The sequence below is a fragment of the Salvia hispanica genome, chromosome 4, assembly GCF_029641045.1.
Source record: "Salvia hispanica isolate PSC_SH4W2 chromosome 4, Shi_PSC_v1, whole genome shotgun sequence".
NCBI classification, from domain to species: domain Eukaryota; kingdom Viridiplantae; phylum Streptophyta; class Magnoliopsida; order Lamiales; family Lamiaceae; genus Salvia; species Salvia hispanica.
The window spans coordinates 51,474,349-51,532,734 of record NC_142695.1 but is presented as its reverse complement, the minus strand read 5'-3'; the positions used below and the strand labels follow the sequence as shown (position 1 = coordinate 51,532,734).

The window sequence follows — 58,386 nt, the reverse complement described above, 5'->3', positions numbered from 1 at the left end:
TTAAAACAACTAGTACTAGTGCTCTACATTTAAAATGCCTTCATTTAAACTTGAGGTCATGCCAAATTTTTATACTTTCAATTTGCCAAAAGAGTTTGTGTTGGAATAAGGAAATCAATTAATTGGAGAACAAGAAGGCAAGAGAAGAAGTTATGACAAGAATAAAGAAGGAAATCAATTATGGATTATGGAAAACCAAATAAAAAGGATATTAGTATAATTAGAATATATTTTCCATGTATAGCTAGAATTAGAGCCTATAAAAGGTTGTGTAACCATTGAGAGAATTCAACCCAAGTCATTCACAACGTAGTCTTTAAAGTTCTCCCCGTCTTTTACTTTATGCAATAGTCTTTTATTTTCCGCATTTTACTTTTCAACATGGTATCAGAGCAGGTTCGATCACATGGATCGATCGCTGTCTCTAAAAAAAAAACAAGAACAGCAAGTAAATTTGCCACAACAATTTATCCAATACTTAGGCATAGAAAAAATAGTTAGCCATCGACGATAGCAATGATGATGCTTTAGTTTAGCAATATGATATCCAATACTCTGGCGTCTCTATCCAGACTCCAGAGGGCTTCCACGCAAAAGAAATTCAGAGAGTGAGAGGAGGCTACCGGCATCAAACAGCGGCGGAGTGGGCTGTTCGACCTCGACGCGGAAGCGGACAGTGGCCAATAAGAAGAAGTTCACAGTTTGTCCGACCGAGGGGGAGAGGAAGAATGCGACCGAACAACTCCTCTCCAAATTTATGATGGTCGTGAAGGCCAAAGATGACCGATGATGAGAGGGCAAGAAAGTTGCAAAAGCACAACCCACATGTTGGTGGAGCCAGGAAAGTTGGTAGCAAGACAACCCGGAAAGGTAAAGCAATCGAAGAATTATCTGGCAGAGGGGGAGAGACAATACCCTACCGGAAGAGATGGAGTCGCCAAGAAGGTGAGAAGTAATATGTGAACACCGGTGAAGGAAAAAGAATGACACAACGAAGGTGGTCAAGAAGGTCCTCGAGAAAGAGTGATGATCATCCACTGAGGAGAGAGAGAACCGTCACACTGTTGGAGGAAGTTTGGTGCCAGAAGTGGTCACCGAGAAGAGATCCATAAGGAGAAAGGAGACTGATGGTTTCACGTCTTCATTTACAGAGAAGTAATTTTGGGCCTAATGGTTATTAGGCTCAAGAAAGAAAAGAAATGAAAATAATGGGCTCATAGTTTGAGTCGGAATGGACCGAGAATGGTCCATAGATGGCTCCTAGATACGAGCAAAAACTGTCGGAATTAACTCCTCGACATGAGTCCTAGATACGAGCTAAAACTATCTAAGATGGCTCCTAGATACGAGCTAAAACTGTCTGATGGCTCCTAGATACGAGCTAAAACTATCTAAGATGGCTCTGACATACTTGGATTTTACATGGTTTTAGAGGGTGGTTATGTATGAATTTGATCATATTTTGTCTATTATTAGACGTGTTTATATCTACTTCTCTATTGTGTTGGTATGTTGGCCATTTTGTTAAGAATGTGTAGAAAAAGGTACAAAATATGTGGATGTGCAGCAGCCTTGGTTTGAGACAATATTTACTGGATATTTTGAAGTCCAATCAGCCCCTAATGCATATCAATCTCTTCGTCTTCAAAAGAGTTTCGCGTGGGTATCTCGCACGCCTCAATCGGAGTTCGGTAGAAAAAGTTATGGCCGTTGTACGAACACTGCGCTGTCTAGAAATTCCCACCCGGCCGGGTGAATTATTACCCTATAATTCCACCCGGCCGGGTGGCGTAATTATGCCTGCGAGATTCCAGAGAGTACCAAAGAAGTCCCACCCGGCCGGGTGAATTTCCAGTGGATTAATTCCACCCGGCCGGGTCCGTCATTTTGGCGTTTTTTAGAGCTGGATCGCAATTTTTTGAAGAGAAAATAAGAAGGAAGAATTAGGTCAATTCTCTTCATTCTTGACAAGCGACAAAACACACGCTCTCTTTTTGTGAAGAATTCTTGGAAGAAGATTGAAGATTCAAGCTTCAATTCCTCCGCCAATTGCGATTCGCATCATGATTTCCACTGTTTTTCCTTGTTTCTATTTGTTTTCTACCATGAACATGAGTAGCTAAACATCTTTTACGTAGAATTCTTGGTGAAGATGTATTGATTTATAGTTTTAATCCAATTGACTTCGCTTTTATCTTGCTCTTGCAATTGTTTGAATTATTCTTGTGCTTTTTCCTAACAATTGCTTGATCACCAATTGGGAGTATAGGGTTTCTTAGAATAATCGGGAGATGAAATATTTAACCTTGAAAGAAGAATTATTCACACCTTAATTCAATAAAACTCGGGAGAGTTGAGGTTTTGAGTGGGATCTTTAATCTAATCGAACTATTAGGAGTTAGGTCTAAGAATTAGAAGGGGACTTCAATTATTACACCTAATCTACGGATTTCTCACCTAGGGAGGGGGTTTAATCTATATTTTTGATTGATTCAACAATTCTGGAGACTTTAAATGGTAAATCGGTTTCAATTGGGTTAGGCTATGAGTTGTGCATCGGATGCTTGAATTCTGCATATTTCTTCATCTTTGTCTGCAACTTGTTTCTTTGTTCTCTTGTTTAAGTATTTTATTTTAATCTCTGTTTTTATATGCTTTTAGTAGTTGTTAGTTTAAAACCAAAATTCTCGATCGTCTGGATAGTAGTTGAAATTTGTTCATGGTTAGGTTAACACTAAATTGTCTCTGTGGGATACGATATACTCTTGCTTGCTTTTTGCTACGATAACCCCATACACTTGCGGGTATTATTTGGGTAAAATAAAGTTAAGTCAGGCTCCTTGATATGAGTTAAAACTGTCAAAAATGTCTCCTTGATACGAGCTAAAACTATCTAAGATAGCTCCTAAATATGAGTAAAAACTGTTTAAACAAGCTCCCGAACATGAGTTAAAACTCCTTAGACAAGCTCCTTGACACGAGTTAAAACTGCCAACAAAAAATTGAAGAGCTCCTTGACACGAGTTAAAACTGCCAACAAAAAATTGAAGAGCTCCTTGACACGAGTTAAAACCGTCAACAGAAAATTGAAGAACTCCTTGAAAACGAGTCTAAACTTACAATGATGAATGAAGAGCTCCTTGATAAGAGCCTAAACTTTCAATGAAGAAGAATTGAAGAAGCTCTATGATACGAGCATAAACTGTCAATGGAAATTGAAGAACTCTTAAATATGAGTATAAAATATTTATCAAACTAAAGATCGTGCAAGTTAAGTGTCGAAAAACTCGATACTCAACTTGAGGGGGAGTGTTGGAATAAGAAAATCAATTAATTGGAGAACAAGAAGGCAAGAGAAGAAGTTATGGCAAGAATAAAGAAGGAAATCAATTATTGATAAGGCTAATTTCATGCATCGGTTATATAGTGAAAAACATTACATTTTGCTGGGTCTAACACGGTTTCTGAGCCAGGTGTGACAGAATCGCTAGATCCAGGAGATGCTGGAGGAAACAGTCTAGCGAAGAAATGAAGTAGAAGTGAGCAGAACCTAAGGAAAAAGAAGGCTAGGAGAAGGGAGTCAATAGCTGAGGGCAACAAAGTCTATCTATACCTCGTTGGGCCCCACTTCAACGCCTATAAATAGAGGAGCATGCAACACACAAGATATCACTCTTTTCCATTCACTCTTAGCTCACACACAACACACACTTGGGAAATGGGAGTTCTGGGGTAGTTTTAAGTATAAGGACCTAAGAATGTGTTTTGCCTTTTATCAATTTTTATTTCGCAAATAGTCATTTTCCTACTTCCCTTCCCCATATTTGATCACCATCATTGTTTGCGCAATCAGTATTAATGTGCATATAATATAGGTTTAGGGACATATACTCTCTCTGTTCTATTGTAACATGATACATTTCTTTTTGGCACAAATTTTTGGGTAGTGATTTAGTAGAGAGAAAAAATAAGAAAGAGAAAAAAGTAAGAAAGATATAAAGTGTTGTGTTTTTTCATGAAAAAAATATCTCACTTATATTGCGACGGTCCAAAATAAAATATGTGCCACTGATAATAGACAGAGGAAGTATATACATGTATAGGAACATAATCAGAAATCCTTGATTTTTTTATATGTCCAATTTTTAATAATACCCGCAACAAAAGAACTCTTTACTTTTGGTACCCAACATAAAATAAAATAGCTTTGGACGCGACTGTTCCTAACAATCTGGCTACCACTGTATGTGCTCTCAGATTTTCTTTCATAAATTCAACATTAATTTTTATAAGTCCAATTTGACATTCCACGAGGTCAATGCTTCCCGTTCATCCCATATGCGTGGCACTCCATTACTCACATAAATGGCAATTTCCTCGACTTTTACTTTAGTAAATAAATGTTGCGTATATATTAAGTTATGACTCAACCCCTCAAATCCACAAATCGTCTCATTGTATTAATCCTTTTAAACAAAACGTTTTTAATCTTTTTGGACATTATATTTTACTAGTTGGCAACTATTCGTCCGATTCTAACTTTTGGGTTTTAACCTCCTCTTTTTAATCTTTTTACATAATTATATAATTTGTTTTTCGACTAGTTTTTAATTGGTGAAAGTAGAAAAAAAAATACTAATATATAGTATTATTTTTCAATATCTATACAATTTATCCCTTTACGCCACATACTAGATTTACCTGCCTTTTCTCTCGCACATGCTCATAACGATGGCAATGGCACCATCCCAATATTATAAACTGACATTTAGATGGGTAGGCAGGCGATTCTATCCCATAAAATTGGCTTTACGAAAAAAAAGATATAAAAACTAGTAAATCATTTGCAAAAAATCTAAAAAATTATTTATGCATTAAATAATTATATGCAGCAGTCCATATTTGTTTCCATGTGGACTGAAAGTGTTGGGCTCTCTAAGGGCTTGTTTGCTTTGTCTGATAGGCACAGTTAGTGTGCCTTTTCTGAGATTATCCTCTGTTTGGTTCAACATTTACCGTAAATGCATGGCCCAAGTTTAATGCTCAGGCCCGCCCTAAAAATGCTGATAGTGGCAGTTAGCAAATCTGCCAAAAAAGCTCTGATACATATCTTTTCTCATTTTTATAAATTATGCTTTACACACATTACCAAAATAACCCTCTCTTTGAATTTATTTTATTCAGAATTTGAGAACAAATTACCATACGATTCTCCTCCACCTGCGTGTTCTACGAGCTTCCGATGACTACTGTTGTTTGAAGAAGGTCCACCGGAACTGCACACTGACTTACACGCGACGACAAGGTTAGTATTGAGGCATTAATTTTTTTTAACGCTGAATTTGGTGCATTAATTCAGTTCATCAGCTAATTTTTTGACACAATTTGGTCCAATTCATAGGCAATCTGGGTTTCACGAATTCTAATTTCAAAATTGATTTCATGATGTATTTGGGTTCAACTAGCTATCTTGTTTGAAAGGGTGGGAACATTGTTTTGGTTTGCTAAATAGACGTAAATTGACAGGTTTATGTTTTGGTTTGATAAACTTTTGTGGTTCAGGATATTGAACTAATATACATTGTTGAAATAGTTTCAATATCATATGATGACAAGATTGTAATATTCAAGGCATATTTAATAATGACTCAATGTTGAGGAATTAAAATTTGAAAGATATCGAAATGGATTCAAATAAAAAGAGGAATTCCTATCAATATTGGAGCACTTGAAAGATTTCCTTTTTCATTATGCTCAATGGATTTACATGTTATGTAGGAATACAAAACTTGGTTATGTCAACATTTGCAACTATAATTGCCTTAGATCACCTATTTTCTCTGCAATGGGACTGTGATGCTTGATAACTCATCTGCTAATTGTGTGTTTGGAGTAGTTAAATGACCTCAACTTTTCGAAATCCACATTAAATAGCTTGTTGATTTTTGTGTTCTTTTAGCCCATCCCAAATGTTTTGTGCATTTACTCAACCTTATGAATTGTCTACAGATGAATTGTTCTGCCAAAAAGGACAAGTTTTTACATTGTATAAGTAATATTCTAATGGATCTTTAGAGAGACAAAAGGGATCACCAATGCATCAAATGGTAGCACCAAGCTTAAGAACCCTCTTCATGAGTAGAATAGTTCTCATTCGAATAATCTGGGATAAACACTCGTAAGTCATCGAACCGGAACAGTAGCTGCTGCTGTGAGAAGTCACATGATGCTGAAATCATCAAGATATTATTGTATATGGTATGGAAGAGGCAGGTATAATTCCAAAGGCTGGATGCAAATTGTAGGTACAAGAGTTCATGTAAACTAGTATTCTGAAATGCCACACCTTGTTACATAGTCATATGCAAGACATGCTTCTTCATGTTGTAAAAATTGCATTGAAAAGTTTCACTTATTTTGTTGGTAGTTTGAGTTTATCTTGTAACTCTTTCAACAGCTAAATCAACAAGTAGGAGTTTCAAGGTGCTGCTACTAAATGCTGAATTATGTTTTCTTTTTTTTGTTGAAATGTTTTTCATAAGAAAGAAGTGGGGAAAGAAAAAATTGGAGACTTTAAAAAAATATTGGAAACACATGATTATCCTCAAGTGCAGCTCATGAGTCATTTTTTTTTCGTCTGAATATGTATAGGTGTATGGTTAACATGAGTAATATGAATGGTAGAATTAAAATCAATTGATCATAACTCTAATGACATGTTCATTAGAGGGGCAAGTATTAGGGCAAATTAGGGAGACAAAAATTTCTTGAGGGTACAAGTGAAAATATACATTATTGAAGGTATAATAATCCCAAACCAAACACCTGAAATTTAACTGCATGAATTTAACTTCCAATCCAAACAGCCGTCCCAAAAATGGTGGACCATGAAACAGAAAATGCAAACCATTGCCATCCCTTTTCTTGAGAAACGGAGAATGTCAAACCAAACACGCCCTAATAGTCGTGGACAAAATATCTGTCCCGGCCCATATTTATAAAACCTGTTATCCGTTGTCATTTAGTTATAAGCGGAACTACAACTTGACACTTAGTTGTAATTTTTTTCCTTTTTTACAAAATGTCAAAATAATACTAGTAATCTAGTATGTATAAAAAAAAATAGAACTGATAATGAATCACCAACTTATATCAGCCTCCCAAGTCAAATAAAAAAAAATACTAGACATTAAGATGATTTAAAAAATAACTCGATTTACACACTCTCCCCAACACTCATCATAATGCTAAGGAAATCTAAAATCAGTAGCTAGTATCGAATCAAAATCGGCTTCAAAACAAAATCATTTTCCACATGAAAGTCTCATTTTCAATGGGTTGAAGCAACTACCACACCTTTACAAAATTCAGATCTAAAATCATATACAGGTACCTGGTTTATCTGACTACAAATCTCCAAAGTTTTATAGGAAAATGATTTCGAAAGAAAGAGGGAAAGTCGCGCGAAAAACTGCCTCAACACATGTTTTGAAATGAAGTTAAAAAATATGCTTTTACCGAGGGTTTTTCACAACCAATTTTCATAAATTAAATTCGGTTCGAGACCATAATACTATGCCATACACACTTAAAGGTAGTGAAGATGATTCGGCAAAACAAGAAACGAGCATTTGAAAAGTCACAAGTTAAAATTAGTTTGTGGGAAGATACATGGATGGATGATATGAAATTCAAAGAGCTGGGCAGTGGTGATTTTTGAAGCAAATCTAGGACTAATTTGTCTGGAACAAAGGATCATGGCAACTCCTTTTTCATAAGCGAGTTAAAAATACTTGTGGAAGGGCTCAAACAAACTTCTCCACAGTGGCATCTAATTTATAGCCACTTCTGGTGCAAGACACTCTCCCCTTAATTGGCAAACCGAAACTACAATGGAGGATGATTCATACAAATGCAAATCATCCCGAGAATTCGAAGGTCTGCACATCACCTCTGTTATCCCCTGTTTGGAAAGAAACGACTATATGTTCCGTTTAGAGAAAAAGCAAGGCGTAATATTTTCGACTATATGTTCCGTTTAGAGAAAAAGCAAGGCGTAATATTTTAATTTTGCTATTCTTAAATTTTAATGAATTTCATCTTTAATTAAAATGTGACTTGTATATAACTATATTACAAACAAAAGGAATAAAAATGAATTATTAAAATGTAAATTTTATGTAATTATATTTAAAAATAATAAATCGATGGTGAAATTCATGTATGTATAGTCTATAGTGTTAGCGAAGGCACGAGTTGTATGTTGTTTCTTAAATAATGAATGGGGTTAAAAACGTTATGAATCCAATTTTAGTAATGGTGCATTATAGATGCTCGTATCAAACAAAAGAAGAATTCATTATTCTATTCCTTCTGATTTTCACATTGATTTGACTTACTATACTATGCATTTGCGACTTTCGAATAAAACTCCTCCAAAAAAATCATTAACATATGCACATTTATATTTATATACACATAATATCCAAAGACTAATTATTTCTCTCTTTTATTTCAAAAAAAAGTCAGAAATAAAATGAAAAAACCATTAATTTCTTTATCTTAATTAATGAAGCATACATTACACAAATCTCATATTTGATCACAATATAGGGAGTTATAGTGGAATCCTGGAATCGCATTACTTTAATAACGTCACACAATCACAACTTATTGCGTATGCATTTTTACAATAGCATAATAGTTTATTTTTAAGCCAAATTGTTTTTATCTTTGTAATTCGTATATTTTATTTGAAGAATAATAGAAAATATGACGAATCAAATGCCAAACACCAGGTGCTCGGTAACTCAGTTCGCCAACTCACTATCAAACAAAAGAAGAATTCATTATTCTATTCCTTCTGATTTTTACATTGATTTGACTTACTATACTATACATTTGCGACTTTCTAATAAAACTCCTCCAAAAAAATCATTAACATATGCACATTTATATTTATATACACATAATTTCCAAAGACTAATTATTTCTCTCTTTTATTCCAAAAAAAAGTCGGAAATAAAATGAGAAAACCATTAATTTCTCTATCTTAATTAATGAAGCATACATTACACAAATCTCATATTTGATCACAATATAGGGAGTTATAGTGGAATCCTGGAATCGCATTACTTTAATAACGTCACATAATCACAACTTATTGCGTGTGCATTTTTACAATAGCATAATAGTTTATTTTTAAGCCAAATTGTTTTTATCTTTGTAATTCGTATATTTTATTTGAAGAATAATAGAAAATATGACGAATCAAATGCCAAACACCAGGTGCTCGGTAACTCAGTTCGCCAACTCACTACCGTGCCCCGATGAACTAACACATAATTATCACTATGAGTCAGCGGCGGATCCAGGTGGGGTCGCGCGGGGTCGGCCGACCCCACCGTTGGTCCATGAATGCCACCGGAAAATACCACTACTCGGTTGATCATTTTCGATCCATATTGATCCCAATCCATTATTCATTGATAATCCCAAATTAGGATAGAATCGACTAAAATAAACTCAAAAAAATAGATAGTACTGATATGTTGAGATGTGTGAGTCGATTCCATATGTTGTAAATCGATGGCAGTGTGAATATGTCATATATTTTGATTTTTGAGGTAATATGAAAATAAATGGATAAAGAAAATTGGTAGAGCACAAAATCCGAAATAAGGGAGTAGAGAGATGTCTTTTAGATACCTATGGAGCAGGTAAGTGGTAGAGCAACCAACACTAGAGATAAAGTAGTGGAGTATTCGTTTGTGCCATGTTCACCTCTAACACACAAACCACATCTCACTAGCCTTTTTCAAAGACCTAACATCTCTGCAACTCATGTCTCGTGAGTGTTTGGAACCTCTTTGATTTTTTTGCTAGATGAATTTTAAATTGAATCTTCATTTCCAACCAAATCATTTAAATTCTGCATACCAACAATTTTTTGGATATCATGTTGCAATTATTAAATTGGGCCAACAGTCGAGGAAAGCGTATACTAGCAATTCTAAAGAACGCATCAAGTAGCCATCAACATTGGCAAACCAAGAATGAGCAAATAGCTTTCTAGTAAAATAAGGTCACAAGCTCTATCACTATTAGATGCCAAAAGAAATCAAGTTAATAGCTATATATGTACCTAAAATAACCACACATATCCTGCCAATATATTCTATAAGCTCGAGAAGATTTTTCATTTCCAAGTTCCAACATAATTTGGGAGATGATGAGATGCATATAAACTATGACCTTTTTCTCTTCAACAACCAAAAACCAGTTTATTCAATCAAATAGAGTGATGGAATAAAAATCTTGCATCATCTTTGCAAAGAAATGTGTGATCATTGTATTATTTTTTGCAAAGAAATCTGGCATCCTACTTCTTATACTCACTTAGGAGGTTCCTGCCGATTCTATTGTTAACTACTCGAATTTTTACGTCTAGTGAAATCGAAAGATTTAATCAACTCTAAAGGTCTAGTGAAAACGAAAGATTTAATCATTTCTAAACTGTTTATAAAAGGACATAATTCTCGTTTTAATAAATCTGTTTTTCTCATCCCTAAGATGCAAAAAAAAAAAAAAAAAAAAAAAATAAAATCCCATCTCATTCCACACAATCACCTCAATTTTTCTGTCTTCTCGCATGGGTGTTTCTCAGATTGTAACGACTAGGGTGGTGGTTACTCCAAGGATAATAGTGGAAGATTTGTAAAAATTTGGTCTCGGGATTATGGCATTTCAATTCATTTTCTGATTAATTCTAATTGATTTTTGCTATGATTGTGGCATAAGTTGTGTTAATTTGTGTTTAGCATTTCGATTGGAAAAAATGTTATATTGGATCGATTCAGGGTACTTTTAGATGCTATGTTTGTCAAAGGGTTTTAGTATGAAATTGTATCTTTCGACGTCATCATACGAACACCCTGCAAGCTGCAACAATGGATTGACTAAATCATACGATCAATAATAAAAACATGTTCAAAAACCTTGCTGTGGGGGAATAGGCCCGAGGCCCATCCGTGATTGATCCAAATGATGAATTAACCAATTGAGATGAAAAATAATTTAATTGTTCAAATAATACTATTGTTGAATGTATGTAACAAAAAATTTAAATAAAAAGTAAAAAATTCTTTTATACAAATTTAATGCAAGGTAGAGAGAATGATTAACAAAATTAACAGGCCAAATTAACAATATCGACAAAAAGAATTGCATACGAAATACAAACCAAAACATGGGGGCCCAAACAATTACTCCCTCCGTCTGCAAAAAATAGGCTTGTTTGTAGTCGACACGAGTTTTAATGAGAACTTGGTAAAATAAGAGATCAAATGTATAAAAAAATGGGTAAATTAAGACAGCCGAGGGAAAAAGAGGTAAAGTATATGTAGGCCTGAAAATTTAATCCGCAGGTTTAGGGTATTCCCGACCCAGTCCCAATACCCGACGGGTTTTGGGTACCCGAAACCCGAAATTATGGGTTCGGGTACGGGTATGGGTAGTTAATGTTAGGATTTTTTGGGTTTAGGGTACCCGAAACCCGTATTAGAGTACTCGACTAATACCCGATTAATTATGTATTTGTAGTAGTGTTAGCTACCGTCAGAGAGATGAGTCTGCACAAAGTCACGGATGAATGACAAAATGAGTAGCACTTAAGATGAATTGAATGCCATGAATATTAGTTTTTGGGTTATAAAGTTCATAGTTTACTATTTGGATTATGTTTGGTTGCTTTGACATTATTTAGATTATGTTTGGTTGCTTTGACATGTTATTGTTCTATTATCTCAATTTTTATACTTCTTTACATTCGTGTTCGGTTCATGTTGCATTATTTATGTTCTTACTTGTTATCTTTTGAAAATATATAGTAAATTAGTTATGCTTTCTTCATTTTATTTACATGTTCATTTAATGTCTTAAAAAATTATTTTAATCTCTTTTATGTTTCAATTTATACCAAAAAAAAAATATTTTAAAATTAAGTAGTGTCTATTTGTCTAATGTCTATTTTATATAATATAGAATTATAGTCAATAAATAGTATAAGTATTGTGTTATTTTTAATAGTTTCTATTCTCATCACAATTTAATTTGATGTACTCCCTCCGTCCCAAGATAAGTGACCACAAACTTTTCGGCACGGGATTTAAGGAAATGAGGTTTTGTTAGTAAAGTGGAAAGTGAATAAAGTAAGAGAGTTAGTATAGTAGAGAGAAAAAGTAATAGATAGAGTACCAGAAAAGAAAATGAATCACTTATCTTGGGACGTCCCAAAAAGGAATACGAGTCGCTTATCTTGGGACGGAGGGAGTATCATTTTATTTTTTGCATTTTCCTAATTATAGTTGCATTTGGTTCAACAACTCAATAACTACAGTCCAGTCTTGCTAAAAACAATAACATTAAGAGTCGTCAATAATTATAGTGAAGTACTTAGTACTTAATTATGATAAAAATAAACACAACAACTTAAGACTTCAGTACGCCCCCAGATAGGCCTCCACCGTGAGGTTTCTTGCCGGCGGCGGCTTGTTAACGAGGAAAATGTCCTCGATCTCCATCTTGTAGAAAAAGAAAAAGCCCACACAAAAAACGAATGAGAACCCAAATATTTCCATTTATCTGAAACAGGCCCAATACAAAAACTGATATTTTAAAAGGCCCAATTTTAATAAAAAAAGGAAGGAGCCCAAACGATATTCATTAAACAAACTTACTTAATAATAACAAACTACAATTAATCAACACTATGATTTAATAACATAATTTAAGAGGCAATACACAAGCAGTAGTAATTAATTATGAAATTACATGAAAATAAACACAACAACTTGAGACTTCAGTACGCCAGCGGATAGGCCTCCACCGTGAGGTTAGCACCACAAGCAAGAGGACAAGGAAGGGTGTCATGACGGAGAGAGAGGAGAGTGTGAGTGTGATGAGAGTGAGTGAAAGATGATAATACGTTCGAGATTTATAGTAGAATCAATGATGGCTTCTAACTTAATATGGTAGATAATGCTGATATTTTTTTATTCAAATTTTTGTGATCAGTACTTACATATTTACTTATTTAGACGGTCATTAAAGTTCCGCATGACTAAACACCTTAGATATTGAAGAATTAGATGGTGTTTAGAGGTGCATGGTTTGAAATCCGCACGAACCCTACCTTAAAAATTGAAAAGAGTTGGATAATGACTAAAAGGTGCACGGTCTAAAATCTGCACGAACCCTTCCTTAGAAATTGAAGAGTTGGATAATGACTAAAAGGTGCACGGTATGAAATCCGAACCAACGGCTGATAATCAAAAATCGTAAACACGATCCCGATTTTAATACTAACAAAAATTAGCATAATTGCAATCCATTTTATTACTTACAAAGTACAATTCAAAATTTCAATTCAATTTTTATATTACCGTGCAAATTTCAAGTCACTCTATATTACTACTATCGTTTTCAACATTGTCGAGTCATCTTCTAGAATTTAATTGAATTTTTATATTACTGTGCAGATTTCAAGTCACTCTATAGTTTTGTTGTTTTGATCGAAGATATTATATCCGTCCCACAATAAGAGTCACATTTTTGTCATTTCGGTTCGTCCAATAATAAAAGTTACGTTTCACTTTTACCATAAATAGTAAGTAGGTCTTATATTCCACTAACTAACTTTACTCACATTTTATTTTAAAATCAATATAAAAAAGTGGGTCTCATATTCCCATGAACTTTTCTAACACTATTCCTTACATTTTTAAAATTTATGGTCACGTTAAATGTGATTCATATTGTGGGACGGAGGTAGTATCAATTACCAAGTGAATATAAACGAACTCATAAATTTAATCATTGTGATTGTGACAAATACTTGAATTCAGTTATATTGTCCTTGAAACTATTTAAACTATGAGATTTAATTACTTGCGGCTTAACTAAACTCTCAGGTTTAATTAATTAGGATTATTTAAAACCAAACATTCAATTGAAAGAACCCACACAAAAAATTAATTTCAAGCTAACCCTATAATAATATCAAGCCCAATCTTTCAAATTATTTCAGCCCACACTAAATTAAATTGAAGATTCACTCAAGAGTTACTTCCCAACAATTATAGAGACTCGGCCCAACTGTCAAATATACTTTGGCCCAACCATAAAAGAATTAAACTAGGCCCACGATCCTAACTGAAGAGGGATTAAATATTTTTGAATTGATAAGGAGTAGTAGTTACTAGTTAGCATGCATCTGAGCAACACATCGTATACACTATAGAGCGGTTATTATTATAAAAATTTTGCTTTAGTTTATATTCGAGGATGATATTTTAGCCAAATTTATAGTAATAATTAAAAATACCGTCAATATTTATTCCAGCAATGAACCTTTCATGTATTTATTTTGGTTTTCTTAATTTGATTGTGTTCCACACTCCCCAATTGATTTGATTCAAATACAATAATACTTTATTATTTCTATCATCCAAAAGTATACTACATTTACCTTATTTTAAAATATACTGATTTCATTTGATGAAATATATAATCTCACACTCTATACTTATATCTCACATAATGATAGTGTAACACTCCAGTTTTTTTCGACCTTTTTGTTTGTTCTCGAAACGACGACGTTATGCATATAAAACAATTTTTCGCTTTAATTTTTTTCGTTGAGAGAATAATTTTACATTTTGAAACCCACTTTTCACGAGTCCAAGCCTTTTTATATTTAATGCTTTCTTCTTTGAACCCATCTTAAATAAAAAACCTAATCAACGAAAAGAAAATTATACATTTAACAGTCACGGCCCAATCGAAGCCACCGGAGAAGAAGAGGGCGGCAAAGCTGTTGGTGGCAAATTGAGAAGGAGATGCTGCGGCACTCGATGATGGCCAAGCTGTGCCGATTGAGAGACAGCAGCGGCAACCAGTTTCGGCAGACGGCGGTGAAACCAGGCTGAGAAGTTGAAATTGAGAATAGAGGGAGAAAGTGATTATGTGACGTGAAAATGGGAGAAGAAAATAAGGAGCTGTTAATTACTAGTATTTCAATTAGACTCATTTTGGTAGTTGGGCTACTGTACTAATATTTTATTTGGGCCAAGAGTCATTTATTTAGTTGGGCTGTCTAGTTAATTGTTTGGACCGGAGCTTTTAAGATATCTTTGCCCGGTTGAGATAAAGAAAAAGAAAAGGAGGGCGGAATTAAATCATGGGCTTTTCACTCACGTTTTTCGAGAATGGAACGAAAAGAGAAGTGAAGCATGAACTCAAGGAAAGGATTTCTCCGCGAACTCAAATGAGACATGTTACAGTAGTGTGCAACAACTATTCTGCTGGTACAAGTGGTAAAGCATTGAAGGACTTCTGACTTGTGTTTAAACCCGAGATAATGAAAAACGAAAATAGAATACTTTTGTGGTATTAAATTTATACACTAAACAATATATAAGTTCACATTTAACATTTGAAGAAAAGCAAAACGGAGTAATAAAAAGTGAAAATAAATGAAAATAAAAGCCAAAAAAGTAACGAATGACATTGTTTTAGGACATGCTTTCTGATTTTTATTTTTTATTTGGGAAGTGGGGCAGAACTGCATGATCAAGTAAACTCGTATATAGGCTGTGGAGTAATGAAAATTGGTGAACAATATTTATTACAACTATCATCATTGAATATTTATTAGCTTATAGTTTGTTTCCTACAATTGCAACGTCGTTTGGCCATTCTAGTAGTACCTTTTTAGGTAATTTTTTAAAAAAACTGTATTATTCCTATTTGTTTATATATTAATACTAGATTATTTTATTAAAGCATATATTTATTTTATTTATTATTATTATTACCTTTAAATTATTTTTCTTGCTTTTTCAATTTATTGATATGGTATTTTCATAAACAGATATTTATCATTCAATATTTGAATTCGTTCGTAATTTTTTTTACACTAGCTCATAAACATAGTATTCCATTATTTATAACTCAAGAGTTATTATTACAATATATCTTAAATTATTAACTACGGAGTAAATTTTTAAAATGCAATACAGTAGATATTTGTCCCGTCTATGATATGGAATGAACACGTGTCGATTCAATATGTGTTTTGCATCATCGCTGCCAATCGTCCTTCATTGTTCTACAGTTTTCGTATATTTGCTTTTTCTTGTAATTTTAGAAACTCTATTCATGCTCACAAACCACAACGTGATTGTCATCATCAATTTATTAAATACTCAATTACTATTTTTGATTTGTTACCTAATTAAGTTAGAAGACTCCTATTGCAAATATTTGTTCGATGATGGAAAAAATTCATCGTCAGTTATAACGAAATTCAAGTTAGAACCTTGTTAACTTAGAAACTTCAACTTTACCATTATCACTATATTTCTCTTAGTATACACATTACCATAATTTTCAAAAACTACCTAATTCTCTTTTTATATACCAAATGTAAAAGAAACACAATTAAAATAAAAATCATTAAGATTTATTTAACGGCCGTGATCAACACATAAATTAAACACATTTAAGAATCTATCAAAAATTATACTAGTACAAAAATCTCGATTGCATTAAATCGTAATCGGTTTTCTAACTCCAACTCTAAGTAACGCTACACACTCATGTTTTATTACAAGAGTAAGAGAAATGACTAATTAATGATACTAATTTAATTTGATTTTTTTCTGTTATATATACTCCCTTCAAATCGAGCATAGGAATACATTATTAAATTTAGTTATTCCAAGTTCAATGTCTCATTCAAGAAAGATATTTTGTCTATTAGTTATTTTTTCATGCATTGTTGTACATGAATGCAAACCGCATGAAACGAAAGGTTATGGAGGAAATGGTCCTCCGTTGCAATGTAAAAATATTTGAGTGTCCAACATTTACTATTATTCACACTGAAAAAGAATTTGAAATAAGAAATTATAGTCAAGCTTTATGGGTGACAGCTTCGAGCGTTGTACAATACTCATTTTCTATTGTAAATGCTCACTCTCTTTTTCTTTCATTTATTTTGTTTCAGTTTTTTCATTTTGTTGCTGTGTTCAGCACTATGCATGATTAATTTAGTATTCTTACCTTCAATCTGCCATTCCTTCCGTTTGTGCTATTCTTGAGACTTTGCACTGCTTTGCAGCGGAGTTATTTTTTCTTTTTCTCCCTGCATTTGAATTTCAGAATGGAGATTCATTAGTTTTTCTGTATTTTCTGAATTTGATTATACGTAAAATGTATACACTCATCTCTTATTCCAGTTTCCCATTCAATACATGTTCTTTGATTTCCATGCTTCTTGAAATTGTTTAAGATGATTCATGCAAAAAATGTTGCTGCATTCATTGACTGGAATAATAAAACTGCTCTGCAGAGGAGTAATTTTTATCTTTTTCTCCCTGCATTCAAAATTTAGAATAAAGATTTATTAGTTGTTCTGTTTCGTGCATTTGATTTTATGTAGAATGTATATACTCACCTCATATTCCTGTTTTCCATGCAATATGTGTTCTTTGGTTTCCATGCTTCTTGAAAGTGCTTAAGATGATTCCTGCAAAAAAACAAATTGCTGCATTCATACACTGAAATGATAGAACTGTAATACTAAACAAGTTGCAACATTCAATCTACCATTCGTTCCATTTGTTTTATTCTAGAGACTTTGCATTGCTCTGCAAAGGGAGACTTTGCATTGCTCTGCAAAGGAGTTATTTTTCTTTTTCTCTCTGCATTTAAAATTCAGAATGTAGATTCAATAGTTTTTCAAGAGTTTCTGTATTTGATTTTATTTAGAATTTACATACTCATCTCTTATTCCAGTTTTCCATGCAATATGTGTTCTTTAGTTTTCATGCTTCTTGAAATTGTTTAGTATTATTCCTGCATAAAAATGATGCTGCATTCATTCACTGGAATGATAAAACTGCAATACTATTATACTGAACAAGTTACAACATTAATTAACTACTACGTCCATTAAATCTTGATTGTAAATAATGGAAGTGATTGATAATTATATTACTATATTCAGAAGCAAATTCTACTATATCCAGTAAATAGCTATCTATCTTCCCTCTATGAAGAAACTAAAGAAATCAGCAAAGCTTAAAGGGTGTTAAAGTGAGCAACAGATTACATTTTGAAACAAATTCTCAAAATATGATTGAAAAAAATTTAAATACTCAAATTTGCACTGTTTTTATCAAGAATAATACGTCCAATTACATTTAGATAAGCGTTTATAAGCATTATCTCTATAAATCGTAAGGCTTTTTACAGTAAATTTGTGAAGACATTTTACCTAAGGTCTGTTGATCCATTGAATATTCTGCGAATTTGGAGCGAATTAAAATTTCCAATCTTCGACCAGAACATTTCGCCCTAATTTTTGTAGGTTTGTCGACCTCCTTTGTGATATGTTGTTGTATCTGTTGTAGGCTCACAGCCAGATATTGAGAACCCCTATGTTCATCCTCTTTACCTTGAATAGTCGATAGCAACCTATTTTTGCTCCTTACATGTAAAATAATTAGTGAAATAATTAAATACTTGATAAATATTGACGATTTGTGATATTTTTTCAAATTTATGAACTGTGTTTCGATTTTACCTAAAATTGCTTCCTTCTTCGGTTGGTCGAAAATATGATTTCAACGTTGTGTGAAACGCTTCCGTTGTCGCTGGAGTGTGTAAGTTTCGTGCGCTAGCCCTGATTTTGCAATGGCAGAACCGATTAGAAGATAACGTGTCGCCGATTTTGGTGGGTGTGGGTGTGGGTGTGGGTGTGGTCGTAGACGCCAGTCTATGGCGACTTTTTCTCCGATTTGGTGGTAGAATCGGCGACCAGGGGTGCAGATCTAGGGTTTTCGTCGCTTAAGCGGCGTGTGGAAATGCAGAAAAAAGTTTATATATTTTCTTAAAATATGTTATTAGATCATAAAGTTATTTAATTAATCTGATAATTTGTAATTAGTTAATGTTAAGTGTAATGGAGTAGTATTTTGGATAAAATCGCTTGGTTTTGTAATATGTTTGATGTTTGGCTTTTCAAATGTGAGAGGCAATTTTGATTGGGCCATTTCAGAGAATTCAAGATATTTCATGTTATTTTTTTGTTGGTTTCTCTGTGGGATCTTGTGAATAATGATATGATTGGATCTGCATTGTATGTAAATTTGGGGTAATATTTTTGAACTCATTTGGCCTCTATTTTTAAAGAATTGTTACTACTATATTGCGATAATTGTAAACTATATTGGGATCCTCCTGTTTAGGGATCTATTTTTAAGAATTATTGGGCTATGTATGTTAATTATATTGGGCTATTTTATCTTTTCAATGTTATTTTTTATAGTTATATTTAAGTATGTTTGTTCTTTTTTTATTTTTAAAACAATTATAAATTATAAATTTTTAAAAATTTATGAATTACTGGATTGTTGTTTTTTAAAGTTATTTTTGTTTGCAGGTATGAATAACTATGTTTTGTTAATCAAGTGAAATCATGAACTCTTTCATCGTTCAAATTATTTGTTTTTTTTTTCGTTCTTTTAGATTCTGTTTTATATTTTTCCTTATTTGTATATTTTATTATATTTCATCTACTCATCTCCTATTTTGTTATTTCTTTTATTTAATATTGCTACACTTATACTATTTATTCAAATTGTATAAAATTGTATGCCGAATATGAGATGGTTCATTACAGTATGTTAAGGGAAGTACATTTTTTTTTTGTTCTTAATAATTATATGAATATTTTTTATACACAATTAATTATCACATTTTTTTATCATAAACACCAATGTTATTCTGTTTTTTTTTTAATTTATTCCTTCTTATTTAAGATTACTATTCGAAAATCATTTGGCCCGTGCATAGCACGGGTGTTAACACTAGTCTATTAAAAATTATACTAGTACAAAAATCTCGATTGCATTAAATCGTAATTGGTTTTCTAACTCCAACTCTAAGTAACACTACACACTCATGTTTTATTACAAGAGTAAGAGTAATGACTAATTAATGATACTAATTTAATTTGATTTTTTTCTGTTATATATACTCCCTTCAAATCGAGCATAGGAATACATTACTAATTTAGTTATTCCATTTCAATGTCTCGTTCAAGAAAGATATTTTATCTATTAGTTATTTTTTCATGCATTGTTGTACATGAATGCAAACCGCATGAAACGAAAGGTTATGGAGGAAATGGTCCTCCGTTGCAATGTAAAAATATTGAGTGTCCAACATTTACTATTATTCACACTGAAAAAGAATTTGAAATAAGAAATTATAGTCAAGCTTTATGGGTGACAGCTTCGAGTGTTGTACAATACTCAATTATGGGTGGTATTGCAAAAGCCGGAGACGTGTAAGTTTTTTTTTGTGTCAATTACTTTCAGTTATTAGGGTCAATAATTTTCTTATATTTAAAAAAATTAGTTCAATTTAATATTTAATATTCCATTCAATTGGTAACACATTGGATTTTGTTAATTTCTTATATTTTTAAATTCGCCCATTTTTTACCATTTTCTAATTATTTGTGTTTTATATGCAGTTTGTTCACGTACTTCGGTCACGGAAATGACCGAAAAGACATTATTATCAATACAGACCCACTATTGTTGTTAGATGTCGTGAATTCTACTTACACAATTTATTTTTATGTACCGAACAAGTATCAGAATGGTGGTCTTCCTAAACCTCTAACACAAGATGTGAAGCAAGTGAAACTGCCTAAATATAAATATGTTGTAGTTAGGAGGATCCACGGTGAAATTATAGAGGAAAGCGTACTAGCACAAGTTCATATACTTAAGAGCATCTCCAATAGCAGCTAGCCGGTTTCGCGTCGCTAGCCGGTCGGCTAGCCAAACTATTGGAAACAGCTAGCCGCGAATCAACGAAGAAATCGGCTACCCTACGCCGATTTGAGGGCGCTAGCCGATGTGCTGGCCGCCATTGTGGTGTGCCGATCGGCCAGCGCCCAATTTTCGTTTTTTTTTAATATTTTTTTTTGAAAACCTATATATACACGATTTTAGTTTCATTTTCATTTGCACCACTTGTTTTAACGAGTTTTCTCTCTCTCTAAATTTCTGTACAAGAGCAATATCGAGCGATGGACAACAACAACGAGTCCAGTCCGGCGACGAGCGGATCTCAAACTCTCACGGTACCTGTGGGATCTGGATGGGGCCAGATGGGCGGGCAGATGGGCCATGGGTTTAACGTCCCTTGGAAACAGTTGATGGGGATGATGGCGGGAGCGGAGGGGGGGATGCAAGGGGGATGCCGGGCGGGGGACAGGCCAGCGGCGGACATGCAACGCCGGGGTGGGGAGGTATGCCCCAGATGCAACAACAGATGATGCAGCAGGTGATGAGGATGATGCTGGTATGGCAGGGAGGGATGCAGCCCGGTATGCAGCCTGGGATGCAGGGGCCACCGGTGGGGGACACGGTCTATCGTCTCTCTCTTGATTTTTTGACGGCTTCGCCTCACACGTCGACCCAATTGGAGATGCAGTTCACTGGCGATGACCTTTTGTTATTGCATGAGATGGGGATCGATCTCGGGGAGCCGGACACTCCCGTTCCAGTGGGTCGGGGCGCGCCGAAGAAGAAGAAGACCAAGGGGAAGGGCAAGGTGGTCGGCGAGTCGTCGCAGCCCGCTATTCACGAAACCCCCACGCGGAGGAAGTGGATGGAGGATGAGTACGTCTGTGTGGCTAAGGCGTGGTTGTCGATTTGCGGCGATCTGCTGGTTGCGAACAACCAGTGGATCGTCAACATGTGGGCTAAGATTAGAGCAGCCTACAGGAGGAACTGCCCGCACGGAAAGGACTACAGCGGGGAGAAGTGCCGGAAGGGGTGGGAACGCATCAGGGCAGCGGTCGGCCGATTTTCAGGGTTGTACACCAACGCCCTCCGCATGCTGACTAGTGGGCAGACTGAGGAGGACGCCCGGAGGATAGCGGAGAGTCAGTTCCCCTTGCCAGGGACTTATAAGGAGTTCACCTTCTGGTGCTGAAGGCCTCCGAGAAGTTCCGTGCGAGGTGCGACGCTGGGTGGCCGAAGAAGCAGAGGCTGAACTATTCCGGCGATTACAGCGGCAGCAGCGGCGGATCCCACGACCTCCCCCGGATGCTGAGGATTTTCCGTCCCCTCCATCCTTTGCTCGTCACCCTCGCCCGGTTGGCCAAAAGCGGGCGCAACAGGCAGCAAGGGGATCCTCCCCCTATCGCCCCAGGAGGTCATCTCGGCACTCCCCCCACGCGCGTACACCTTATTTTCGCATGCAAAAACAGAGGAACGGATGTACGAGGTCTTCCAAGAGTGGAAGGCCGCAACTGACCCCACGGAGAAGAGGTTTTTCCACTTAATGCTCGAGAACATACAGGTGGATTTGGATGCCACGAGGGCACTGGTGGGGGGCTCAGACGCGGGCTCAGATACCCCAGGTGGCGACGACGAGGACGGCGGTGGCGACGACGAGGAGTAGAGAGCGGCGGGGCTCGTGTGTGGAAGCCCGTTTTTTTTTTTAAATCATGTATTTTTTTTTATCTATGTACCTTTTTTTTTTTTAATGAAATGAATGAATTTTCCCGTATATGTCTCGTAAATTTAATTCCGTAATTTAATCGTAAATTTTATTCTGTAAATGTAGTTGTTTTTGAATTATTTTTATTGCGGCTAGCCTAAGGCTAGCCTATTTGCTTAAAATGATGATGTGGCAGGTGGATTTTTAGTGTTGATAACGCGACAGGGAGAGAGAGTGGCTAGCCTGGGACTAGCCTATTGTTATTGGAGATGCTCTAAGAAACACTTGAAAAATAGTGCTTATAAACGGGCAGCGAGTGGTGATCAATTTACATATGATCAAGGCAATTGGGTACAAGGATATGAAATTCTTATTTGGTTCAACTAGTTATACAACTGAAATGTAACATACAAGAGCCCAACAAAAATAAAACTTAGAAATTCTATAATTGCAACTTTTATCTTATCGAAGACATATTTATTTCAATACTCAATTCAACTAGTTATAACGGTTTCGACCGTATATAGATTTGTCCATCCGCCGGCAATGGTGTATTTTCTAGTCACTGTCGCTGTTTTTTTTTTCACTCTCTCTCGGCTGAAATCCGATTTTGATTTCATCTTCAAATTTTTTTAATTCGTTTAGAATTTTGCACAAAAAATTGTTCTGAGTTAATGTCAGATTGTTCAAATCTTTAAGTAATGATAATTTAAACTAAATTAATTAATAAATTTCAGGTAATAATCACCAAATAAAACATTGGCATAGCTTACTTAATAAAAAAATGCACATATAATCTTTAAATACAAATAATTTATAATAAGCAATAAGTATATTATGTTAATTCTATAATTTAGACTTATTAATCAACAAACATCATAAAAAACTGTATTTTAACTTGACCTGAAAACTTTATATTAAGTATGCAATGTAATATTAAAATATTCAAATCCTCTATTCCTTCTACAAACTTTTACACTATAATGACTTTGAGTTTAGTATAAATGGTTATAGATGCTTTTAGACGAAGGATTTATGGTAGTGAATTTTGGGGCTATTTTACTTAAATTGCTTATTTTGATTTAATTACACCCAAATGTGTACTACCTTCGAGTTAATTAATTTTTCTTGATTTAGTTAAGTCTCAGAGTAGTTAAATTTCCATTTTAATTTAGACCCAATGCAGTTAAATCTCTTGATTATTTTAGTGCAAAAGGATAACACAAAACTTTCAAGTAAGATGAAGAATTAGGATGTATAACTTTAATAGGGTAGGTGAATATCATTTTCAACGTGTACTGAAGCGGGTGCGGTGTAACTCATTTTGTCAACTCGTCTCCTTCCAATAGTATTTGAGCTGTTATGATCCCATTCTCGATGTAAATCCAAATGTCGATTAATTCATTGGATTTGAGCAATATTAGGACTTAATACTCTTCTAATGAATTAGATTCCTAAAATAGTCCAATGATATGAATAATAAAACATTTGTATCCTACTATTAATTTGGAATCGTGACAAAGCCTAATTTAATCATATTGGCCTTATATTATGTCAAAATGTTATAAAAATGTATTGTTTGCACGATCATTAAAACAACTAGTACTAGTGCTCTACATTTAAAATGCCTAGGGAATTGCAATAAACCAAATTCATTTAAACTTGAGGTCATGCCAAATTTTTATACTTTCAATTTGCACGTTAAAAGGTTGCCAAACGAGTTTTTAGTCTACAAGCTTCTATCCCAAAGAAGAGGAACGTAACTACATATACCCACATCACTAACTTAAACCACTACCTACAAGTTTGTTGTAACATGTTGGAAAGAATCAATTAAAAGGAGAAGAAGATTGGTGGAGATCACGGATGATTGCTTGAGATCACGAAATTAAGGGAATTGATATATTTTCCTTTTAGTATCTAGGGCAAATCTTGCCAAGTATATACCATTTTCTAGCCTATAAAATGGCAGTGTATATTGTAATGAAAGACAGACAAGTTGAATGAATAAACACAGATCTTTCAACAAGGTACCAGAGCGCTCGTAAGAAAATCATCATAGCCCTTATACCTTTCCCGACCTAGAAGGCGGCGAATTCCAACCTGCAAAAATGTCAGACGACGAGGAGAAACCAAACATGGAGGATGCACGATTAAATATGAGGAGACCCGATACACCACAGCAACGCCCAAATCACCAGCCACAACCATCAAGAACCACCACACAACCGCCCAATCGCCGCGAATTCAAACTCGACAAATCAAAGATGTGGTGCTCACACTGCGGAAAGAACAAGCATACAAGAAAAACCTGCTTCGTCCTCATCGGAGTTCCGGAGTGGTGGGACGGGAATCAAAAGGATAAAGCTCGACTTGCAATCGGAGTTGAGGACGGAGGCGGGCTGTTCCCCCAAGGAGTGGGCAACCGGGAGGTTGCCGTCGCCCGTGGAAGAGTAGGGGACGCCGGCCAGCAGCAAGGTGGAGGCGGCAGGACTGGCGAGACGGCCAGAATTGGAGAAACGGCATTTACAGAGAGAAAAAGGGGGAGGCGCGTCAAGTGGAGGTCTCCGATTAGAGTTGAAAAACCTTGATCCGCAATTTAAATTGCTCCTTAGTCCTTTTAAAATTAATGATGCTAGAAAAATACCCCACTGCATGAATAGTATTCAATTAGGTCCCCTAAATTCCAAGTGTGTGCAATTAGGTCCCCAGAACAAGAAAATTCCAAATAGGGTCCCTAAAATTGCTGAAAACTCTTTTTTAAGTCCGAATCGTTTTGCACCTTTGGATAGTCTCCCAATTGCGTGTGTCGCCCAAAGTAAGAGTGATTCTAAGGAGAAAGGGTGGATTTTTTATTGTGGGGCGACTGATACTATGTCTTATGATAAAAATGATTTTTCTGAATATGATGAAGTTACAAAAAGCCACATACAAACCGCGGATGGGGAGTTGACTATTGTGAGTGGGAGTGGAACCATTGAGATTTCCCCAACCTTAAAGTTCAAAAATTGCCTCCATGTGCCTAAATTGTCCCATAAACTCATGTTTATTAGCCATGTGACGAAAGAATTGAACTGTACGTTACTGATGCATCCAAACTTCTGTGTATTACAGGATATCAGGACGAGGAGGATAATTGAGCGTGGCACTGAGCGGCAAGGCCTCTATTACGTGGATGAGATTGCTCAACAAGGTGGCACCGTGATGCTTGCTCACGGATCTGCCAATCAGGAAGCTTGGCCGTGGCACCGCAGACTGGGGCATCCATCCTCGGGTTATTTAAAATTGCTTTTTCCAAAGTTTTCTCAGTTTAAAGATATTACTTGCGAATCTTGTGTTTTGGCAAAGAGCCACAGACAATCGTATAGATCAAGTGATACTCGTGTTAAGACTCTTTTTTCTCTAGTGCATGCTGATGTTTGGGGTCCTGCTCCTATTATTGGTGATCATGGTTTTAGATATTTTCTTATCTTTGTAGATGATTGCACTAGATTGACTTGGGTATATTTTTTGAAAAATAAATTAGAGGTTTTTGAAAAATTTACTCATTTTTTTACAATGATTAAGACACAATTCCAAACCACTGTTAAAATCCTTAGATCTGATAATGGAAGGGAATTTGTGAATACAGAAATGACCGAGTTTTTTAAGAGGAAAGGGTTAGTCCATCAAACCACTTGTCCATACACTCCTGAACAAAATGGGGTAGTTGAGCGAAAGAATAGGATAATCCTAGAAGTCACAAGAGCCCTTTTCTTTGACTCCAATGTTCCTAGGTTTCTATGGCCCGAAGCTGTTGCTACTGCTGTTTACTTGATTAATCGACTGCCAACAAAAATATTGGGTATGAACACTCCTCTACAGACTCTTTCATCCTTAACTAATATTCCTACACCTCTCACTCTTCCGCTCAAAAATTTTGGTTGCTCAGTTTATGTACATGTGCCAAAACATGAAAGGGGAAAATTTTCTGCATGTGCATTAAAATGTGTGTTCTTGGGTTATGGGATAAATCAGAAAGGCTATCGATGATATCATCCGGGGTCTAGGAAAATTATAACAACGATGAATTGTAATTTCCTTGAAAGTGAATTCTTTTACACCAAACCTCGGGGTCAGGGGGAGAGTATTGTTCAGGGGGAGTGAAATAATTCGACCTCTCAGTGTGTCTGTGCCATATCCAAAGCCCTCGGTCGCGGAACTAACAGAGCAAGCTAGTGTAACCGCCGAGCCGGTCATGTCTGCTGTAGAGCCTCCTCAAACGCCTACGCCTGAATCTCCTCCTCCAGTGATATCCGAGGTAATTCCTGAAACTATCTCAGATAATACAGTTGTTAACCCTGACGAGTCTGGTGTAGATGAGAATGAGAATGCGGCAATTGATGGGGATACTGGCCGTTATGTACTCCCCTCAAGGATTACTCGTGGCATTCCGGCCAAAAGCTATAGTCATGAGAGGATTAGCAAAGCTAGATATTCTATGGCGAACCTGGCCAAGGCCAACTTAACGGAGATGGCTAGGGCATTTGGAGCAGCCCTGTATGACGAGGAGGAAATTCCATACACAGCTGAGGAGGCCATGAAAATTCCAAAATGGAAGGAAGCAATGCTGGTAGAGATGCGGGCCCTAATGAAGAACAACACATGGGAAGTTTGTCTGAAACCTGATTGAGTTCGAACAGTGGGTTGCAGGTGGGTTTTCACCATCAAACGAAGACCAGATGGATCGATTGAAAGGTATAAGGCGAGACTAGGAGCCAAAGGTTACACACAGACCTATGGAGTTGACTATGCAGAGACCTTCTCACCTGTTGCCAAGATGAGTACTATTCGAGTGTTACTCTCGATAGCTGCGACCAGGGGGTGGCCGTTCCATCAGTTTGACGTGACTAATGCTTTCTTACATGGGAACTTAAGAAACCAATCTATATGGAAGCACCTCCTGGATTTGCGGGGGAATTCAAAGGAGGGAAAATTTGCAAGCTGAAACGAACACTTGGGCTGAAACAGTCGCCTAGAGCTTGGTTTGGAAGGTTTACAGAGGTGATGAAGAAGTACGGGTACAAACAAAGCAATTCTGGTCACACACTGTTTCTAAAGAAGAGTGAAGGAAAGATCACATGCCTAATCATTTATGTAGACGATATGATCCTCACTGGTGATGATGAAGAGGAGATGGATCAGCTGAAGAAGAATTTATTTACAGAATTTGAAATGAAGGACTTGGGAATGCTGAAGTATTTTTTGGGTATAGAAGTGCTGAGATCGAAAAAAGGGATCTTCATCAGTCAGAGGAAGTATGTTCTTGAATTACTTACAGAAACAGGACTATTGGACTGCAAGCCAGCCGACACTCCTATGGTTCAGAATCACGATCTGCAAATAGTAGAAGGAGCTGAAGCTACCCACCGCACTCGATATCAACGTTTGGTTGGGAAATTGATATACCTATCCCACACAAGACCTGACATAGCAGTTCATGCATGCACCTCAAGTAGCTCATTGGGAAGCAGCACTGAGGATTGTTCGATATCTAAAGGGGACAGCAGGCCATGGAATTCTGTTTGAGAATCATGGACATTTGGAGATTCATGGGTTTACAGATGCTGATTGGGCGGGAAATCCAAATGACAGAAAATCGACTGCAGGATATTTCACCTTTGTAGGGGGGAAATCTTGTCACATGGCGAAGCAAGAAGCAAAGGGTGGTAGCACTGTCAAGCGCTGAAGCAGAATTCCGAGGAATCAAGAGTGGATTGACAGAAATTCTATGGTTGAAGAAGTTGATGACTGAGCTGGAGTTGAACTCACAGAAATCATGTAGACTGTTTTGTGATAACAAGGCGGCGATCAGCATATTTGAGAATCCAGTCCAGCATGATCGTACTAAACACGTCGAGGTGGATCGACATTTTATCAAGGACAACATAGAATCCAAGATAGTAGAACTTCCTTTTGTGAGATCTGAAGATCAGTTGGCAAATATTATCACAAAGGCTGTTGATGCTAGAAGCTTCCATAAGGCATTGGGCAAGTTAAGAATGTGTGATCCCATTACTTAACTTGAGGGGGAGTGTTGGAAAGAATCAATTAAAAGGAGAAGAAGATTGGTGGAGATCACGGATGATTGATTGAGATCACGAAATTAAGGGAATTGATATATTTTCCTTTTAGTATCTAGGGCAAATCTTGCCAAGTATATACCATTTTCTAGCCTATAAAATGGCAGTGTATATTGTAATGAAAGACAGACAAGTTGAATGAATAAACACAGATCTTTCAACATGTATCAGAACCTGGCATTTTGCAAACCAGATGTGTGATGATGAAACTAGTACATACAACATACTCCTTATTAAATTATCTTCAACACATCCAAAGATAAGAACTGAACTAGGAAACAAGCTGGAGACAGTTATTTGATTAAGATACTCTTTCAAGTTAAGACTTTGCAATTTAAGTCTCATCATTTGGTGAATGAATAAATATGGATGCACATGCGCGTATTATTAGGCCATATTATGAATACAAAACATCACCTTTATCTTGTCTTTTCCATTTTGATCCAAATTCGGGCAGGTGAATTTTAAACACTTAATATTGGATCTTCATTTCCAACCAAATCATGTCAATTCTGCATACTAACAATTTTTTGGGATATCATAAACTAGCAATTCTAAAGAATGCATCAAGTAGCCAATCATCAACAGTGGCAAACCAGGAATGAGTAGCTTTCTAGTAAAATAAGGGCACAAGCTCTATCACTATGAGATGCCAATTAAAGGGATCAAGTTAATGACTAAGTACGTTGGTAACATATACAAGGATGAATGTCGACTAGACTTATACTATATATGCACCTAAAATAACCACACATATCCTCCCAATATATTCTATAAGCTCGAAGGTTTTACATTTCCAAGTTCCAGCATAATTTGGGAATGATGAGATGCATATAAACAATATGACCTTTTGATGCATTTTGCTTTAGTCTTTTTATCTTCAACAACCAAACCCAGTTAATTCGATCAAATAGAGATGATGGAATAAAAATCTGGCATGATCTTTGCAAACAAAAGTGTGAACATTGTATATTCCCAATTTAGTGCTTAGCCCACCCATTATAAAATACTCTATACGCCTTATAAAATAAATAAATAATATGAAAATAACATGATTTTTAATATAAATTGATAAAGCATGAGAGATAGAAAGAAAAATATTTAAAATATTGTTAAATAGAACAAAGTGTATGCCGATTTTCCAACTAAATAGATGCAATTTTTTCAATTAATTAGACTATCAATTGTTTAGAGGCAGTGAAATCTAATTGAATACGTACTAGTAAATTTTAGTACTTAAAATCTAATTGATTTTTCAGTTAGTACTTTATTTATTCAATGTTTTTAATTTAGAATTGCATATTTAGAAATTACGATACGTTTTAGATTTGTGAATTAAAAATTGATTTATTGATTTCAAAATTAGATAGTTAGAAATTTGGTTTGTGATTTGTGTGAATTTGAGGATATAGATTTATTGACCTTTGGTCATTACAATTTACAATTGGCAACTAAGAGCATTCACAGTGAGAGCCCTTCCCACCGCCTTCCCGTAGCCTTCCGGAAAGGCGGTCGGGAAGGCTCCCATTGCAGCGGTCGAGCCCTCCCGAGGAGAGAGAAAGTGCCAAAAGCACGGTTGTGGCCGAGCCTGGACGGTTTTCAGAGCCCTGTTAGATGAGAGTGAGTGAAAGAGGATAATAAGATTCGAGATTTATAGTAAAATTAATGATGGCTTCTACCTTAATATGGTAGATAACACTGGTATTTTTTTATTCAAATTCTCGTGATCAGTACTTACACATTTACTTATTTAGACTGTCATTAAAGTTCCACATGACTAAACACCTTAGATATTGAAGGATTGGATGGTGTTTAGGGGTGCATGGTCAGAAATCTGAACGAACCATACCTTAGGAATTGAAGAGTTGGATAATGACTAAAAGGTGCACGGTCTGAAATCCGAACCAACGGCCGATAGTCAAATCATAAACACAATCCCGATTTTATTACTAACAAAAATTGACATAATTGCAATCCAATTTATTCCTAACATAGTACAATTCAAAATTTTAATTAAATTTTTATATTATCGTGCGAATTTCAAGTCACTTTGTATAAACGTTTTCAACATTGTCAAGTTGTCTTCTGGAATTTAATACGTAGAATTTTTATATTACCGTGCGAATTTCAAGTCACTCTATATCATCATTTTCAACATTTTCGAGTCACCTTCTAGAATTTAATTGAATTTTATATTACTGTGCGAATTTCCCTTGCACTTTATTTCCAAACGAAAATACTGATCATTCCAAAGTCGAGATTACAACTTTACATGCGAGAGTTCGGCAATTACAAAATAACATAAGCTTCTAGTAGATCTTTGTTATACTAATAAAGGAAAGGGAAATTCGGGATGTCATATGACCTGATCGCTACTCAGCATCGAGGTAAGCCTCCACGGTGAGGTCGCGGGGAGGTGCCGACTTGCTCACGAGGAAAATAGCCTCGATCTCGAGCCTGTAGACCGAAAAAGTTTGGTTCATGCGAGGGAAGGCTGCAAACAAGCAACGAATGATCGTCAGTAAAAAAAGAAAATAAAAGAAGAAAATAAAAATAAAACCGTTGAAGGCCGGGTAGGCCTTGAACAAAGCCTTCCTGGCCCGGGCTTCGTCCTTGGAGCCGGCAGGGAGGTTGCGGAGCTGAAATTAATATAAATTAGAAGGTGACTAGGTGAGAGTGAGATATAAGAAGAACAAGTGACCATTACCTCGCCGGATAGGGTAATCTTGGAGCAAGTCGGGGACTGAGTGTCGGCGCCCTCGCAACCGTTGATGTATGCCTCCGAGACCGTGAAGCTCGCGCGGACGTCCACCGTCACTTCCCTCTCCACGGGGTCCAATGTGGAGAGGTAGAAGAGCCGGGAGCCTGTATCGTCGTCGGTGTAGGAGACCGGATACGTGAAGGGGGTGGACGTCGAAGTGTTGGTGCCTATCACGCTCCACTTGCCCTTGTTGACAAGCCACCGTGCAAACTCTGCCACGTCATCGACGTCAGGGCGGGTATCGTCGTCTGTGAAAGGTGGTGCTTAGAAGTAGCAACACCTTTTATATTATCGTGCAAATTAGGAATCAACGTATGAAAAGTTGAGGGACGACAACATAACAAGCTGAAACAGAGAAAAAAATGAGAATGTGTGTGAGATAGAAGAAAAGATAAAGAAAAATATGAGAGATATTGTACCTCGCCGGAGAGGGTGATTTTGGCGCAGGAGGGAAACTGAGCATCCTGGCCGTCGTAGTTGCCGAAGAAAATCTCACTGAAACTGAGGCTGTAATAGACGTTGTTCAGGGGCTTTGGCCGAAATAATTTGAAATTTGCACGATGCCAAAATAATTTGAAATTTGCACGATGCCAAAATAATTTGAATTTACACGATCCTCCTTGCGAATCGGGCTGATGAATTAAAATTATGCTTCTTTACAATAAAGTACAATGGATTTTTAATATTTGATCAATACTTAAAAACATAATAACACGTAATTAACAATAGACTTAATACTTAAAAACACACTAACACCTAAGTTACGAAGATAGAAAGAAAAATAAAAACTGCATATAAGGCATTGAGGTAATCTTCGACAGTGAGCATCTTGTTGACGAGGAAGATGTCGTCAACAAGTAACTTGTAGACGGCAAAGGTGTCGTTCATCTTGGGGAAAATGCCCTTGGAGTGGCATTCTGGAAATAAATTGAGGATGAGAAGGGCATGAAAGACCATAAATATTTATATGAAAAATGACTTCAAATGATATTATACACATACGTAGAGGCGTTTGGTGCATTTTTTGAAACATGAGTACCTCCAACATTCGATTAACTATACATAGGGGCTAATTTTGTAGTTCACACTACCAAATAAAGTTATAGAAGAATAATTTTAAGTTGTTTTTGTATTAAATCAACTAAAGATATTGATCTCAAAAACAGATGGTAAATTCAAATTTTATTATGTGATTCCAGATTGAACGAGACATAATTTTTCTTATCTTTTGAGGATATAATATTTTCTTTTCCAAGCATTACACCGCCGAAAAAATTTCATTGCATTATACAAGCATACATTTTTTAATAAACTTTTAACATTTTATTTCATGATAAACGCACATTAGCATAAATAAAGATAAAATTAGCCCCGTTTTTGTACAATGTAAGATATGTATGGCTAACTTCAATACATTACAAAGTAACAAAACAGTAAGTCGAAAGAGTATTATTAATATGTGTTCAAAAATTCATGCATGATGTTTAATTGACGCCGGTCGCTGTTCTTGGTCACTTAAAAGGTTAATAATATAAGACTAAATTAAGTAGAAAATTGATCTCGTTCTTGGCCTCATAAATAACATCATTCCATTATAGTTTAAACTTCGGCATAGTACGCAATTTGATAATCGGGATTGACATATTTTGAGAAACAATATATTAACTTGAGAGTTCTACAATGACGGCTAGTAAAAGAAAGAAAATGAAAGGCAATTCTGATCGGATATAACGCAATGATTTCTCGTTGATATTATGATGGAGTTCTGAAAAAATGAAAATAAAAATAATATATAGATCTTGTATTTAATTTTGTGTGTTGAATAATTGCAAATGGGTCAAGGAGGGAAAGATATATTAACTCTGAACTCGGCTAAAACTGAAACACTTAGAAAAACACACTACTCCCGCTAGAGAACTGGCACAATTTGTGAAAGCATTCACACTTCTAATATGTGGCACGGTGACATTATATTTAAAAGTGACATGTTGACCCTTAAATGTTATAAATTTATTTAAAATGCAATTACGAACCCCTACAAAACTGTAGAAAAATTGTTTCTTCTATACCAAACAACATTTTCATCCCATGCAAAAAAACGCCAAGTCTTCCACACATGCACTATATATTTAGGGCATGTTTAATAAGTTAGTAATACCAAGATAGAGAATTATATAAGAACATTTTTAATTGTTTGATATCATAGTTAAGCTTAACTCAAAGCCCAATATAAGACCAGGGCCCTATCTAATCTTACCAAAATTATAACATTAACCTTGTTTATGTATCTCACCAATTTGTCAAGTTAAACCATGTTATTTAATATACAATACAAATTTAGATAATTTCTTTTCTATCAAACAACAACGGAAAAAAATTATATCTTTGCATATCTTGACATGAAGCCCGTATTTCTTATCTTATTTTACATATCTTCTCATATCCCATCTTTTTTATCAAACGAGTCCTTATAACATCAAAATTCCATCCAAATTAATAAAAATGGAAGAAAGTAAACCTCCAAACAAAAGCTCAAGAAAAAAAGCATTTGTTGGTAACATTAAAAAAAAAAGTTGGCTCCTAACCCCCTATTACATTATACATATGGACAAAATATTTAGGAAAATTATAAAAAAAAGTAATCCACTTGTTGGCTAGTGAAATTCACCAAGAAAACTAGTACTCAATTGGAAGTAGCTTCAAAAAGCACTATTCAAAAATCACCATTCGACATGGTCATAAATTAGAAGAATAAATTAGGGAGAATAAATTAGGGATTTAGCGGCAGATTTATTAAGCGCCAAAACATAAATTAGAAGAATAAATTAGGGAGAATAAATTAGGGAGAGATACATTAAGCGCCAAAACATGTATCTCACAACCGTCCACTCCCCCACAACTCCAAGCAAATTCATGAACTCACAGTTATCTCTGATAGTATAACACAAAGAACAAGAACGAGAAGAAAATCAAGTTGAAACCTACCTCTAATTCTTGCATGGTGAGTTTTTCAGTGAAATTATTTTGAGAATGAAAAATGTAATATATTCACGGGAATGATAATCTACTGTTGCTAACGTAGCTTTTATGTTTTAATCAATTTTATTATGCAATGTGATCAATTTTAAAGTAATTTTTGTTTTATCCCCCCAGTGTTGATGAAATGATCTAAGTTTCACTATATCATTTTTTACCAGATATTGTCTTTACTTATTTTCACTCCAACGTATGAAGTTACATGTAGCTTCTAAAGGAGGGACACAGACTAAAAAAGTATTCGTTTGCATGAGGAACGGAATATGTCAGCACAAAGGTTTACAGCTAGTGAAGGTAAAAAAAAATACTTGGTTTCTATGTGATAGTAGAAAAAGAAAATCGTGTTATGTTTCGATTAAATAGTGAAACTAAATCGAATCTGACGGATTTATTTTGACGACAATAAAGAAGCTTTGAACATGTTTCCATTTTCGAATGAGGATATAAGTGTTGACATCGAAGAAGAGGAGGAAGGTAATGGGAAATCACACACTCTATTAAGCTCCTTAATATTTTAGATAATAGATTAATCATTTTTTTTTTGTGTGCTTAAAGGTAGTGCATCTGGACCTAAATCTATTGGAAAGGAAAGCAGAGGCCATACCTATATGACAAATATTTGGGGCCGCCCTCCAAATCTACCACTCATTTCTGTCGAGTATAATGAGTTTGGTCAGCCTATAGGTGGTGAAAAGAGCAAGCTTTGTCATTTCTTAGTTTCAATTGCAAGAAATGGTAATTAGTGTCCATTAGATGTTAATAATTGGCATGCCATGCCGAGGGGGAAAACGTTGAGATGCTCGAAGTCATTAAGGTAATAACATTTCAAAAGAGTGTAGATTATATAATTCATCATGTTCTTTTATCCTTCTATGCTTTTGGACTAAGTTAGTTTTCTTTAACAATGTGGCTTATCTTTTGACATGCATTGTTCTGACTTTAAAATTACTTTTATGTCTTTTATGTTTTGACATGCATTGTTCTGACTTTAAAGTAATTTTAAAGATAAGCCACTAAGTTAGCTTTCTATTTTAGTTTAATAATGTATGTCTTTGTCTAATGTAGTTACGAGTTATTGGGCAGATGTACTTATAGAGCACTTAATACATGATAAGGATAATAGAGTTTTGGAAGATCAATGGATCAAATGTCTTGCTTATTTGAATGGAGAAGTTGGAGTTAAATGAAGAAGTTGGCCTACATCGGAGTTAAATGGAGCAGTTAAATGGGTTTTGGCCTACATCGGAGTTAAATGGAGAAGTTGGAAGCATTATTTGAAAAAAACGAGTTATTGGGCAGATGTACCTATCGAGCACTTAATACATGACAAGGATGATAGAGTTTTGGAAGATCAATGGATCAAATGTCTTGCTTTCTGGAGAAGGGAAGATGCAAAGGTTTATTCTAGATTTTCTCTATGTAATGATATTTCATTCAAGCTATGAATCTACTTATCATTTTGATTTTGACTTGCTATTAGAATATAAGTAAGAGAAACCAAAAAGCTCAATCAAAGAAGTTAATGAATCAAAGAACATGACAGCCGTTATTTGTGCAAGTTAAAGACATATTGGTAATGTTTTCTTTTTTCTATGTCTAATGTTAATTGCTATAAATTTTGATGATCCTGATTATTTGTCTTATGTTGCAGTGAGTGAGTGCATAAAGTAATTTTGGTCTAACAATTGAAGAGGTATGTGCAATGTTAATTTGCTAGTAATAGTAATTTTTATTATATTACTTGTATTGTTTGATTTTTGAGCTCTACTCTTTTCCCATGTTCTACTTATGTTATTCACCTGATGGATCTTTATCTACTACTACTATAATTTTCTTTGTTCTTGATTAAAAAACTAAAATGTGATTTATACTTTATGCATTCATTGTAGCTACAAACTAAAATGTGATTTATACTTTGTGTATTCACTGTAGCTACTAATTATTTCTGATTCACTTATGTCTATTCAAATTAGGTACGAAAATTACTTTTCATTCAAAGTTATAGAATTTTTATTTCGGCATATGCAATAATTTAATGTAAAATTTATTTTCTTATTTGTTCAGATTTGTTTTCTTAGTCCAAAGTTTGTCATTGCCATTAATTTCACCATTTCTGTTATTTAATGTTGATGTTTCTCTTCTATATTGCAGATTTGCAGGTTGGCAGATACCCTCTGTTTTTCCGCTTGCTGTATCCATGGTATTGGCCCTCGTCTTGTTAAAACTCGGTAGTTTCTACAAGCTATATGTGTTGTGGTTGCATGTATCCGTGTGGAACATTGGAAGTGTGGCTTTCATGTAAATCTAATCTTTCATCTCACTGTTGAGAAGAGTTGTAGTCTGGATGTTTTTATGCAATCAAATTAGTTTTTTCATTGAGACAATTCAAGTTGAAGTATTATGTTTTAAATGTGTTTCCCTTTGTAGTACTATTATTTTATGCACGGAGGATTTCTATGTAAGATTAGATATTGGATTTTTATTATTCAAATTTAGCATTTTATTTAATTAGTCGTTTATGAAATTTTATTGGATGGTTAATAGCAATTTAATACTATAATTTTTTTAGATTGAAAGTGGAAATGTATTTATATATTTAATAAAGATGTAAATATAAAAATTTGAAGGACTAAATATAATTTATAGGATGAAAATACAAACTATAGCAATTTGTAGGTTAAAAGTATAAATCAAATAAATATAGGTGGGAAGTTGTAATAATATATATTTGTGGGGATTATTTGTAAATTATCGTGCATTTATATAGTGTGATTTAAAAGAGTAGTTTGTGACACTACATTTTGCTTGTTATCACATTATTTTCCTCACACTTGCAATGAGTGCCATTACACAAAAAGTGTCTAAGATAATACTCCCTCCGTCCCGGATAATTCGTTTCTGTTTTCCATTTCGGTCCGTCCCACATAATTTGTCCCACTTCACTTTTACCATTTTTGGTAGTGGACCCCATATTCCACTAACTCATTCCTACTCACATTTTATTATAAAACTAATATATAAAGGTAGGACCCACGTTCCACTAACTTTTTCAACCCACTTTTTATTACAATTCTTAAAACCCGTGCCCGATCAAAGTGACTCGAATTATCCGGGACGGAGGGAGTAGTTTTCTAGTTGCATTTATATGTGTCTGTGAATTTTCTAGTAGTTATTTGATTTTAAATTTCAAAGATTACGTGTAAAATCAAAATTCGTCTAAACTTGTATACTTTATGACGATAGTATTTGTCCACACAAACTCAAAATTTCCAATACCTCTGCTTCCATAGAAATGTATGTGTACTTCAACTTGGAAAGTAGTAACTAAATAACAGGATTAACTGTTGTAAGCAACAACACATGCAATTTCTTTGAATATTCATCATGAAATATCTAGTTTTACTTGTATTTGTTTATGATAAATAGACTTCACATTACATTAATTATTACATTCATATTTTAATTAAATAAAGTCTAAAAATAGGATCAATCCATATTCCACTAATTTTTAAACCAATTTAGTTTACATTTCCTAAATGGATTATAAACGCTAAAATCACGAATTACATTGGCAAATTTTTGCTATTTGCCGTAAACTCAAATTTTTTATGTTCGTTAGTAATATTGTTTGGGCACTGCCCGATGTTTATACCAAAAAAATTGTGTTAAAAATTCCATCTAAATAGATAATTAAGAATGGAATTAATTTAATTGTGTGAAATGTAAAATGAATCAAAATCAAATGAAGATATGTAGAGTATTTAACATCTGTGAGTTTCGTAGTAGATCCGCGGATTTATTTTAAAAGGTTATTATTTTAATCTTTAGTTTTTTTGGAATTATTTATGAGTTACTACGTAATTGATAGTATAACTTCAAATATGCATAAATTAGTCAGCGGCCCCTCTGTTCAACGTTACTCCACCTTACCTGTTGACACATTCTCAAATGAGCATTAAATATCATTATTTGAACATTATAATATTTTCCATGTCCTATTATCATATACTAAGAAAACAAAAAAACAATGATTTTTAGTTCAATTTGGAAAAAAGACTCCATAAAAAGGGAACTTTTGTTTGTGCTTTATGAATAAGGGGTAAATGTATCTCGAGTAGCGTTTTTGATGTCTTAAAAATGCAATTGATTTGGCGAAGGATTATTTAGCAGCGACAGCGGTCCCCTCTCTCTTCTGTCCGACGTCGTTTAAGTACCCTGATGATACACACGCCTTCCCAATTTGTTTTAGAAATTTGCGATAACCGCATGACCAAATGAACTCATAGTAGAGGCAGTAGAGCATTGAAACTTGAAAAAGTTGGTGAATGCTGAACAATCAAAATTTTAATATTTTAAAAGTAGCTTTTAATATTTCTATTTCCTTTAACTATTAACAGTACTACTCCTCATTAGCAATTAGAAGTCTTATTTGAGTTTGATATCAATTTTAAGAAATACTAAAAGAAAGGGTTAGTGGACTATGAGGTCTATTTAACACAGACGGAACTAGAAAAACAAATTAATCGAATCTGAAATTTCATATATAATAATATTAAAAAATAATTTATAATATATACTCCATTATTCAATTTATTGTTGTGTCAATTTTTAAAAATCAAACCGAACTAAAAAAGAAAAGTATGCAATCAAATTTAGAAGAACTAATATTTATTTGAAATCCAAATGGATATAGAGAAATACTTTTATCCGTCCATTAAAAATAAAAATTAAATTCTATGAATATAAACAATATGACCTTTTGATGCATTTTGCTTTAGTCTTTTTATCATCAACAACCAAAACCTGTTAATTCGATCAAATAGAGATGATGGAATAAATGTGACATGATCATTGCAAAGAAATGTGTGATCATTGTATTATTTTAGGAAGAAACCAACGTAGGAAGAAAAATTGGTGTATTTATGCATATGATATAAATAATAATAACAATAAAGCGTATGAACAAAAACATAGAAATTAATCCCGTCTTTTAACCTAGTTCGTTATCTAAATATATGAAATTAGATGCCGATGTTATGACAAATAGGGCAATTGTGAATCGAGAAACAAAAGAACGTAAATAGACACAGAATTTACGTGGTTCACCAACGTTGTGTTGGCTACGTCCACGGGCAAAAACGGAGAACAAATTGTATTATGACTGCGGTTTTCAGATACAGATTGGATCTGTCAGATCTCAGATCACAGAATTATGTGCTCTACTCCCATATATATAGGCGCACATGAGACAGACTGGGCCTAGGAAACATAATCCTATCCCAATTAGAAAACCTAATCCTATACAAATTCAAGGCAGACTAACAAATCTACACCTTGACTTGAATTCTCCCTTGCAGACGCATCATCATAACACCAGACGAACAAACTTCTCCATTCTTGCCTCAGATTTGCCCTCCACGGGCAACTAACAGCTCATGACATTAAGCAAGTCCAAACAATGTTGGAACTTGCTCTGCGGGACCGACTTGGTGAACATATCAGCAGGATTATCAGCAGTACCTACTTTCTTCACCTCAATTCTCTTCTCATCTCTTAGAAAATGATACCTCACATCAATATGCTTAGTCTTTTCATGATGGACTTGATCCTTGGCTAAACAAATAGCGCTCTGACTGTCACAGAACACAACAGCTTGATCTTGATGTAAACCAAGATCACCAACTAGCCCTTGCAACCATATTCCCTCTTTAGCAGCTTCTGTCAATGCCATATACTCTGCTTCAGTAGTAGACAAAGTAACTGCAGCCTGCAAAGTTGCTTTCCAACTAACAACAGAACCACTAAGAGTGAAAACATAACCGGTCATAGATCTTCTACTATCGACATCTCCAGCGTAGTCAGAATCAGAATAACCAGTCACTAAACAGTGAGTATCACCTTCATAAATGAGACCAACATCAGACGTACCTCTCAAGTAACGAAAAATCCTCTTCACAGCCTGCCAGTGCTCATTTCCAGGATTTCCCATGAACCTGCTAACAACGCTGACAACATGCGCTATATCTGGCCTAGTACAGACCATGGCGTACATCAAACTCCCTACTGCATTAGAGTATGACTCGAGACATGTACTCCTCCTCAACTTTAACTTCAACATTACGCAAATCTAGCAAAATATTATTCAAATTTTCCAGATGATCCCGAAGGGGCGTACCTTCCTGCATGCGTAACCGAAACAAACGTTGCTTCAAGAGCAACTTGTTGGTTAGAGACTTCGTCATGTATAGACTCTCCAACTTCGCCCAAAGAGCAGCAGCCGTCTCCTGATCCGCAACTTCGATGATAATATCGTCAGACAGGCTCAATATGATGGTCGAGTGGGCCTTTTCGTCTAGGGTTGTCCACTCCTTATCATCCTCCGTAGCCTTCTTTGTTTTGAGCGGCTCCCACAAACCCTGCTGCTTCAGCAGAGATCGCATCTTGATCTGCCATAAACCAAAACTATTTCTCCCGGTGAATTTATCAACCTTCACGTTCAGAGCAGACATCTCGATTTACCAGACAAAACCCTCGCAGCGGAATTCAAAATCCTAGTTCGAAAACCAAGGCTCTAGATACCAGTTTGTTATGACAAATAGGGCAATTGTGAATCGAGAAACAAAAGAACGTAAATAGACACAGAATTTACGTGGTTCACCAATGTTGTGTTGGCTACGTCCACGGGCAAAAACGGAGAACAAATTGTATTATGACTGCGGTTTTCAGATACAGATTGGATCTGTCAGATCTCAGATCACAGAATTATGTGCTCTACTCCCATATATATAGGCATACATGAGACAGACTGGGCCTAGGAAACATAATCCTATCCCAATTAGGAAACCTAATCCTATACAAATTCAAGACATACTAACAAATGTTTGTTAGTACAAACCTATCCCACATCGGACATTTGAGGGAAGTTGGAAGGTGTATATAATTCCTGTCCAACCCCAATTAGTTTGAGGCCTTTTGGGAGTGACCCAAAAACAAATCCGTGCGGGCTTGACCCAAAGCGGACAATATCAAACTAATGTTTGCCGACGCCGACAATCCTGACAAGTGGTATCAGAGCAAGGTTGGCGTCGGGTCTGGTCCGATTTGCGAGACCCATGTTTGAGTGGGGCCGACGATCCGTCTGAGTCGGAGCCCATTATGTGTTTCGATGTGGTCTCGGTTTGAGGGGGAGGTTTGTTAGTACAAACCTATCCCACATCGGACATTTGAGGGAAGTTGGAAGGTGTATATAATTCCTGTCCAACCCCAATTAGTTTGAGGCCTTTTGGGAGTGACCCAAAAATAAATTCTTGCGGTCTTGACCCAAAGTGGATAATATCAAACTAATGTTTGCCGACGCCGACTGACAGCCGAAATATGAAGACATGCAATATTGGAACTAAAAAGAACTTAAAAGAATAATTTGAGAATTACGATCATTTTACCCGTGCACTCATTTGACTGTAGTACCTATCTTAGTTCTAGAGTAACACTTTACAATTTTTTACTAATTTTAGTAATACTCGTATTTAAGCAAGTAAGAGAGGATTTTTAAAAAATGTTGCGGAAATTAAAGGAAATTTGGTGACATTGTTTTTTTGTTTGTGTGATTTATTATTAGTATTAAGAAATGGATGAACACGTACTAGTAGATTCTCCTAGTAGAAATAAGGAAATTATACTTGGTTTAGTAAATTCCTTCTTTATTTTAATAATTTGTGAATCTCGAGGAGATTGAACTTTTAATTAAGGATATTTATAAGAAATATACTGTATTTCGTAGGAAAAAATGTACACTTGGTACGAAAGAGATGAAAAGGGGGAGTGAGTGGATTGAGACCTAGGAGTAGGGGTGGGAATACGGGTATTCGTGGATATCCGATCCGAAAAAATCGGATACCCAAACCCGTAAATCATTGAAATATCTATCCAAAACCCGCCCCAATATATTTTCGGGTACTCCAATACCCGCTCCGGGTATCCATACCCGGCTCTTTACAAGTGTTATTAACTATTAAAAAAATTAAAATTTTATATATTAAAATAAATATAGAAATATTTAAATTGACTAATATCTTTAATGTTTCATTTATTTTAAAGTATACGATTATATTTTTGGGGATTGGTTATGCAATATGTAAGTAAAATAATAAAAGTTATGCATTTAATATAACTGTAGAAGCAACCAATAATATAATTCAAAAGTCAAAATAATTAAATAAAATATAAAAAGCATATGAGTTGGTTGCGCAATAAGTAAAAGCATTAAACAACTAAGCAAAATATAGAAGCATTCATTGCTAAACGCCTAAATCTAATTTAAAAAATGCGTTTAAATAATAAATTGGATATTCGGGTAATACCCGATACCCATTCGGGTTATCCAATATCCGAATTATCTCAAATTTCAATATCCAATCTCATACCCAATCCCATAAAATTGGATATTGGGTATCCAAAACCCTACGAGTATCGGGTCGGGTACGGGTAAATCCAATACCCGATATCCGTATTCCCACCCCTACCTAGGAGTATATAATTAATTAGTTGTGTTGTCAGTTGTGTCCCCACCCATGCTCGAGATTAATGTAATTTAATAATATAATATTGTAAATAATGTTAAAGTGCTAATCCTCGAATATGAACAAATTTTCCGGAATTAATCATATCTTTAATTTATACAAATTATACTCATTTCCTGAATACTTGAATTTGAAGTGCTGAAATATAAATAACAATATTGGAACTAATCAAACACTACAACTAAATAAGGAATTAGAAGTTAGAGGCGACTATGTAAGTTGAGTTAGATCGCTTCTTAGTTCTTAACCGAACGAAATTTATCAACCAGTTTTCGAGTTGAACATCAAGAATTCATCCAATGAATAGTATTGTAACCAATTGCAGATCACGTTGAGTGATATATACTCCCTCCGTCCTGGAGTATTAGACTCACTTCTTTTGGGCACATGATTTAAGGAATTGATATTTAAATAGTTAAAGTGGAGAGAGTAAAGTATGAGAGAGGGAAAAAGTAGGGGAAAGAAGAGAGAAAAAAGTAGGTGGAGAATAAAATAAGATAGATGTTTTTTGCTAAAAAAGGAAATGAGTCTAATATGTTGGGACATCCCAAAAAAGAAAGTTGGTCTAATACCTTGGGACGGAGGGAGTATTTGTTAGGTAAATTCATATTTTAAAAAAAAAACTTTGAGAACTAATTCTATTGTGTACCCGACACCTATCTATCAACCCAAACCAATAAGTAATAACAAATGTGAAATTATGCCTCATCTACATGACCTCGATGGCGAGTGACTTCAAAGGGTGTACCCAACTAGCATTTTATGCCTCATCTAATTGAGCATAATGAATCAAGTGATAAATTTGATTTTCGAAATTGCCATTATCATTATTATATAGTTGGGCCGACTCTTGTCTTATGGGCTTGATATGTCAATAATGGATGTAGATGATTTTTCAAAGTATAGTTTTCTAATGACATGGGAATATACGTGATGGAATATTTAGTAGGAGAATACTTTATCAGAAAAAAATTAATAATACTTGATGAATAAACTTAAATCAATCGCTTACACTTCATTTTATTAGGAGTACTATAAATTATGTGTTTCATGATATAAAATCAGTGTCATATAAAACACAACACATATATTAAATTTTATAAATTTAAACGCACCTACGTAGAAAAAGAGAATCGATTATTAAACATACTAGTAATTTTGTTAATTTGATTGTTGACAAAACTAAAATGAGTTGTATCCATGTAGACCAGAAATCACATGAAAACCACGTAATTATATTATACATATTCTAGTTCAAGATCCAATTAACTAATAATAATTGACAGTTAAGTGAATTGACAGTTAAGTGCCCGGTGAAAGGCCAAAAGTGCTCGGGAAATTGGGAAATGCTGTGCACTTCAAGTGCTCGTTATTTGCTTCCTCGGAATATTTATCCGAGCAACGATTGTGGTCGCCAAATTGGTCAACGCAACCTTGTGATCCCAAGTACGTTATCGTGCTTGGAACACTTGTGTTGAATAAAGCGAGCACCTACTCGTAGCTATGCCAAAAAATTCTATTACAAAAGCATAAAAACTACTCCATGAATTACTATTTGGGCCAATCCTGATTTTCTTCAGATCTATTAAATTGGACTTTACTTTTGTCTTCTCCACAAAATCATTTCTAATTAATATTGAAGTTCGAACATAAAGTTCGTTTGAATAAATTAAATCACGTTAAAATGTCGCACATTACGTTTAAGACGGGAATAAATGAAATAAGTTACAAAATAAGAATATATAGTAACAGCTATTTAATATAACTAATTTAGTTAAAATTAAATAGCTATTGTCAGCTAATTAGCAAAAGAAAAAGATGAAAATCGTTAATCTGGGCTTAATCAGAAATAAATCCTGTTGGGCTTATTAAACTTTTTCAGAGAGGTCGCGCCCGATTTTATTATGATAGGGTGGTCTGCTTTATATACCCTTCGTCCACGAATAAGAGTTTATTTTTCCATTTCAGTCCGTCCACGAATAAGAGTCCCGATTCATAATTATCATAAATATTAAAGAGATCTCACATTCCACTAACTCATTCCACTCATATATCATTTAAAATTAATATATATAAGTGAGACACATATTCCACTAACTTTCTTCCACCTATTTTTCTTAACATCTCTTAAAACCTACGCCATTTAAAAATAAGACTTTTAATTATGGATGGAGGGAGTATATCTCAGTATATCAATAAGTTGTGAGAAGATCGATTTAATTCATCATTTATTAGGATAAAGCCATAAGATATTTAATCGTTGATATGTTGCCAAACATTTTTTAAACTTTTTATATTTTCCATGCCAAAGTGTACTTCACAATCCACAATTCGAAGTTCATTTTCGGTCACGAAATTCTAATATTGAGAGTTGGTTGGCCAAGCCTCATACAAGAAAATAGTACTCTTCCGTTCCATAAAAATATTGCACTTTTCATTTTCGTTCGTCCTACAAAAATATATGTATTCTATTTTTAAAAAATTATATCAATTTAAGAATGTAGGTCTCACTATACAAACACTACTTTAACTATCATTCTCCTCTAGTCTCTTACTTTACCATACCAGTCGCTTATCTATTTATTATTGTATTATACCCATTATTTATATTTTTATGGGACGGAGGAAGTAGTACTACTGGTTGCTAATGCATTTTGCATTCACCAAATTTCGGTTACTCTATTTGTGTTTACGTCTATGTCATGAATCAATATATTTACTCATATTAATATTCATACCAATATAGCTTGACATTTGCTCTGGATATAAGAATCCAGCTTTAGTTGCACACACGGTTCCATTGTCAGCAAAAAATCAAATAGTATAATTATGAATCATCGTAATGTCAGTTTTCTATTAAGCTAATTACTATCTTTACTCAAACTTATTTTTCATAAACATATCTTATAATTTTTCGAAACATGGCTAAATTGATGGTCATTTTATATTAATAAAATTTGGGCATAGTCACAAATCACCTATTTATAAAATTTGTCACTTTTATTTGCACAATAATGAATCTCAATAATAATACTTGGGCATAGTCATTCAGTAAGAAGAGTATACAATTTTATTAATTATCAATCAGTTTAATCGCAATAATGAATTTCAATAGAATTAATTAAACATCAATAAGAATTTGCCAATCAATTATAAAATTTGGGAATATTCAACGAGACACCTAATTAAAAATTAATTGAAAATTCTTATCGCCAAAAAAAGAAGTTCATTATTCACCCTTTTGGTAGCCAACATCGAATAGCTTTGGCCGCGACCATTAGTATATATTAATTACATAAGTCCATCTTTACATTCCACGAGTTCAATGCCTAGTGTTCATCCACTACACGTGGCATTCCTCTATTATTTTCTGCCGAGAAAATATATAGCTCTGGAAATTTTTCTCTCTGTTGAGCTCTATAAAGTAATTTGTATCGACACATGTTGATTACTCCTACAATTCTAAAGCATGTAAACTCCTACTATAAATAATTGCACACGGTTAAGATATTAATCCCAATAAATATTCAGAATTTATCAATTAATATCCATACCATAAAAAAACAAGCAAGATAAATGGGACTTATTAATTAAAACACTGACACAGAATTTCTCTTGGAAGTTGGAACCGAACGGGGTTTGGGCCTGGTCAAGCCTAATGGATGGGTCGAAAACGAACAAAGTGGGTACCTATACTCCCTCCGTTCCACTCTAGGAGTCCCAATTGAGTTTGACACGGGCTTTAAAAATATAAAGAAAAGTTGGTGAAAAAAGATAGTGAAATGTGACTCATACTTTTTTATATTAGTTTTATAGTAATAAAATGTGGGTGGAAAATAGTCAGTGGAATGTGTGGCCTAATACCATTTATGGAATATTCCAACCAGGACTCTTAAAGTGGAATACTAAAAAATGGTAAACCGGGACTCTTAAAATGGGACGGAGGGAGTAGTATTTTATATACACACATAGTAGTAATTTCCAAAGACTGCCATTCTGCTTCACTCTTTTATTCCACAAAAAGAAAAAAAAAAGTCAGAATTAAACTCAAAGCAATTTATCATTTCTTGAATTAATTACTCACTCCGTCCCGCTTTAGCACTCATTGACTTTTCTGTCCTCTTTTTGTAAAAATGATAAAAAAATATAGTTATAGAGGAGAAATGGTAAATTAAGAGAGATAATAGTCTTATCTACATTATTGTCTTTCTTACTTTACCATTTCTCCACTTTAACTATTTTTTATTATTTTTACAAAAAGAGAGCAGAAAAGTCAATGAGACTGCTAAAGCGGGACGGATGGAGTAATATATAAGAGCATCCATAATAATATGGACTAGTGGTCGAACTATAGTACGCCACATCAGCATTTTTTAGTCCGGACTATTCTCCTGTAGTGGTGTGGACTAGTGGCCGGACTAGTGTAAATGAATGAACGAAATTCTAACAAAGCATTATCATATATGAACATTTAAGAACATGTAAAAAATTGCTCCATATAAAAGCGCACACACAATGGTACACAAGCGCAAAGAATATTTGGGCATAGTCAATCAATGTGAAGAGTTTAAAACTTGAATAGAAATCAGTTTAATCGCAATAATGAATCTCAATAGATATCAGTAATCATGAATAAGAATTTATGAATCAGTAAATAAAATTTTGGCATACTCAACGAGATCGCCTAATAATAAAATTTAATTGAAAATTTTTGTCAAAAAAAAAAGAAGTCTATACTTTTGGTAGCCAACATAAAAATAACCTTTAGGCGCGAACAATCTGGCGTCCACGCTCTTAGATTTTACTAATATATATGAATTCAATGAGGTCAATGCTTCCTATTCATCCGCTACACGTGGCCCTCCATTACTCTCATAAGTAGCAATTTCCTAACTCTTACTTTTACTTTGGTAAATAAATATTGCGCATATTAAGTTATTTCCTTGTTTCCCTAACTTTGTTCTTATGACTCAACCTCTCAAATCCACAAATCGACTCATTGTTTTAATCTTTTTGGAAATTATATTTTACGATTCATCCAATTCTAATTTTGGGTTTTAACTTAGATAGCAAGTGAACAAATTAAGCTGTCCCATTTAATCACTTTACCCACACAATAAGACGTGTTTTTAAAATAACACAGTAAATAAAAATAAATAAGCATTTTAAGCAAGAAGGAAGATTGAGTACGTGGGATACAATATCACGACCTCAGTCATACCAAGTTACCATCGCTGAGGCACGAGCAATGGACCCGATGGCTCTGTTACTACACATGCTGTAAAAACTCGTATTTTAATATACCCATGATCGATCCTTCTTTACTACTACTAATACTACTACTTAATAAGTAGTATGATCTTTATTTGATTAAAGTGTTCTACCAATTAATTTAATACTACTTCATCAAATTAATTTGTTAATACAAAAGCAACCGTATAGTTGAAGATTATAAGCTGACAAGGAAAATGATTAGAGAAATGTTATGAAATTCATATTCCTTTGAATTTAAGAAAATCAAAGATGTACACAACACAAATCCTATGATTGTGATGGTCAATTAGCCATGGAATAGTGATACTCGATCCCATTTCAGCTGCTCTGGATTATGGCGTTTAATGTTATTTTCTGATTAATTCTTTTTTCAATTTTGGTATGGTTGTGTATGATTGTGGCACTAGTTATGTTTATTACTACTAGTGATTAACATTTGGCACTGGAATATTGAGTTCTAAGCAGACTAATTCTCCAATAGAAAATCTGTTGTGAATGTTGATCCACCGAGTCCAGAATGCCCAAAGCCAATCAATCAGCTGGAAGTGGATTCTGCTTTAGCAGATGTTTTGGTGGTTGCCATGTTCACCTCTAGACACAGAGCACAGGAACCTTACCATCTTGTGAGTGCTTGGAACGAAACCTCTTTGTATGTTTGATATGTGAATTTGGAACCTTGATACTTCCTGCATAGTAGCGTGCTGAGCAATGTTCGTTATGATGGCATGCTGTGCAAAATTAAACACTATCAAAATTAATTTCCCAAAAGGTTCAACCAACTAGCCAAACCAGGAATGCAACAACAGTAGTACTCCGTCTCAGGATTCAGCTTCTTTTCCAAAGCAGAGGAACTACATCTATCCACATCTCTAACTTAATTAAGAGCTTCTGAAGCTTGTTTGATACGAGTGTCATGCATCCCGCTCTTCTCATTGCTCCATAAGAGGATGCAAAAAAGATTCTGCAAATCATATATGTAACCAAATAGAAGAAGTAGAAGATTAGAAAATATTTTTAAAAATTAGTTATGTTTGGTGTTTGGTAAGGAGGAGGGGAGCTTTTCCACCAATAGAGGACATTATTTGGAGTTACAGGATTGCATTGTTTCTCTCACTGAACTTCATTTTCTCTTGAAGGACCGTCATATTTTTATCCCATTGCTGAGCTAAAGCTTTCATTTTTTTAACACCAATTACTTGAAACAACTCAATAGGATTAGCTATGTGCGGTTGAAGAAGACATTTCCTCAACTACATCCAACCGCAACTTAAGTCCCATTTCCGTGAAATAAGATAGAAGAACCACATGATCACCCTAGGTTTTCTTGACAAGACAACACTCCTTTATGGATTTCAACCAAAAAAGTTGGATATGGAAATACCACTGGATCATACATGGATTTCTTGACAAAAATAATAGTACTCCACTACATGGAATTTAAGAGAAAGTGAGCTTCTAGAGTGTTAAAAAATGAATGTGTCTCATACTGGGGCTTCAGTTGCTGGGGAAGAAGACATTTGCTATTTCCATCACCATTTCCGTGAAGGAAGATATACAAAAAGAGGCACATGATCACCATGCACATAAATGAAATACTATTTCCGTTGAAAGAACAAAACCAGACTGAGATTCAAGATATATGGCACTTAAATTTGAAGAATCCATCAACATCATGAGTCATTTAGTCGAACTCCATCCATCCATATACTATTATAAGATTAGGACTTTCTCAGTTGACAAAAATACCATATACTAGTAATTAAGAAAAGCAACTTGGTAATGCAAGAAAATGCAAATCATTTTTCTCTTCTTTATGTCTTTTTGATGAACTATATAAACTTTTCTACAAAAACCAAGAGAAGCACTTAAAGTGCCAAGGATTTGAAAATAAGACACAGGATCCAATGAACTATGTGAGTAGCATACCAGCCTCTCAAGTTCTTCATCTATCATGGGATTGAAGTCATATTGACTTTGGATTTTTGAGATCCTATAGAGACAAATAATTCAGGACATATTGATATTGTTGGAAATAGAATACGAGAGTCTAAAGATTGTGGGAAAGAATAACTTTAGGGTCTCAAGGGAATATGTCATTATTATGGTAGAGTCCCAAGTTTATGAGTCCCTAGACACTTTACTTCCCTAGTCCTATAAATAGAGACGTAGAATGTATTTCAAATAAGAATTCAAATCAATTAAAATGTAGTCTTCAAGAGTTCTTGAGTTTTATTTTCCGCATTTTATTTTTCAACATGGTATCAGAGCAGGTTTGATCCCTCAAGGATCGATCTGTCTCTATAAAAAAAAAACAAAAAAAAAAAAAAAAACAAAAAGAACAAAACCCTCCCAAATATACAGCCGAGAATCTGCCCAAATAAACCAAGTGAAAAATTGATCTTAAACTACTACTCCCTCCGTCCCGGCTAAGATGACACATTGCGTAGCCGGCACGGGATTTTAGGAGTTATTGATTAAAGTGTTTAATTGGAGAGAGAGAGAAGGTGAGTGTAGGTATTAAAGTAGAGAGATGAAGATAGATGGATATTTTAATATGAGTGAGAAAAAGTGGTTGAGTGTATTAATAGGAGAGAGAAAGTTACCAAAAAAAAAAAGAAATGTGTCATCTTAGTTGGGACAAACTAAAAAGGAAAACAGTGTCATCTTAAGCGGGACGGAGGGAGTAGATTCTTACTTGTTCATAGTTCATACCAAACAGTCGTCTATGCGAGATGAGGGCGTCGATGGAGCAAGAGCATGCCACCCAGAAATTAAAGGTTCGTGGTCATCGACAACTGAGAAGAGCCGAAAACGTGGGTGCATAATGGTCGGGGAAGCGCTGACTTGAACGAGCAAATGCCTGAAACTTGAGCGACAACAGCGCCGTGGTAGGAACAGAGACGACGAGAGGTAACGGAAGGCGATGGCAACGGCGGCGGAACCCCAACAGCGATGAACGTCGGCGATAACGAGGCTGCTGCTTTACGAACAACCGTGCGGTGGAGATGGCAGCGGCGAGAAGCAATGTTGGCGGCTAAACAGCGCTGGCAGTGGCGGTGAATCGGTTGCCCGCTGAGTAAAAAAGCAGCGGCGCTAGACGCCCAAAGCGAACACGCACGACGATGTTGTATCACTGTATAAGGAGAGAAGAAGTGACTGGATGTGTTGCAACAGCAACTGGAGCAACCCTGTTCAAGAACCATCCGGCCGAGGGGGAGAGGACTTCCACTGCCGGATAGTTCCACCCACAGCCGGGGAAGGAAAAACTGTGGAAGAAGAACTCGAAAGTCTCCACGGAGAAACCAGAAGGAGGTGGCTAGTGGAAGAGCGAGCCAGCGACCGAACAATACAATTGTCGGATGATTTCACCCATTGCCGAAGAAGGTCAGTGGAAGAGAGAAGCGGCGATCGAGCAGATGCCGTCGAGAAAGCAAGGCGTCGCTCCGGCCGATGAAGAAGCAGCTGGCTGAAGTTTACACACACCTATGAGTTGTCGGAGGAGCCGCCACAGACGGAGAAGAAGGCTGCAGAGGAGCAGCCATGGAAGAGATCGAGTATCCACCTCCGGAAGAGAAGAAAACATAGTGGCGGAGCAACCAACGTCTGTGCGGCGAGGGGGAGAGAGATAGTGTCACCACACAGCCACTGTGAAGGTCATGGTGCCGAAGAAGATCGATATGATGACAGCAGGAGTGGCGGTGAATAGTCTATAGCATCAAGTTGCTTCGACTGAGGAGAGTCTTCGAAGAAAGGAAATTATTGATGGCATTGGGAAGTAGGGCCATAATAGCCGCTAGAAGAATGCCAAGAAGAGGCTGAAAGGTGAGCAACGGCACTGTCCGGCAGAGGGGAAGAATTAGACTGCCGGGCGATTCCAGCATTGATGGAGAAGGCGGCAGCAGTGAATAGGTCTCTGGTGGTTGCTGATGGTGCAGCATCGCATAGCCACAGTCAAGAGAAGAAACAAGGCGTTCAACGGTTACTCGGCAGGGGTGGCGCGTCTTGACAGTCTGTCACTGAGAAGGAACCCATAAAAGAAAAAGGAGGCTGATGGCGTTAGTCTTCTTTCTGCAAGGTTTCCAAAAAGGAGTAGTAATTTGGGCCTGGTGGTTATTGGACTCGAGAAGGAAAATAAATGAAAATAATGGGCTCATAGTTTGAGTTGGAATGGGCCGGAAATGGTCCTTAAATTCAGTCCAAAGACTAGAGGGCTCCTCGACATGAGTAAAAACTGTCTAAGAAGGCTCCCGGACATGAGTAAAAACTGTCTAAGATGGCTCCTAATGGCACGAGCTAAAACTGCCGAAGATGGCTCTAGACACGAGCTAAACTGTCAACAAAAAAAAAATTGAAGAACTCCTTGATACGAGTATGAACTATCAATGATGAATTGAAAAAAGCTCTATGATACGAGTATAAACTGTCAATGAAAAATGAATAACTCCTAAATACGAGTATAAACTATTTATCAAAGTGAAGATCGTGCAAGTTAAGTTTCGAAAAACTCGATACTTGACTTGAGGGGGAGTGTTGGGAATAGAATATGAGAGTCTCAAGATTGTGGGAAAGAGTAACTTTAGGGTCTCAAGGGAATATGTCATTGTTATGGTAGAGTCTCAAGTTTATAAGTCTCTAGACACTTTACTTCCATAGTCCTATAAATAGAGATGTAGAATGTATTTCAAATAAGAATTTAAATCAATCAAAATGTAGTCTTCAAGAGTTCTTGAGTTTTATTTTCCGCAGTTTATTTTTCAACATATATGATGTGCATCATAAATCAAGACCCAAAAACAACCTCCAATATGATTTCTTTTATACCCTCATGTTGTACATTGTCCATCACGCAGAGTTGGGACTCCTAATTGTGATAAATAGAGGAAAAATAAAAATTATACCAGAATCATCCTAATGTCTCGCAGAAGCATGGAGTACTTTTTTTTTTTTTAATCTTTTAATGTACCTTGAGGTGAAACTATAAGAATAGTTCAACTGAACCTAGATAGTTTTTTATAAAAATCTATGTTGTGAAGTTCAATAAAATCAGGTGCTAATACATGCTAAGCTAAATTAAAAGTGACTGTACATATGCATATAAAAAAGTATACATCTTCGGCTAGCAATGTTGATTCACATTTATCCATATAAATTTTCTAATGCACTTAGACATTAGGTTTATGATCTTGCTTATTTATATGACATTAGCACTTCCAATCTGAACATAAATATTGAAAATAGAAGTTTTACAGATGCTGTAGCGAATGGTGTACTATCAAAATTCAAAGAGCGTCCATCGATTTAGTCAAATGAATCATGTAGTATGTATTAAAAATGTAGTTTGCGCATCATGAATATATCAATACAAAAGTGTGTAGCTTATTTGATAGTCCACTTTCTCAAACTTTGATAAAGTAAAGGCAACAGTGTGTAGCTTGTTTGTTATTTCTTTTAACATGAAAAATTGTTAAACTCGAGAAATATAAGTTATAGTATAAAATGTGGAACAACAAAATTATGTGCTCTCCTATTGTTCGACAAAATGCACACAAATAATTTTTACACATAAAACAGAAAACAGAATAAGCGTTTTTCAAGTACTACAAAGGAAGAGTGTGTGCGAGGGAGCCGATATTTGTGTGCATACCTTGTAAGTTTATGTCTCACATATGTGACATGTGATAAAATCTTAAATAGAATTGGATATTTAATATAATACATTAACTTGGTATACGACACATTTTTCCCTAATTAATTATTGTTATTGGGACGTTTCCTAATCATATGATTAATTAGTCAATTAATGGTAATTCACAATATGATTCCTATGGCTAACAAGGAAATTGAGGTTATATATAATTATATATGGCCGATTGTTAGTTGACTAATATATAGTCACCGATTTGGAAATAATATATTTCCTATCATATATTAAGGAAAGGAATATATAAGTAAGGAATAATGTTTGTGATTTACGTGAGACTTGAGAATCAAGTTTATGATTATGAATAAATTATTTTGGGCCTCTTTGATAGAAAGGGCTTTTAGGGTTTGATAATTAGGGTTTGTCCTCTCTCTGCCTATAAATACAAGTGTGGTGATCACATCAAGAGAACACATAAATGAGGGAAAGAGAGAGAAACAAATCCTTGGAGTTGGAGTTACGCCACTACGCCAAAGAAAGTCCGGGGAAGTTCGTCTCCTCCTTCCTCAATCGCTTCCGCTATGGATCGCCAAGGTATGTTTCGATCCTATTATGTTTATGGTTGTACGTGAAATACATGTTGTTGAAGATCTTGCTTTATTTATATTCAATTATGTATTCTTGAATATATGATGATAAATAATGTCCAACATGTGGTATCAGAGCATGGTTGAGAACTCATGTATTTTCGTATTATTGAAAACCATAATTTTAGAATTTATTGTTTGATAAACTACTGTATGAATTGAATCGTTTGTTTTTTTTTATGGTCAAATATATTATGAATTCAATTTTGTTGAATTGTATGTTACGTATTTTATGAATATATATGAGTTATAATCATAGAAACTTATCAAACTATGCTTTATGTATTAGTCGTCTGTTTTATTTTCTAGAATACGTTCAAGCATCTTATGACTTAGATCTTGGTAAATCGCATAACGTATTTGTGAATTTAGTATATGTATACGACCAGTTGAATTTTTTATGTTTTGATTCGGCTGTTTTGGTAGAAAATTATTTCAGCATGAATATTTAATTCTGTTATGATTGTGTGTATAGAATGAAATTAATTGATATTGTATTGAGATATGATTTTAAGTATGTTATACTTCCATAAATCCAAATATTGTTTCCATAGTTTGATTATGGATATTTTTAATTGATGAATTGTCAATTCATATTTGTATGCTCAATCCCTCATGTTTTGAAATATATTGTTTCCATATTGATTCTATTTATGTATATGGAATTGATTTTGGGTATATTGATGGTGTATATATTGTATGTAAATTGAGTTTAAATATATGTATTGATGAATTGAGATTTCAATTAAATGTTTTATGATTATGAATCTACCGAGACGGTGGAATGAATGTTTACATAATTCAATTCTCATTTTAACATGTATTTTGATTATATTATGTTTATTTTGCAATCACCAAAGTGAGGCAAAATAAGGAGAGTCTATAATCAAACTCATATTAAAATTTGTTTAAGCAATTAATCTCTATATGTTCTTGATTATATTATGTTTATTTTACAATCACCAAAGTGAGGTAAAATAATAGTTTATAATCAAATTAAGTGAAAATCTGCTTAAGCAATTAATCGCTATACATTCTTGATTATATTATGTTTATTTTGCAATCACCAAAGTGAGGTAAAATGAGAAGAGTTTATAATCAAGTTAATATGAAAAATCTATGTATGCAATTAATCATCATGCTTGTTGTGGCTATTCATTATCTAAATAGTTTGTTTGTTGTAAGGTCTAGATTCTCAAAGGAAATAGTCTTTGCGACATAATAAACACTAATGGAGTTAATAATTTAAATTGGTGTCGATTACCCAAAGGTAACGCCAATTTATTATTACTCAATTATTGAACTGAGATATGGATATTAAAAGCATGATTTTTATTATTGTATGAAGACTACCCAAAGGAGTTTTCATAATTGCCTCATGATATGGGTTTTTCAAATTAATGTTCGTGTTATTATTCAAAGCTTTTATATGTGAGCATTCATTTCTTAATTGCTCCTATAATGTAAAAACATATATTTTCCGCTACTAGTATGTTTACCTCAAACGTTCCCCAACTTAATGGAACTAACTTCTTTGAATGGAAAGAGAAACTTAAGTTCACTCTTGGAATAATGGACTTGGAACCTAACACTGTTGAATGATAATCCAATTATCTTTGATCAAAGTAGTTGGTTAATTGCCCATAATGCTTGGGAAAAATCTAACAGGACTAAGTTTATAGTTCATTAGAATATTCGTTGTAGATAAAGTCTCTCAACGGACTGACATTGCAAAAGAATGTTTGCAGAATGTTGAGGATCGCTTCACAACTGCATATAAAGTCTATTGCAAAAAAACTTATGAAGGATCTCACAAGCATGCAATATAATGGTTCTCAGACTATGTACAAGCATGTGATGGACAAAAATAACATCTCTTCTGAGCTGAAGTTAGGATTATAGGTGAATGAGGATTTCCTTGTCCAATTGACCCTAATTTCCTTATCTCCTCAATATGGACCATTCCAAATTGATTCACTATAACAGATTAGTGGACTCTTAAAGAATTGGGAAACGTATTAGTCTAGGAGGAGCATAAGATGAAGAAGTATGGAATGGGTGCATCTCATGCTCACATTGCAACCGAAGGAGCGTCTAAAGGATAATATTCATTCGAATTTATCATTCTTATGGCATAAAAGAACTGGATCATGTTTCTAGTGAAAGAATTAAGAGGCTTATAAAGGATAATATTCATTCGAATTTAGACTTTACAAGCATTACCGTTTGTGTGGATTGTATTAAATGTAAACAAACCAAACACTACTAAAAATGCCACAAGAAGCAATGAGCTCCTTAAAATCATACATACAGATATTTGCGGACCTTTTGATGTCTCGACTTTTGGAGGAGAAAAATATTTTTTCACCTTTATTGACGATTTTTTCACGTTATGGATTTATTTATTGCAAGAAAAATCTCAGGCACAATTGAACATTTTATGACTGAGGTTGAAAGGCAATTAAATAGAAAGGTGAAAATTATTCGATCTGATAGATGTGGTGAATTTTATGGTCGTACCACTAAAATAAGTCAATTACATGGACCTTTTGCCAAATATTTAGAAAAGCATGGCATTTATGCTATGCCAAGTACGTCTCAAAAGAATGATGTTGCTGAGAGACGAAACCGAACTCTCATGGAAATGGTTAGAAGTATGATAATTCTACCTTACCCATAACGTTGTGAATTTATGCTCTTAGAACCGCTATTTATGTATTAAACCGGGTTTCTAGTAAGGTTGTACCAAAGACTCTATTATGAACATTGGACAGGTAGAAAACCCAGTTTGCAGCACCTTCATGTTTGGGGTTGTTCAGCGGAAACTAGAGTATACTCTTCGCAAGAAATGAAAAAAAATGGATTTTAGACAATTATTGGTTATTTTATGGGTTACCCAGTAAAGTCCAAAGGGTATAGTTTTTACCATCCTAATCATAGCATGAAAATTGTTGAAACTGGAAATGCAAGATTCTTTAAGAATGATGAGATCAGTGGGAGTTTTAAAACTCATGATGCGGTCATATGTGAGATAAGGGTAATTTCCCTCTTCTCTCTTTTCCTTAAGAGTTAAGTGTGCTAAATATTGTTGAACAATCTAACAATATTGAACATTTGAATGACCAACCACTTAATGATGATGCCAAAGTCATTGAACATAGGTATGGAAGAAACATCTCCAGATGTGCCATTAATGCTTTCTTAATGAGAACGAAGGTGGCCATCTCTGATGACTATGTGGCATATCTCTAAGAATCCGAATGTGATATTGAATACGTAATGATCCAGTTTCATATTCACTAGCCATTAAGTGTAATAATTCTAATAAATGGATTAATGCATGATAGAAGAGTTAAAATCTATGGATTATAATAAATTCTGGGACCTTGTCGAATTACCTAATAGACAAAAGTATATTGGGTGTAAATGGGTCATCAAGACCAAATTCGACATAGATGGTTTAGTCAAACGATTTAAAGCTAGACTTATTTCCAAAGGTTATACTTAGAAAGATAGCGTTGATTATAAAGAGGCTTTCTCTAATGTATCAAAGAAGGACTCACTTAGAATCATTTTGGTACTTGTAGCCCATATTGACTTGGAGCTGCATCAAATGGATGTGAAAATAGCTTTTCTAATTGATGATTTGTAAGAAGAAGACTACATGAAACAACCTGAAGACTTCATTAAGAAATGGAATGAAAATTTAGTTTGCAAACTTAAGACATCAATTTAT

General features: G+C 34.9%; 1 protein-coding gene and 3 long non-coding RNA genes across 8 annotated transcripts; 2 read left to right on the top strand and 2 right to left on the bottom strand.

Annotated features, from left to right (window-relative positions):
* Positions 1-5,117: 5,117 nt before the first annotated feature.
* Positions 5,118-6,497, top strand: LOC125197077 (uncharacterized). The gene is made up of 2 exons (XR_007171995.2): positions 5,118-5,305; positions 6,010-6,497. It is a non-coding gene; the product is annotated as an uncharacterized LOC125197077 (long non-coding RNA).
* A 5,907-nt stretch (positions 6,498-12,404) lies between these two features.
* LOC125192630 (uncharacterized) lies at positions 12,405-18,937 on the bottom strand. 5 transcript variants are annotated; one of them, XR_016137694.1, is made up of 6 exons: positions 18,650-18,934; positions 18,341-18,540; positions 17,519-17,590; positions 17,316-17,438; positions 17,125-17,206; positions 12,405-12,581 (listed from the first exon to the last, which is right to left on the bottom strand). It is a non-coding gene; the product is annotated as an uncharacterized LOC125192630 (long non-coding RNA). The 5 variants fall into 5 exon arrangements; XR_016137693.1 differs by lacking the exon at positions 12,405-12,581 and adding an exon at positions 14,667-14,983; XR_016137695.1 differs by lacking the exon at positions 12,405-12,581 and having other exon boundaries at positions 16,501-17,206; positions 18,341-18,552; positions 18,650-18,937.
* A 12,147-nt stretch (positions 18,938-31,084) lies between these two features.
* On the bottom strand, positions 31,085-34,207 carry LOC125195354 (uncharacterized). Its single transcript, XM_048093513.1, has 4 exons — positions 34,198-34,207; positions 31,420-31,721; positions 31,273-31,351; positions 31,085-31,206 (listed from the first exon to the last, which is right to left on the bottom strand). Exons 1-4 carry the CDS (start codon positions 34,205-34,207, stop codon positions 31,085-31,087), a joined length of 513 nt encoding a protein of 170 aa, XP_047949470.1.
* A 1,416-nt stretch (positions 34,208-35,623) lies between these two features.
* On the top strand, positions 35,624-36,887 carry LOC125193051 (uncharacterized). Its single transcript, XR_007171522.2, has 4 exons — positions 35,624-35,906; positions 35,990-36,082; positions 36,161-36,202; positions 36,661-36,887. It is a non-coding gene; the product is annotated as an uncharacterized LOC125193051 (long non-coding RNA).
* The last annotated feature ends 21,499 nt before the right edge of the window (positions 36,888-58,386 follow it).

Bases quoted from the DNA above. Each gene is read 5' to 3' on its own strand.
- LOC125195354 (XM_048093513.1), bottom strand. The intron at 31,352-31,419 runs GTAATGGTCACT...TATTAATTTCAG, and splicing joins AGATTACCCTATCCGGCGAG to CTCCGCAACCTCCCTGCCGG. The intron at 31,207-31,272 runs GTTTTATTTTTA...GCTTGTTTGCAG, and splicing joins GGCCTACCCGGCCTTCAACG to CCTTCCCTCGCATGAACCAA.